This window comes from Aulonocara sp. 'chitande type north' Nkhata Bay, unplaced genomic scaffold (assembly GCF_057382095.1).
Source record: "Aulonocara sp. 'chitande type north' Nkhata Bay isolate Kocher_YH1m ecotype deep benthic unplaced genomic scaffold, A_spYH_male_GT1.1 unmapped_scaffold_6, whole genome shotgun sequence".
NCBI classification, from domain to species: domain Eukaryota; kingdom Metazoa; phylum Chordata; class Actinopteri; order Cichliformes; family Cichlidae; genus Aulonocara; species Aulonocara sp. 'chitande type north' Nkhata Bay.
This window is the reverse complement of record NW_028234338.1, coordinates 305967-375728: the sequence shown is the minus strand read 5'-3', so window position 1 is coordinate 375728 and position 69762 is coordinate 305967. Positions and strand designations below refer to the sequence as shown.

At 43.0% G+C, this 69762-nt stretch overlaps 3 protein-coding genes across 7 annotated transcripts; 1 reads left to right on the top strand and 2 right to left on the bottom strand.

Moving 5' to 3' along the window:
- Nucleotides 1–30730: 30730 nt before the first annotated feature.
- On the bottom strand, nucleotides 30731–38673 carry LOC147300736 (uncharacterized). The gene is made up of 4 exons (XM_086284845.1): nucleotides 38533–38673; nucleotides 36773–37210; nucleotides 34388–34651; nucleotides 30731–33342 (listed from the first exon to the last, which is right to left on the bottom strand). The coding sequence occupies exons 2-4, from the start codon at nucleotides 36978–36980 to the stop codon at nucleotides 31757–31759; spliced, it is 2058 nt and encodes a 685-aa protein (XP_086140971.1). The 5' UTR covers nucleotides 36981–37210; nucleotides 38533–38673; the 3' UTR covers nucleotides 30731–31756.
- Nucleotides 38674–41988: 3315 nt separating this feature from the next.
- LOC147300735 (PAN2-PAN3 deadenylation complex catalytic subunit PAN2-like) lies at nucleotides 41989–48119 on the top strand. 3 transcript variants are annotated; one of them, XM_086284839.1, is made up of 13 exons: nucleotides 41989–42623; nucleotides 43031–43586; nucleotides 43716–43858; nucleotides 44037–44143; nucleotides 44240–44338; nucleotides 44436–44564; nucleotides 44829–44966; nucleotides 45055–45114; nucleotides 45205–45453; nucleotides 45598–45741; nucleotides 45840–46019; nucleotides 46127–46178; nucleotides 46529–48119. In XM_086284839.1, the coding sequence occupies exons 2-13, from the start codon at nucleotides 43507–43509 to the stop codon at nucleotides 46711–46713; spliced, it is 1566 nt and encodes a 521-aa protein (XP_086140965.1). In that variant the 5' UTR covers nucleotides 41989–42623; nucleotides 43031–43506; the 3' UTR covers nucleotides 46714–48119. The 3 variants fall into 3 exon arrangements, with proteins under 3 accessions (XP_086140965.1, XP_086140966.1, XP_086140967.1); XM_086284841.1 differs by having other exon boundaries at nucleotides 41991–42623; nucleotides 43031–43590; XM_086284840.1 differs by having other exon boundaries at nucleotides 41989–43586.
- On the bottom strand, nucleotides 46528–59303 carry LOC147300734 (adhesion G protein-coupled receptor F1-like). Of its 3 annotated transcripts, XM_086284835.1 has the most exons (10): nucleotides 58930–59303; nucleotides 58587–58805; nucleotides 57293–57827; nucleotides 57020–57198; nucleotides 54221–54397; nucleotides 52804–54117; nucleotides 52668–52709; nucleotides 52144–52194; nucleotides 51957–52023; nucleotides 46528–51723 (listed from the first exon to the last, which is right to left on the bottom strand). In XM_086284835.1, the coding sequence occupies exons 4-10, from the start codon at nucleotides 57188–57190 to the stop codon at nucleotides 51665–51667; spliced, it is 1881 nt and encodes a 626-aa protein (XP_086140961.1). In that variant the 5' UTR covers nucleotides 57191–57198; nucleotides 57293–57827; nucleotides 58587–58805; nucleotides 58930–59303; the 3' UTR covers nucleotides 46528–51664. The 3 variants fall into 3 exon arrangements, with proteins under 3 accessions (XP_086140961.1, XP_086140962.1, XP_086140964.1); XM_086284836.1 differs by lacking the exons at nucleotides 58587–58805; nucleotides 58930–59303 and having other exon boundaries at nucleotides 57020–57296; XM_086284838.1 differs by lacking the exons at nucleotides 57020–57198; nucleotides 57293–57827; nucleotides 58587–58805; nucleotides 58930–59303 and adding an exon at nucleotides 54829–55061.
- Between the last annotated feature and the right edge of the window lie 10459 nt (nucleotides 59304–69762).

Here is a 69762-nt window from a genome sequence, read left to right as displayed (position 1 = left end):
GGAACTTGTGAGTTGCGTGTGTCCACTCAGGCATCATTCATGCTTGTTCTGTAGGCAGTTCCTGTCAGAAGGAGGAGGCGCAGCAGGAGCGTCGGGGGGCGGAAGACGGTGCCTCAGTGCCTCTCTCCTTCTGACATTGTTAAAGAAAACACAACAAATTTATAATTATGTAGATAATTACATGTAGATAATGTCCTCAAGTTCTGTATAACCACTTTGTCCTCTCTCTGTGTTTGTTTCTCGTTCGTTGTTGTGTGTGTTTGTGTGCATTTGTCTCTTTCAAACAGGTGCCGGTCCTCACCTCTGCAGTGCTGCCGTCTCCTGTAGCGCTGCATGGTTCTAAGCTAAGTTTCCTTTCCTTTTTCTGTTCTCTCAGATTTGTCCTCAGGTTTGAAGTGTCTGTGTTGTGCAGCTGGTCTGGTCTGTCTCTAGACAGTTCAGGCTTCACCCACTAGTTAAATGGTGGAGGCTCACAGCGACATACTCAACACACAAGTTTCTGAACTCTGCATGAGGGTTTCTCCGGCGAAGTGAGGGCCGTGAGGCACAGCTCCCCGTCCCCCGGTGACCCTGCTAGGTCCACCTTCTTAGGGAAACCCTCTGCAGAGGAGCTGACAGAGCCAAGAACTTGTGAGTTGCGTGTGTCCACTCAAGCATCATTCATGCTTGTTCTGTAGGCAGTTCCTGTCAGAAGGAGGAGGCGCAGCAGGAGCGTCGGGGGGCGGAAGACGGTGCCTCAGTGCCTCTCTCCTTCTGACATTGTTAAAGAATACACAACAAATTTATAATTATGTAGATAATTACATGTAGATAATGTCCTCAAGTTCTGTATAACCACTTTGTCCTCTCTCTGTGTTTGTTTCTCGTTCGTTGTTGTGTGTGTTTGTGTGCATTTGTCTCTTTCAAACAGGTGCCGGTCCTCACCTCTGCAGTGCTGCCGTCTCCTGTAGCGCTGCATGGTTCTAAGCTAAGTTTCCTTTCCTTTTTCTGTTCTCTCAGATTTGTCCTCAGGTTTGAAGTGTCTGTGTTGTGCAGCTGGTCTGGTCTGTCTCTAGACAGTTCAGGCTTCACCCACTAGTTAAATGGTGGAGGCTCACAGCGACATACTCAACACACAAGTTTCTGAACTCTGCATGAGGGTTTCTCCGGCGAAGTGAGGGCCGTGAGGCACAGCTCCCCGTCCCCCGGTGACCCTGCTAGGTCCACCTTCTTAGGGAAACCCTCTGCAGAGGAGCTGACAGAGCCAGGAACTTGTGAGTTGCGTGTGTCCACTCAGGCATCATTCATGCTTGTTCTGTAGGCAGTTCCTGTCAGAAGGAGGAGGCGCAGCAGGAGCGTCGGGGGGCGGAAGACGGTGCCTCAGTGCCTCTCTCCTTCTGACATTGTTAAAGAAAACACAACAAATTTATAATTATGTAGATAATTACATGTAGATAATGTCCTCAAGTTCTGTATAACCACTTTGTCCTCTCTCTGTGTTTGTTTCTCGTTCGTTGTTGTGTGTGTTTGTGTGCATTTGTCTCTTTCAAACAGGTGCCGGTCCTCACCTCTGCAGTGCTGCCGTCTCCTGTAGCGCTGCATGGTTCTAAGCTAAGTTTCCTTTCCTTTTTCTGTTCTCTCAGATTTGTCCTCAGGTTTGAAGTGTCTGTGTTGTGCAGCTGGTCTGGTCTGTCTCTAGACAGTTCAGGCTTCACCCACTAGTTAAATGGTGGAGGCTCACAGCGACATACTCAACACACAAGTTTCTGAACTCTGCATGAGGGTTTCTCCGGCGAAGTGAGGGCCGTGAGGCACAGCTCCCCGTCCCCCGGTGACCCTGCTAGGTCCACCTTCTTAGGGAAACCCTCTGCAGAGGAGCTGACAGAGCCAGGAACTTGTGAGTTGTGTGTGTCCACTCAGGCATCATTCATGCTTGTTCTGTAGGCAGTTCCTGTCAGAAGGAGGAGGCGCAGCAGGAGCGTCGGGGGGCGGAAGACGGTGCCTCAGTGCCTCTCTCCTTCTGACATTGTTAAAGAAAACACAACAAATTTATAATTATGTAGATAATTACATGTAGATAATGTCCTCAAGTTCTGTATAACCACTTTGTCCTCTCTCTGTGTTTGTTTCTCGTTCGTTGTTGTGTGTTTTTGTGTGCATTTGTCTCTTTCAAACAGGTGCCGGTCCTCACCTCTGCAGTGCTGCCGTCTCCTGTAGCGCTGCATGGTTCTAAGCTAAGTTTCCTTTCCTTTTTCTGTTCTCTCAGATTTGTCCTCAGGTTTGAAGTGTCTGTGTTGTGCAGCTGGTCTGGTCTGTCTCTAGACAGTTCAGGCTTCACCCACTAGTTAAATGGTGGAGGCTCACAGCGACATACTCAACACACAAGTTTCTGAACTCTGCATGAGGGTTTCTCCGGCGAAGTGAGGGCCGTGAGGCACAGCTCCCCGTCCCCCGGTGACCCTGCTAGGTCCACCTTCTTAGGGAAACCCTCTGCAGAGGAGCTGACAGAGCCAGGAACTTGTGAGTTGCGTGTGTCCACTCAGGCATCATTCATGCTTGTTCTGTAGGCAGTTCCTGTCAGAAGGAGGAGGCGCAGCAGGAGCGTCGGGGGGCGGAAGACGGTGCCTCAGTGCCTCTCTCCTTCTGACATTGTTAAAGAAAACACAACAAATTTATAATTATGTAGATAATTACATGTAGATAATGTCCTCAAGTTCTGTATAACCACTTTGTCCTCTCTCTGTGTTTGTTTCTCGTTCGTTGTTGTGTGTGTTTGTGTGCATTTGTCTCTTTCAAACAGGTGCCGGTCCTCACCTCTGCAGTGCTGCCGTCTCCTGTAGCGCTGCATGGTTCTAAGCTAAGTTTCCTTTCCTTTTTCTGTTCTCTCAGATTTGTCCTCAGGTTTGAAGTGTCTGTGTTGTGCAGCTGGTCTGGTCTGTCTCTAGACAGTTCAGGCTTCACCCACTAGTTAAATGGTGGAGGCTCACAGCGACATACTCAACACACAAGTTTCTGAACTCTGCATGAGGGTTTCTCCGGCGAAGTGAGGGCCGTGAGGCACAGCTCCCCGTCCCCCGGTGACCCTGCTAGGTCCACCTTCTTAGGGAAACCCTCTGCAGAGGAGCTGACAGAGCCAGGAACTTGTGAGTTGCGTGTGTCCACTCAGGCATCATTCATGCTTGTTCTGTAGGCAGTTCCTGTCAGAAGGAGGAGGCGCAGCAGGAGCGTCGGGGGGCGGAAGACGGTGCCTCAGTGCCTCTCTCCTTCTGACATTGTTAAAGAAAACACAACAAATTTATAATTATGTAGATAATTACATGTAGATAATGTCCTCAAGTTCTGTATAACCACTTTGTCCTCTCTCTGTGTTTGTTTCTCGTTCGTTGTTGTGTGTGTTTGTGTGCATTTGTCTCTTTCAAACAGGTGCCGGTCCTCACCTCTGCAGTGCTGCCGTCTCCTGTAGCGCTGCATGGTTCTAAGCTAAGTTTCCTTTCCTTTTTCTGTTCTCTCAGATTTGTCCTCAGGTTTGAAGTGTCTGCGTTGTGCAGCTGGTCTGGTCTGTCTCTAGACAGTTCAGGCTTCACCCACTAGTTAAATGGTGGAGGCTCACAGCGACATACTCAACACACAAGTTTCTGAACTCTGCATGAGGGTTTCTCCGGCGAAGTGAGGGCCGTGAGGCACAGCTCCCCGTCCCCCGGTGACCCTGCTAGGTCCACCTTCTTAGGGAAACCCTCTGCAGAGGAGCTGACAGAGCCAGGAACTTGTGAGTTGCGTGTGTCCACTCAGGCATCATTCATGCTTGTTCTGTAGGCAGTTCCTGTCAGAAGGAGGAGGCGCAGCAGGAGCGTCGGGGGGCGGAAGACGGTGCCTCAGTGCCTCTCTCCTTCTGACATTGTTAAAGAAAACACAACAAATTTATAATTATGTAGATAATTACATGTAGATAATGTCCTCAAGTTCTGTATAACCACTTTGTCCTCTCTCTGTGTTTGTTTCTCGTTCGTTGTTGTGTGTGTTTGTGTGCATTTGTCTCTTTCAAACAGGTGCCGGTCCTCACCTCTGCAGTGCTGCCGTCTCCTGTAGCGCTGCATGGTTCTAAGCTAAGTTTCCTTTCCTTTTTCTGTTCTCTCAGATTTGTCCTCAGGTTTGAAGTGTCTGTGTTGTGCAGCTGGTCTGGTCTGTCTCTAGACAGTTCAGGCTTCACCCACTAGTTAAATGGTGGAGGCTCACAGCGACATACTCAACACACAAGTTTCTGAACTCTGCATGAGGGTTTCTCCGGCGAAGTGAGGGCCGTGAGGCACAGCTCCCCGTCCCCCGGTGACCCTGCTAGGTCCACCTTCTTAGGGAAACCCTCTGCAGAGGAGCTGACAGAGCCAAGAACTTGTGAGTTGCGTGTGTCCACTCAAGCATCATTCATGCTTGTTCTGTAGGCAGTTCCTGTCAGAAGGAGGAGGCGCAGCAGGAGCGTCGGGGGGCGGAAGACGGTGCCTCAGTGCCTCTCTCCTTCTGACATTGTTAAAGAATACACAACAAATTTATAATTATGTAGATAATTACATGTAGATAATGTCCTCAAGTTCTGTATAACCACTTTGTCCTCTCTCTGTGTTTGTTTCTCGTTCGTTGTTGTGTGTGTTTGTGTGCATTTGTCTCTTTCAAACAGGTGCCGGTCCTCACCTCTGCAGTGCTGCCGTCTCCTGTAGCGCTGCATGGTTCTAAGCTAAGTTTCCTTTCCTTTTTCTGTTCTCTCAGATTTGTCCTCAGGTTTGAAGTGTCTGTGTTGTGCAGCTGGTCTGGTCTGTCTCTAGACAGTTCAGGCTTCACCCACTAGTTAAATGGTGGAGGCTCACAGCGACATACTCAACACACAAGTTTCTGAACTCTGCATGAGGGTTTCTCCGGCGAAGTGAGGGCCGTGAGGCACAGCTCCCCGTCCCCCGGTGACCCTGCTAGGTCCACCTTCTTAGGGAAACCCTCTGCAGAGGAGCTGACAGAGCCAGGAACTTGTGAGTTGCGTGTGTCCACTCAGGCATCATTCATGCTTGTTCTGTAGGCAGTTCCTGTCAGAAGGAGGAGGCGCAGCAGGAGCGTCGGGGGGCGGAAGACGGTGCCTCAGTGCCTCTCTCCTTCTGACATTGTTAAAGAAAACACAACAAATTTATAATTATGTAGATAATTACATGTAGATAATGTCCTCAAGTTCTGTATAACCACTTTGTCCTCTCTCTGTGTTTGTTTCTCGTTCGTTGTTGTGTGTGTTTGTGTGCATTTGTCTCTTTCAAACAGGTGCCGGTCCTCACCTCTGCAGTGCTGCCGTCTCCTGTAGCGCTGCATGGTTCTAAGCTAAGTTTCCTTTCCTTTTTCTGTTCTCTCAGATTTGTCCTCAGGTTTGAAGTGTCTGTGTTGTGCAGCTGGTCTGGTCTGTCTCTAGACAGTTCAGGCTTCACCCACTAGTTAAATGGTGGAGGCTCACAGCGACATACTCAACACACAAGTTTCTGAACTCTGCATGAGGGTTTCTCCGGCGAAGTGAGGGCCGTGAGGCACAGCTCCCCGTCCCCCGGTGACCCTGCTAGGTCCACCTTCTTAGGGAAACCCTCTGCAGAGGAGCTGACAGAGCCAGGAACTTGTGAGTTGCGTGTGTCCACTCAGGCATCATTCATGCTTGTTCTGTAGGCAGTTCCTGTCAGAAGGAGGAGGCGCAGCAGGAGCGTCGGGGGGCGGAAGACGGTGCCTCAGTGCCTCTCTCCTTCTGACATTGTTAAAGAAAACACAACAAATTTATAATTATGTAGATAATTACATGTAGATAATGTCCTCAAGTTCTGTATAACCACTTTGTCCTCTCTCTGTGTTTGTTTCTCGTTCGTTGTTGTGTGTGTTTGTGTGCATTTGTCTCTTTCAAACAGGTGCCGGTCCTCACCTCTGCAGTGCTGCCGTCTCCTGTAGCGCTGCATGGTTCTAAGCTAAGTTTCCTTTCCTTTTTCTGTTCTCTCAGATTTGTCCACAGGTTTGAAGTGTCTGCGTTGTGCAGCTGGTCTGGTCTGTCTCTAGACAGTTCAGGCTTCACCCACTAGTTAAATGGTGGAGGCTCACAGCGACATACTCAACACACAAGTTTCTGAACTCTGCATGAGGGTTTCTCCGACGAAGTGAGGGCCGTGAGGCACAGCTCCCCGTCCCCCGGTGACCCTGCTAGGTCCACCTTCTTAGGGAAACCCTCTGCAGAGGAGCTGACAGAGCCAGGAACTTGTGAGTTGCGTGTGTCCACTCAGGCATCATTCATGCTTGTTCTGTAGGCAGTTCCTGTCAGAAGGAGGAGGCGCAGCAGGAGCGTCGGGGGGCGGAAGACGGTGCCTCAGTGCCTCTCTCCTTCTGACATTGTTAAAGAAAACACAACAAATTTATAATTATGTAGATAATTACATGTAGATAATGTCCTCAAGTTCTGTATAACCACTTTGTCCTCTCTCTGTGTTTGTTTCTCGTTCGTTGTTGTGTGTGTTTGTGTGCATTTGTCTCTTTCAAACAGGTGCCGGTCCTCACCTCTGCAGTGCTGCCGTCTCCTGTAGCGCTGCATGGTTCTAAGCTAAGTTTCCTTTCCTTTTTCTGTTCTCTCAGATTTGTCCTCAGGTTTGAAGTGTCTGCGTTGTGCAGCTGGTCTGGTCTGTCTCTAGACAGTTCAGGCTTCACCCACTAGTTAAATGGTGGAGGCTCACAGCGACATACTCAACACACAAGTTTCTGAACTCTGCATGAGGGTTTCTCCGGCGAAGTGAGGGCCGTGAGGCACAGCTCCCCGTCCCCCGGTGACCCTGCTAGGTCCACCTTCTTAGGGAAACCCTCTGCAGAGCCAGGAACTTGTGAGTTGCGTGTGTCCACTCAGGCATCATTCATGCTTGTTCTGTAGGCAGTTCCTGTCAGAAGGAGGAGGCGCAGCAGGAGCGTCGGGGGGCGGAAGACGGTGCCTCAGTGCCTCTCTCCTTCTGACATTGTTAAAGAAAACACAACAAATTTATAATTATGTAGATAATTACATGTAGATAATGTCCTCAAGTTCTGTATAACCACTTTGTCCTCTCTCTGTGTTTGTTTCTCGTTCGTTGTTGTGTGTGTTTGTGTGCATTTGTCTCTTTCAAACAGGTGCCGGTCCTCACCTCTGCAGTGCTGCCGTCTCCTGTAGCGCTGCATGGTTCTAAGCTAAGTTTCCTTTCCTTTTTCTGTTCTCTCAGATTTGTCCTCAGGTTTGAAGTGTCTGTGTTGTGCAGCTGGTCTGGTCTGTCTCTAGACAGTTCAGGCTTCACCCACTAGTTAAATGGTGGAGGCTCACAGCGACATACTCAACACACAAGTTTCTGAACTCTGCATGAGGGTTTCTCCGGCGAAGTGAGGGCCGTGAGGCACAGCTCCCCGTCCCCCGGTGACCCTGCTAGGTCCACCTTCTTAGGGAAACCCTCTGCAGAGGAGCTGACAGAGCCAGGAACTTGTGAGTTGCGTGTGTCCACTCAAGCATCATTCATGCTTGTTCTGTAGGCAGTTCCTGTCAGAAGGAGGAGGCGCAGCAGGAGCGTCGGGGGGCGGAAGACGGTGCCTCAGTGCCTCTCTCCTTCTGACATTGTTAAAGAAAACACAACAAATTTATAATTATGTAGATAATTACATGTAGATAATGTCCTCAAGTTCTGTATAACCACTTTGTCCTCTCTCTGTGTTTGTTTCTCGTTCGTTGTTGTGTGTGTTTGTGTGCATTTGTCTCTTTCAAACAGGTGCCGGTCCTCACCTCTGCAGTGCTGCCGTCTCCTGTAGCGCTGCATGGTTCTAAGCTAAGTTTCCTTTCCTTTTTCTGTTCTCTCAGATTTGTCCTCAGGTTTGAAGTGTCTGTGTTGTGCAGCTGGTCTGGTCTGTCTCTAGACAGTTCAGGCTTCACCCACTAGTTAAATGGTGGAGGCTCACAGCGACATACTCAACACACAAGTTTCTGAACTCTGCATGAGGGTTTCTCCGGCGAAGTGAGGGCCGTGAGGCACAGCTCCCCGTCCCCCGGTGACCCTGCTAGGTCCACCTTCTTAGGGAAACCCTCTGCAGAGGAGCTGACAGAGCCAGGAACTTGTGAGTTGCGTGTGTCCACTCAGGCATCATTCATGCTTGTTCTGTAGGCAGTTCCTGTCAGAAGGAGGAGGCGCAGCAGGAGCGTCGGGGGGCGGAAGACGGTGCCTCAGTGCCTCTCTCCTTCTGACATTGTTAAAGAAAACACAACAAATTTATAATTATGTAGATAATTACATGTAGATAATGTCCTCAAGTTCTGTATAACCACTTTGTCCTCTCTCTGTGTTTGTTTCTCGTTCGTTGTTGTGTGTGTTTGTGTGCATTTGTCTCTTTCAAACAGGTGCCGGTCCTCACCTCTGCAGTGCTGCCGTCTCCTGTAGCGCTGCATGGTTCTAAGCTAAGTTTCCTTTCCTTTTTCTGTTCTCTCAGATTTGTCCTCAGGTTTGAAGTGTCTGTGTTGTGCAGCTGGTCTGGTCTGTCTCTAGACAGTTCAGGCTTCACCCACTAGTTAAATGGTGGAGGCTCACAGCGACATACTCAACACACAAGTTTCTGAACTCTGCATGAGGGTTTCTCCGGCGAAGTGAGGGCCGTGAGGCACAGCTCCCCGTCCCCCGGTGACCCTGCTAGGTCCACCTTCTTAGGGAAACCCTCTGCAGAGGAGCTGACAGAGCCAGGAACTTGTGAGTTGCGTGTGTCCACTCAGGCATCATTCATGCTTGTTCTGTAGGCAGTTCCTGTCAGAAGGAGGAGGCGCAGCAGGAGCGTCGGGGGGCGGAAGACGGTGCCTCAGTGCCTCTCTCCTTCTGACATTGTTAAAGAAAACACAACAAATTTATAATTATGTAGATAATTACATGTAGATAATGTCCTCAAGTTCTGTATAACCACTTTGTCCTCTCTCTGTGTTTGTTTCTCGTTCGTTGTTGTGTGTGTTTGTGTGCATTTGTCTCTTTCAAACAGGTGCCGGTCCTCACCTCTGCAGTGCTGCCGTCTCCTGTAGCGCTGCATGGTTCTAAGCTAAGTTTCCTTTCCTTTTTCTGTTCTCTCAGATTTGTCCACAGGTTTGAAGTGTCTGCGTTGTGCAGCTGGTCTGGTCTGTCTCTAGACAGTTCAGGCTTCACCCACTAGTTAAATGGTGGAGGCTCACAGCGACATACTCAACACACAAGTTTCTGAACTCTGCATGAGGGTTTCTCCGACGAAGTGAGGGCCGTGAGGCACAGCTCCCTGTCCCCCGGTGACCCTGCTAGGTCCACCTTCTTAGGGAAACCCTCTGCAGAGGAGCTGACAGAGCCAGGAACTTGTGAGTTGTGTGTGTCCACTCAGGCATCATTCATGCTTGTTCTGTAGGCAGTTCCTGTCAGAAGGAGGAGGCGCAGCAGGAGCGTCGGGGGGCGGAAGACGGTGCCTCAGTGCCTCTCTCCTTCTGACATTGTTAAAGAAAACACAACAAATTTATAATTATGTAGATAATTACATGTAGATAATGTCCTCAAGTTCTGTATAACCACTTTTTCCTCTCTCTGTGTTTGTTTCTCGTTCGTTGTTGTGTGTGTTTGTGTGCATTTGTCTCTTTCAAACAGGTGCCGGTCCTCACCTCTGCAGTGCTGCCGTCTCCTGTAGCGCTGCATGGTTCTAAGCTAAGTTTCCTTTCCTTTTTCTGTTCTCTCAGATTTGTCCTCAGGTTTGAAGTGTCTGTGTTGTGCAGCTGGTCTGGTCTGTCTCTAGACAGTTCAGGCTTCACCCACTAGTTAAATGGTGGAGGCTCACAGCGACATACTCAACACACAAGTTTCTGAACTCTGCATGAGGGTTTCTCCGGCGAAGTGAGGGCCGTGAGGCACAGCTCCCCGTCCCCCGGTGACCCTGCTAGGTCCACCTTCTTAGGGAAACCCTCTGCAGAGGAGCTGACAGAGCCAGGAACTTGTGAGTTGCGTGTGTCCACTCAGGCATCATTCATGCTTGTTCTGTAGGCAGTTCCTGTCAGAAGGAGGAGGCGCAGCAGGAGCGTCGGGGGGCGGAAGACGGTGCCTCAGTGCCTCTCTCCTTCTGACATTGTTAAAGAAAACACAACAAATTTATAATTATGTAGATAATTACATGTAGATAATGTCCTCAAGTTCTGTATAACCACTTTGTCCTCTCTCTGTGTTTGTTTCTCGTTCGTTGTTGTGTGTGTTTGTGTGCATTTGTCTCTTTCAAACAGGTGCCGGTCCTCACCTCTGCAGTGCTGCCGTCTCCTGTAGCGCTGCATGGTTCTAAGCTAAGTTTCCTTTCCTTTTTCTGTTCTCTCAGATTTGTCCTCAGGTTTGAAGTGTCTGTGTTGTGCAGCTGGTCTGGTCTGTCTCTAGACAGTTCAGGCTTCACCCACTAGTTAAATGGTGGAGGCTCACAGCGACATACTCAACACACAAGTTTCTGAACTCTGCATGAGGGTTTCTCCGGCGAAGTGAGGGCCGTGAGGCACAGCTCCCCGTCCCCCGGTGACCCTGCTAGGTCCACCTTCTTAGGGAAACCCTCTGCAGAGGAGCTGACAGAGCCAGGAACTTGTGAGTTGCGTGTGTCCACTCAGGCATCATTCATGCTTGTTCTGTAGGCAGTTCCTGTCAGAAGGAGGAGGCGCAGCAGGAGCGTCGGGGGGCGGAAGACGGTGCCTCAGTGCCTCTCTCCTTCTGACATTGTTAAAGAAAACACAACAAATTTATAATTATGTAGATAATTACATGTAGATAATGTCCTCAAGTTCTTTATAACCACTTTTTCCTCTCTCTGTGTTTGTTTCTCGTTCGTTGTTGTGTGTGTTTGTGTGCATTTGTCTCTTTCAAACAGGTGCCGGTCCTCACCTCTGCAGTGCTGCCGTCTCCTGTAGCGCTGCATGGTTCTAAGCTAAGTTTCCTTTCCTTTTTCTGTTCTCTCAGATTTGTCCTCAGGTTTGAAGTGTCTGCGTTGTGCAGCTGGTCTGGTCTGTCTCTAGACAGTTCAGGCTTCACCCACTAGTTAAATGGTGGAGGCTCACAGCGACATACTCAACACACAAGTTTCTGAACTCTGCATGAGGGTTTCTCCGGCGAAGTGAGGGCCGTGAGGCACAGCTCCCCGTCCCCCGGTGACCCTGCTAGGTCCACCTTCTTAGGGAAACCCTCTGCAGAGGAGCTGACAGAGCCAGGAACTTGTGAGTTGCGTGTGTCCACTCAGGCATCATTCATGCTTGTTCTGTAGGCAGTTCCTGTCAGAAGGAGGAGGCGCAGCAGGAGCATCGGGGGGCGGAAGACGGTGCCTCAGTGCCTCTCTCCTTCTGACATTGTTAAAGAAAACACAACAAATTTATAATTATGTAGATAATTACATGTAGATAATGTCCTCAAGTTCTGTATAACCACTTTGTCCTCTCTCTGTGTTTGTTTCTCGTTCGTTGTTGTGTGTGTTTGTGTGCATTTGTCTCTTTCAAACAGGTGCCGGTCCTCACCTCTGCAGTGCTGCCGTCTCCTGTAGCGCTGCATGGTTCTAAGCTAAGTTTCCTTTCCTTTTTCTGTTCTCTCAGATTTGTCCTCAGGTTTGAAGTGTCTGTGTTGTGCAGCTGGTCTGGTCTGTCTCTAGACAGTTCAGGCTTCACCCACTAGTTAAATGGTGGAGGCTCACAGCGACATACTCAACACACAAGTTTCTGAACTCTGCATGAGGGTTTCTCCGGCGAAGTGAGGGCCGTGAGGCACAGCTCCCCGTCCCCCGGTGACCCTGCTAGGTCCACCTTCTTAGGGAAACCCTCTGCAGAGGAGCTGACAGAGCCAGGAACTTGTGAGTTGCGTGTGTCCACTCAGGCATCATTCATGCTTGTTCTGTAGGCAGTTCCTGTCAGAAGGAGGAGGCGCAGCAGGAGCGTCGGGGGGCGGAAGACGGTGCCTCAGTGCCTCTCTCCTTCTGACATTGTTAAAGAAAACACAACAAATTTATAATTATGTAGATAATTACATGTAGATAATGTCCTCAAGTTCTGTATAACCACTTTGTCCTCTCTCTGTGTTTGTTTCTCGTTCGTTGTTGTGTGTGTTTGTGTGCATTTGTCTCTTTCAAACAGGTGCCGGTCCTCACCTCTGCAGTGCTGCCGTCTCCTGTAGCGCTGCATGGTTCTAAGCTAAGTTTCCTTTCCTTTTTCTGTTCTCTCAGATTTGTCCTCAGGTTTGAAGTGTCTGTGTTGTGCAGCTGGTCTGGTCTGTCTCTAGACAGTTCAGGCTTCACCCACTAGTTAAATGGTGGAGGCTCACAGCGACATACTCAACACACAAGTTTCTGAACTCTGCATGAGGGTTTCTCCGACGAAGTGAGGGCCGTGAGGCACAGCTCCCTGTCCCCCGGTGACCCTGCTAGGTCCACCTTCTTAGGGAAACCCTCTGCAGAGGAGCTGACAGAGCCAGGAACTTGTGAGTTGCGTGTGTCCACTCAGGCATCATTCATGCTTGTTCTGTAGGCAGTTCCTGTCAGAAGGAGGAGGCGCAGCAGGAGCGTCGGGGGGCGGAAGACGGTGCCTCAGTGCCTCTCTCCTTCTGACATTGTTAAAGAAAACACAACAAATTTATAATTATGTAGATAATTACATGTAGATAATGTCCTCAAGTTCTGTATAACCACTTTGTCCTCTCTCAGTGTTTGTTTCTCGTTCGTTGTTGTGTGTGTTTGTGTGCATTTGTCTCTTTCAAACAGGTGCCGGTCCTCACCTCTGCAGTGCTGCCGTCTCCTGTAGCGCTGCATGGTTCTAAGCTAAGTTTCCTTTCCTTTTTCTGTTCTCTCAGATTTGTCCTCAGGTTTGAAGTGTCTGTGTTGTGCAGCTGGTCTGGTCTGTCTCTAGACAGTTCAGGCTTCACCCACTAGTTAAATGGTGGAGGCTCACAGCGACATACTCAACACACAAGTTTCTGAACTCTGCATGAGGGTTTCTCCGACGAAGTGAGGGCCGTGAGGCACAGCTCCCCGTCCCCCGGTGACCCTGCTAGGTCCACCTTCTTAGGGAAACCCTCTGCAGAGGAGCTGACAGAGCCAGGAACTTGTGAGTTGCGTGTGTCCACTCAGGCATCATTCATGCTTGTTCTGTAGGCAGTTCCTGTCAGAAGGAGGAGGCGCAGCAGGAGCGTCGGGGGGCGGAAGACGGTGCCTCAGTGCCTCTCTCCTTCTGACATTGTTAAAGAAAACACAACAAATTTATAATTATGTAGATAATTACATGTAGATAATGTCCTCAAGTTCTGTATAACCACTTTGTCCTCTCTCTGTGTTTGTTTCTCGTTCGTTGTTGTGTGTGTTTGTGTGCATTTGTCTCTTTCAAACAGGTGCCGGTCCTCACCTCTGCAGTGCTGCCGTCTCCTGTAGCGCTGCATGGTTCTAAGCTAAGTTTCCTTTCCTTTTTCTGTTCTCTCAGATTTGTCCTCAGGTTTGAAGTGTCTGTGTTGTGCAGCTGGTCTGGTCTGTCTCTAGACAGTTCAGGCTTCACCCACTAGTTAAATGGTGGAGGCTCACAGCGACATACTCAGCACACAAGTTTCTGAACTCTGCATGAGGGTTTCTCCGACGAAGTGAGGGCCGTGAGGCACAGCTCCCCGTCCCCCGGTGACCCTGCTAGGTCCACCTTCTTAGGGAAACCCTCTGCAGAGGAGCTGACAGAGCCAGGAACTTGTGAGTTGCGTGTGTCCACTCAGGCATCATTCATGCTTGTTCTGTAGGCAGTTCCTGTCAGAAGGAGGAGGCGCAGCAGGAGCGTTGGGGGGCGGAAGACGGTGCCTCAGTGCCTCTCTCCTTCTGACATTGTTAAAGAAAACACAACAAATTTATAATTATGTAGATAATTACATGTAGATAATGTCCTCAAGTTCTGTATAACCACTTTGTCCTCTCTCTGTGTTTGTTTCTCGTTCGTTGTTGTGTGTGTTTGTGTGCATTTGTCTCTTTCAAACAGGTGCCGGTCCTCACCTCTGCAGTGCTGCCGTCTCCTGTAGCGCTGCATGGTTCTAAGCTAAGTTTCCTTTCCTTTTTCTGTTCTCTCAGATTTGTCCTCAGGTTTGAAGTGTCTGTGTTGTGCAGCTGGTCTGGTCTGTCTCTAGACAGTTCAGGCTTCACCCACTAGTTAAATGGTGGAGGCTCACAGCGACATACTCAACACACAAGTTTCTGAACTCTGCATGAGGGTTTCTCCGGCGAAGTGAGGGCCGTGAGGCACAGCTCCCCGTCCCCCGGTGACCCTGCTAGGTCCACCTTCTTAGGGAAACCCTCTGCAGAGGAGCTGACAGAGCCAGGAACTTGTGAGTTGCGTGTGTCCACTCAGGCATCATTCATGCTTGTTCTGTAGGCAGTTCCTGTCAGAAGGAGGAGGCGCAGCACGAGCGTCGGGGGGCGGAAGACGGTGCCTCAGTGCCTCTCTCCTTCTGACATTGTTAAAGAAAACACAACAAATTTATAATTATGTAGATAATTACATGTAGATAATGTCCTCAAGTTCTGTATAACCACTTTGTCCTCTCTCTGTGTTTGTTTCTCGTTCGTTGTTGTGTGTGTTTGTGTGCATTTGTCTCTTTCAAACAGGTGCCGGTCCTCACCTCTGCAGTGCTGCCGTCTCCTGTAGCGCTGCATGGTTCTAAGCTAAGTTTCCTTTCCTTTTTCTGTTCTCTCAGATTTGTCCTCAGGTTTGAAGTGTCTGTGTTGTGCAGCTGGTCTGGTCTGTCTCTAGACAGTTCAGGCTTCACCCACTAGTTAAATGGTGGAGGCTCACAGCGACATACTCAACACACAAGTTTCTGAACTCTGCATGAGGGTTTCTCCGGCGAAGTGAGTGCCGTGAGGCACAGCTCCCCGTCCCCCGGTGACCCTGCTAGGTCCACCTTCTTAGGGAAACCCTCTGCAGAGGAGCTGACAGAGCCAGGAACTTGTGAGTTGCGTGTGTCCACTCAGGCATCATTCATGCTTGTTCTGTAGGCAGTTCCTGTCAGAAGGAGGAGGCGCAGCAGGAGCGTCGGGGGGCGGAAGACGGTGCCTCAGTGCCTCTCTCCTTCTGACATTGTTAAAGAAAACACAACAAATTTATAATTATGTAGATAATTACATGTAGATAATGTCCTCAAGTTCTGTATAACCACTTTGTCCTCTCTCTGTGTTTGTTTCTCGTTCGTTGTTGTGTGTGTTTGTGTGCATTTGTCTCTTTCAAACAGGTGCCGGTCCTCACCTCTGCAGTGCTGCCGTCTCCTGTAGCGCTGCATGGTTCTAAGCTAAGTTTCCTTTCCTTTTTCTGTTCTCTCAGATTTGTCCTCAGGTTTGAAGTGTCTGTGTTGTGCAGCTGGTCTGGTCTGTCTCTAGACAGTTCAGGCTTCACCCACTAGTTAAATGGTGGAGGCTCACAGCGACATACTCAGCACACAAGTTTCTGAACTCTGCATGAGGGTTTCTCCGACGAAGTGAGGGCCGTGAGGCACAGCTCCCCGTCCCCCGGTGACCCTGCTAGGTCCACCTTCTTAGGGAAACCCTCTGCAGAGGAGCTGACAGAGCCAGGAACTTGTGAGTTGCGTGTGTCCACTCAGGCATCATTCATGCTTGTTCTGTAGGCAGTTCCTGTCAGAAGGAGGAGGCGCAGCAGGAGCGTCGGGGGGCGGAAGACGGTGCCTCAGTGCCTCTCTCCTTCTGACATTGTTAAAGAAAACACAACAAATTTATAATTATGTAGATAATTACATGTAGATAATGTCCTCAAGTTCTGTATAACCACTTTGTCCTCTCTCTGTGTTTGTTTCTCGTTCGTTGTTGTGTGTGTTTGTGTGCATTTGTCTCTTTCAAACAGGTGCCGGTCCTCACCTCTGCAGTGCTGCCGTCTCCTGTAGCGCTGCATGGTTCTAAGCTAAGTTTCCTTTCCTTTTTCTGTTCTCTCAGATTTGTCCTCAGGTTTGAAGTGTCTGCGTTGTGCAGCTGGTCTGGTCTGTCTCTAGACAGTTCAGGCTTCACCCACTAGTTAAATGGTGGAGGCTCACAGCGACATACTCAACACACAAGTTTCTGAACTCTGCATGAGGGTTTCTCCGGCGAAGTGAGGGCCGTGAGGCACAGCTCCCCGTCCCCCGGTGACCCTGCTAGGTCCACCTTCTTAGGGAAACCCTCTGCAGAGGAGCTGACAGAGCCAGGAACTTGTGAGTTGCGTGTGTCCACTCAGGCATCATTCATGCTTGTTCTGTAGGCAGTTCCTGTCAGAAGGAGGAGGCGCAGCAGGAGCGTCGGGGGGCGGAAGACGGTGCCTCAGTGCCTCTCTCCTTCTGACATTGTTAAAGAAAACACAACAAATTTATAATTATGTAGATAATTACATGTAGATAATGTCCTCAAGTTCTGTATAACCACTTTGTCCTCTCTCTGTGTTTGTTTCTCGTTCGTTGTTGTGTGTGTTTGTGTGCATTTGTCTCTTTCAAACAGGTGCCGGTCCTGACCTCTGCAGTGCTGCCGTCTCCTGTAGCGCTGCATGGTTCTAAGCTAAGTTTCCTTTCCTTTTTCTGTTCTCTCAGATTTGTCCTCAGGTTTGAAGTGTCTGTGTTGTGCAGCTGGTCTGGTCTGTCTCTAGACAGTTCAGGCTTCACCCACTAGTTAAATGGTGGAGGCTCACAGCGACATACTCAACACACAAGTTTCTGAACTCTGCATGAGGGTTTCTCCGACGAAGTGAGGGCCGTGAGGCACAGCTCCCCGTCCCCCGGTGACCCTGCTAGGTCCACCTTCTTAGGGAAACCCTCTGCAGAGGAGCTGACAGAGCCAGGAACTTGTGAGTTGCGTGTGTCCACTCAGGCATCATTCATGCTTGTTCTGTAGGCAGTTCCTATCAGAATGAGGAGGCGCAGCAGGAGCGTCGGGGGGCGGAAGACGGTGCCTCAGTGCCTCTCTCCTTCTGACATTGTTAAAGAAAACACAACAAATTTATAATTATGTAGATAATTACATGTAGATAATGTCCTCAAGTTCTGTATAACCACTTTGTCCTCTCTCAGTGTTTGTTTCTCGTTCGTTGTTGTGTGTGTTTGTGTGCATTTGTCTCTTTCAAACAGGTGCCGGTCCTCACCTCTGCAGTGCTGCCGTCTCCTGTAGCGCTGCATGGTTCTAAGCTAAGTTTCCTTTCCTTTTTCTGTTCTCTCAGATTTGTCCTCAGGTTTGAAGTGTCTGTGTTGTGCAGCTGGTCTGGTCTGTCTCTAGACAGTTCAGGCTTCACCCACTAGTTAAATGGTGGAGGCTCACAGCGACATACTCAACACACAAGTTTCTGAACTCTGCATGAGGGTTTCTCCGGCGAAGTGAGGGCCGTGAGGCACAGCTCCCCGTCCCCCGGTGACCCTGCTAGGTCCACCTTCTTAGGGAAACCCTCTGCAGAGGAGCTGACAGAGCCAGGAACTTGTGAGTTGCGTGTGTCCACTCAGGCATCATTCATGCTTGTTCTGTAGGCAGTTCCTATCAGAATGAGGAGGCGCAGCAGGAGCGTCGGGGGGCGGAAGACGGTGCCTCAGTGCCTCTCTCCTTCTGACATTGTTAAAGAAAACACAACAAATTTATAATTATGTAGATAATTACATGTAGATAATGTCCTCAAGTTCTGTATAACCACTTTGTCCTCTCTCTGTGTTTGTTTCTCGTTCGTTGTTGTGTGTGTTTGTGTGCATTTGTCTCTTTCAAACAGGTGCCGGTCCTCACCTCTGCAGTGCTGCCGTCTCCTGTAGCGCTGCATGGTTCTAAGCTAAGTTTCCTTTCCTTTTTCTGTTCTCTCAGATTTGTCCTCAGGTTTGAAGTGTCTGTGTTGTGCAGCTGGTCTGGTCTGTCTCTAGACAGTTCAGGCTTCACCCACTAGTTAAATGGTGGAGGCTCACAGCGACATACTCAACACACAAGTTTCTGAACTCTGCATGAGGGTTTCTCCGGCGAAGTGAGGGCCGTGAGGCACAGCTCCCCGTCCCCCGGTGACCCTGCTAGGTCCACCTTCTTAGGGAAACCCTCTGCAGAGGAGCTGACAGAGCCAGGAACTTGTGAGTTGTGTGTGTCCACTCAGGCATCATTCATGCTTGTTCTGTAGGCAGTTCCTGTCAGAAGGAGGAGGCGCAGCAGGAGCGTCGGGGGGCGGAAGACGGTGCCTCAGTGCCTCTCTCCTTCTGACATTGTTAAAGAAAACACAACAAATTTATAATTATGTAGATAATTACATGTAGATAATGTCCTCAAGTTCTGTATAACCACTTTGTCCTCTCTCTGTGTTTGTTTCTCGTTCGTTGTTGTGTGTTTTTGTGTGCATTTGTCTCTTTCAAACAGGTGCCGGTCCTCACCTCTGCAGTGCTGCCGTCTCCTGTAGCGCTGCATGGTTCTAAGCTAAGTTTCCTTTCCTTTTTCTGTTCTCTCAGATTTGTCCTCAGGTTTGAAGTGTCTGTGTTGTGCAGCTGGTCTGGTCTGTCTCTAGACAGTTCAGGCTTCACCCACTAGTTAAATGGTGGAGGCTCACAGCGACATACTCAACACACAAGTTTCTGAACTCTGCATGAGGGTTTCTCCGACGAAGTGAGGGCCGTGAGGCACAGCTCCCCGTCCCCCGGTGACCCTGCTAGGTCCACCTTCTTAGGGAAACCCTCTGCAGAGGAGCTGACAGAGCCAGGAACTTGTGAGTTGTGTGTGTCCACTCAGGCATCATTCATGCTTGTTCTGTAGGCAGTTCCTGTCAGAAGGAGGAGGCGCAGCAGGAGCGTCGGGGGGCGGAAGACGGTGCCTCAGTGCCTCTCTCCTTCTGACATTGTTAAAGAAAACACAACAAATTTATAATTATGTAGATAATTACATGTAGATAATGTCCTCAAGTTCTGTATAACCACTTTTTCCTCTCTCTGTGTTTGTTTCTCGTTCGTTGTTGTGTGTGTTTGTGTGCATTTGTCTCTTTCAAACAGGTGCCGGTCCTCACCTCTGCAGTGCTGCCGTCTCCTGTAGCGCTGCATGGTTCTAAGCTAAGTTTCCTTTCCTTTTTCTGTTCTCTCAGATTTGTCCTCAGGTTTGAAGTGTCTGTGTTGTGCAGCTGGTCTGGTCTGTCTCTAGACAGTTCAGGCTTCACCCACTAGTTAAATGGTGGAGGCTCACAGCGACATACTCAACACACAAGTTTCTGAACTCTGCATGAGGGTTTCTCCGACGAAGTGAGGGCCGTGAGGCACAGCTCCCCGTCCCCCGGTGACCCTGCTAGGTCCACCTTCTTAGGGAAACCCTCTGCAGAGGAGCTGACAGAGCCAGGAACTTGTGAGTTGCGTGTGTCCACTCAGGCATCATTCATGCTTGTTCTGTAGGCAATTCCTGTCAGAAGGAGGAGGCGCAGCAGGAGCGTCGGGGGGCGGAAGACGGTGCCTCAGTGCCTCTCTCCTTCTGACATTGTTAAAGAAAACACAACAAATTTATAATTATGTAGATAATTACATGTAGATAATGTCCTCAAGTTCTGTATAACCACTTTTTCCTCTCTCTGTGTTTGTTTCTCGTTCGTTGTTGTGTGTGTTTGTGTGCATTTGTCTCTTTCAAACAGGTGCCGGTCCTCACCTCTGCAGTGCTGCCGTCTCCTGTAGCGCTGCATGGTTCTAAGCTAAGTTTCCTTTCCTTTTTCTGTTCTCTCAGATTTGTCCTCAGGTTTGAAGTGTCTGCGTTGTGCAGCTGGTCTGGTCTGTCTCTAGACAGTTCAGGCTTCACCCACTAGTTAAATGGTGGAGGCTCACAGCGACATACTCAACACACAAGTTTCTGAACTCTGCATGAGGGTTTCTCCGGCGAAGTGAGGGCCGTGAGGCACAGCTCCCCGTCCCCCGGTGACCCTGCTAGGTCCACCTTCTTAGGGAAACCCTCTGCAGAGGAGCTGACAGAGCCAGGAACTTGTGAGTTGCGTGTGTCCACTCAGGCATCATTCATGCTTGTTCTGTAGGCAGTTCCTGTCAGAAGGAGGAGGCGCAGCAGGAGCGTCGGGGGGCGGAAGACGGTGCCTCAGTGCCTCTCTCCTTCTGACATTGTTAAAGAAAACACAACAAATTTATAATTATGTAGATAATTACATGTAGATAATGTCCTCAAGTTCTGTATAACCACTTTTTCCTCTCTCTGTGTTTGTTTCTCGTTCGTTGTTGTGTGTGTTTGTGTGCATTTGTCTCTTTCAAACAGGTGCCGGTCCTCACCTCTGCAGTGCTGCCGTCTCCTGTAGCGCTGCATGGTTCTAAGCTAAGTTTCCTTTCCTTTTTCTGTTCTCTCAGATTTGTCCTCAGGTTTGAAGTGTCTGTGTTGTGCAGCTGGTCTGGTCTGTCTCTAGACAGTTCAGGCTTCACCCACTAGTTAAATGGTGGAGGCTCACAGCGACATACTCAACACACAAGTTTCTGAACTCTGCATGAGGGTTTCTCCGGCGAAGTGAGGGCCGTGAGGCACAGCTCCCCGTCCCCCGGTGACCCTGCTAGGTCCACCTTCTTAGGGAAACCCTCTGCAGAGGAGCTGACAGAGCCAGGAACTTGTGAGTTGCGTGTGTCCACTCAGGCATCATTCATGCTTGTTCTGTAGGCAGTTCCTGTCAGAAGGAGGAGGCGCAGCAGGAGCATCGGGGGGCGGAAGACGGTGCCTCAGTGCCTCTCTCCTTCTGACATTGTTAAAGAAAACACAACAAATTTATAATTATGTAGATAATTACATGTAGATAATGTCCTCAAGTTCTGTATAACCACTTTGTCCTCTCTCTGTGTTTGTTTCTCGTTCGTTGTTGTGTGTGTTTGTGTGCATTTGTCTCTTTCAAACAGGTGCCGGTCCTCACCTCTGCAGTGCTGCCGTCTCCTGTAGCGCTGCATGGTTCTAAGCTAAGTTTCCTTTCCTTTTTCTGTTCTCTCAGATTTGTCCTCAGGTTTGAAGTGTCTGTGTTGTGCAGCTGGTCTGGTCTGTCTCTAGACAGTTCAGGCTTCACCCACTAGTTAAATGGTGGAGGCTCACAGCGACATACTCAACACACAAGTTTCTGAACTCTGCATGAGGGTTTCTCCGGCGAAGTGAGGGCCGTGAGGCACAGCTCCCCGTCCCCCGGTGACCCTGCTAGGTCCACCTTCTTAGGGAAACCCTCTGCAGAGGAGCTGACAGAGCCAGGAACTTGTGAGTTGCGTGTGTCCACTCAGGCATCATTCATGCTTGTTCTGTAGGCAGTTCCTGTCAGAAGGAGGAGGCGCAGCAGGAGCGTCGGGGGGGCGGAAGACGGTGCCTCAGTGCCTCTCTCCTTCTGACATTGTTAAAGAAAACACAACAAATTTATAATTATGTAGATAATTACATGTAGATAATGTCCTCAAGTTCTGTATAACCACTTTGTCCTCTCTCTGTGTTTGTTTCTCGTTCGTTGTTGTGTGTGTTTGTGTGCATTTGTCTCTTTCAAACAGGTGCCGGTCCTCACCTCTGCAGTGCTGCCGTCTCCTGTAGCGCTGCATGGTTCTAAGCTAAGTTTCCTTTCCTTTTTCTGTTCTCTCAGATTTGTCCTCAGGTTTGAAGTGTCTGTGTTGTGCAGCTGGTCTGGTCTGTCTCTAGACAGTTCAGGCTTCACCCACTAGTTAAATGGTGGAGGCTCACAGCGACATACTCAGCACACAAGTTTCTGAACTCTGCATGAGGGTTTCTCCGACGAAGTGAGGGCCGTGAGGCACAGCTCCCCGTCCCCCGGTGACCCTGCTAGGTCCACCTTCTTAGGGAAACCCTCTGCAGAGGAGCTGACAGAGCCAGGAACTTGTGAGTTGCGTGTGTCCACTCAGGCATCATTCATGCTTGTTCTGTAGGCAGTTCCTGTCAGAAGGAGGAGGCGCAGCAGGAGCGTCGGGGGGCGGAAGACGGTGCCTCAGTGCCTCTCTCCTTCTGACATTGTTAAAGAAAACACAACAAATTTATAATTATGTAGATAATTACATGTAGATAATGTCCTCAAGTTCTGTATAACCACTTTGTCCTCTCTCAGTGTTTGTTTCTCGTTCGTTGTTGTGTGTGTTTGTGTGCATTTGTCTCTTTCAAACAGGTGCCGGTCCTCACCTCTGCAGTGCTGCCGTCTCCTGTAGCGCTGCATGGTTCTAAGCTAAGTTTCCTTTCCTTTTTCTGTTCTCTCAGATTTGTCCTCAGGTTTGAAGTGTCTGTGTTGTGCAGCTGGTCTGGTCTGTCTCTAGACAGTTCAGGCTTCACCCACTAGTTAAATGGTGGAGGCTCACAGCGACATACTCAACACACAAGTTTCTGAACTCTGCATGAGGGTTTCTCCGGCGAAGTGAGGGCCGTGAGGCACAGCTCCCCGTCCCCCGGTGACCCTGCTAGGTCCACCTTCTTAGGGAAACCCTCTGCAGAGGAGCTGACAGAGCCAGGAACTTGTGAGTTGCGTGTGTCCACTCAGGCATCATTCATGCTTGTTCTGTAGGCAGTTCCTGTCAGAAGGAGGAGGCGCAGCAGGAGCGTCGGGGGGCGGAAGACGGTGCCTCAGTGCCTCTCTCCTTCTGACATTGTTAAAGAAAACACAACAAATTTATAATTATGTAGATAATTACATGTAGATAATGTCCTCAAGTTCTGTATAACCACTTTGTCCTCTCTCTGTGTTTGTTTCTCGTTCGTTGTTGTGTGTGTTTGTGTGCATTTGTCTCTTTCAAACAGGTGCCGGTCCTGACCTCTGCAGTGCTGCCGTCTCCTGTAGCGCTGCATGGTTCTAAGCTAAGTTTCCTTTCCTTTTTCTGTTCTCTCAGATTTGTCCTCAGGTTTGAAGTGTCTGTGTTGTGCAGCTGGTCTGGTCTGTCTCTAGACAGTTCAGGCTTCACCCACTAGTTAAATGGTGGAGGCTCACAGCGACATACTCAACACACAAGTTTCTGAACTCTGCATGAGGGTTTCTCCGGCGAAGTGAGGGCCGTGAGGCACAGCTCCCCGTCCCCCGGTGACCCTGCTAGGTCCACCTTCTTAGGGAAACCCTCTGCAGAGGAGCTGACAGAGCCAGGAACTTGTGAGTTGTGTGTGTCCACTCAGGCATCATTCATGCTTGTTCTGTAGGCAGTTCCTGTCAGAAGGAGGAGGCGCAGCAGGAGCGTCGGGGGGCGGAAGACGGTGCCTCAGTGCCTCTCTCCTTCTGACATTGTTAAAGAAAACACAACAAATTTATAATTATGTAGATAATTACATGTAGATAATGTCCTCAAGTTCTGTATAACCACTTTGTCCTCTCTCAGTGTTTGTTTCTCGTTCGTTGTTGTGTGTGTTTGTGTGCATTTGTCTCTTTCAAACAGGTGCCGGTCCTCACCTCTGCAGTGCTGCCGTCTCCTGTAGCGCTGCATGGTTCTAAGCTAAGTTTCCTTTCCTTTTTCTGTTCTCTCAGATTTGTCCTCAGGTTTGAAGTGTCTGTGTTGTGCAGCTGGTCTGGTCTGTCTCTAGACAGTTCAGGCTTCACCCACTAGTTAAATGGTGGAGGCTCACAGCGACATACTCAACACACAAGTTTCTGAACTCTGCATGAGGGTTTCTCCGACGAAGTGAGGGCCGTGAGGCACAGCTCCCCGTCCCCCGGTGACCCTGCTAGGTCCACCTTCTTAGGGAAACCCTCTGCAGAGGAGCTGACAGAGCCAGGAACTTGTGAGTTGCGTGTGTCCACTCAGGCATCATTCATGCTTGTTCTGTAGGCAGTTCCTGTCAGAAGGAGGAGGCGCAGCAGGAGCGTTGGGGGGCGGAAGACGGTGCCTCAGTGCCTCTCTCCTTCTGACATTGTTAAAGAAAACACAACAAATTTATAATTATGTAGATAATTACATGTAGATAATGTCCTCAAGTTCTGTATAACCACTTTGTCCTCTCTCTGTGTTTGTTTCTCGTTCGTTGTTGTGTGTGTTTGTGTGCATTTGTCTCTTTCAAACAGGTGCCGGTCCTCACCTCTGCAGTGCTGCCGTCTCCTGTAGCGCTGCATGGTTCTAAGCTAAGTTTCCTTTCCTTTTTCTGTTCTCTCAGATTTGTCCTCAGGTTTGAAGTGTCTGTGTTGTGCAGCTGGTCTGGTCTGTCTCTAGACAGTTCAGGCTTCACCCACTAGTTAAATGGTGGAGGCTCACAGCGACATACTCAACACACAAGTTTCTGAACTCTGCATGAGGGTTTCTCCGGCGAAGTGAGGGCCGTGAGGCACAGCTCCCCGTCCCCCGGTGACCCTGCTAGGTCCACCTTCTTAGGGAAACCCTCTGCAGAGGAGCTGACAGAGCCAGGAACTTGTGAGTTGCGTGTGTCCACTCAGGCATCATTCATGCTTGTTCTGTAGGCAGTTCCTGTCAGAAGGAGGAGGCGCAGCAGGAGCGTCGGGGGGCGGAAGACGGTGCCTCAGTGCCTCTCTCCTTCTGACATTGTTAAAGAAAACACAACAAATTTATAATTATGTAGATAATTACATGTAGATAATGTCCTCAAGTTCTGTATAACCACTTTGTCCTCTCTCTGTGTTTGTTTCTCGTTCGTTGTTGTGTGTGTTTGTGTGCATTTGTCTCTTTCAAACAGGTGCCGGTCCTGACCTCTGCAGTGCTGCCGTCTCCTGTAGCGCTGCATGGTTCTAAGCTAAGTTTCCTTTCCTTTTTCTGTTCTCTCAGATTTGTCCTCAGGTTTGAAGTGTCTGTGTTGTGCAGCTGGTCTGGTCTGTCTCTAGACAGTTCAGGCTTCACCCACTAGTTAAATGGTGGAGGCTCACAGCGACATACTCAGCACACAAGTTTCTGAACTCTGCATGAGGGTTTCTCCGACGAAGTGAGGGCCGTGAGGCACAGCTCCCCGTCCCCCGGTGACCCTGCTAGGTCCACCTTCTTAGGGAAACCCTCTGCAGAGGAGCTGACAGAGCCAGGAACTTGTGAGTTGCGTGTGTCCACTCAGGCATCATTCATGCTTGTTCTGTAGGCAGTTCCTGTCAGAAGGAGGAGGCGCAGCAGGAGCGTCGGGGGGCGGAAGACGGTGCCTCAGTGCCTCTCTCCTTCTGACATTGTTAAAGAAAACACAACAAATTTATAATTATGTAGATAATTACATGTAGATAATGTCCTCAAGTTCTGTATAACCACTTTGTCCTCTCTCTGTGTTTGTTTCTCGTTCGTTGTTGTGTGTGTTTGTGTGCATTTGTCTCTTTCAAACAGGTGCCGGTCCTCACCTCTGCAGTGCTGCCGTCTCCTGTAGCGCTGCATGGTTCTAAGCTAAGTTTCCTTTCCTTTTTCTGTTCTCTCAGATTTGTCCTCAGGTTTGAAGTGTCTGTGTTGTGCAGCTGGTCTGGTCTGTCTCTAGACAGTTCAGGCTTCACCCACTAGTTAAATGGTGGAGGCTCACAGCGACATACTCAACACACAAGTTTCTGAACTCTGCATGAGGGTTTCTCCGACGAAGTGAGGGCCGTGAGGCACAGCTCCCCGTCCCCCGGTGACCCTGCTAGGTCCACCTTCTTAGGGAAACCCTCTGCAGAGGAGCTGACAGAGCCAGGAACTTGTGAGTTGCGTGTGTCCACTCAGGCATCATTCATGCTTGTTCTGTAGGCAGTTCCTGTCAGAAGGAGGAGGCGCAGCAGGAGCGTCGGGGGGCGGAAGACGGTGCCTCAGTGCCTCTCTCCTTCTGACATTGTTAAAGAAAACACAACAAATTTATAATTATGTAGATAATTACATGTAGATAATGTCCTCAAGTTCTGTATAACCACTTTGTCCTCTCTCTGTGTTTGTTTCTCGTTCGTTGTTGTGTGTGTTTGTGTGCATTTGTCTCTTTCAAACAGGTGCCGGTCCTCACCTCTGCAGTGCTGCCGTCTCCTGTAGCGCTGCATGGTTCTAAGCTAAGTTTCCTTTCCTTTTTCTGTTCTCTCAGATTTGTCCTCAGGTTTGAAGTGTCTGTGTTGTGCAGCTGGTCTGGTCTGTCTCTAGACAGTTCAGGCTTCACCCACTAGTTAAATGGTGGAGGCTCACAGCGACATACTCAGCACACAAGTTTCTGAACTCTGCATGAGGGTTTCTCCGACGAAGTGAGGGCCGTGAGGCACAGCTCCCCGTCCCCCGGTGACCCTGCTAGGTCCACCTTCTTAGGGAAACCCTCTGCAGAGGAGCTGACAGAGCCAGGAACTTGTGAGTTGCGTGTGTCCACTCAGGCATCATTCATGCTTGTTCTGTAGGCAGTTCCTGTCAGAAGGAGGAGGCGCAGCAGGAGCGTCGGGGGGCGGAAGACGGTGCCTCAGTGCCTCTCTCCTTCTGACATTGTTAAAGAAAACACAACAAATTTATAATTATGTAGATAATTACATGTAGATAATGTCCTCAAGTTCTGTATAACCACTTTGTCCTCTCTCTGTGTTTGTTTCTCGTTCGTTGTTGTGTGTGTTTGTGTGCATTTGTCTCTTTCAAACAGGTGCCGGTCCTCACCTCTGCAGTGCTGCCGTCTCCTGTAGCGCTGCATGGTTCTAAGCTAAGTTTCCTTTCCTTTTTCTGTTCTCTCAGATTTGTCCTCAGGTTTGAAGTGTCTGTGTTGTGCAGCTGGTCTGGTCTGTCTCTAGACAGTTCAGGCTTCACCCACTAGTTAAATGGTGGAGGCTCACAGCGACATACACAACACACAAGTTTCTGAACTCTGCATGAGGGTTTCTCCGACGAAGTGAGGGCCGTGAGGCACAGCTCCCCGTCCCCCGGTGACCCTGCTAGGTCCACCTTCTTAGGGAAACCCTCTGCAGAGGAGCTGACAGAGCCAGGAACTTGTGAGTTGCGTGTGTCCACTCAGGCATCATTCATGCTTGTTCTGTAGGCAGTTCCTGTCAGAAGGAGGAGGCGCAGCAGGAGCGTCGGGGGGCGGAAGACGGTGCCTCAGTGCCTCTCTCCTTCTGACATTGTTAAAGAAAACACAACAAATTTATAATTATGTAGATAATTACATGTAGATAATGTCCTCAAGTTCTGTATAACCACTTTGTCCTCTCTCTGTGTTTGTTTCTCGTTCGTTGTTGTGTGTGTTTGTGTGCATTTGTCTCTTTCAAACAGGTGCCGGTCCTCACCTCTGCAGTGCTGCCGTCTCCTGTAGCGCTGCATGGTTCTAAGCTAAGTTTCCTTTCCTTTTTCTGTTCTCTCAGATTTGTCCTCAGGTTTGAAGTGTCTGTGTTGTGCAGCTGGTCTGGTCTGTCTCTAGACAGTTCAGGCTTCACCCACTAGTTAAATGGTGGAGGCTCACAGCGACATACTCAACACACAAGTTTCTGAACTCTGCATGAGGGTTTCTCCGGCGAAGTGAGGGCCGTGAGGCACAGCTCCCCGTCCCCCGGTGACCCTGCTAGGTCCACCTTCTTAGGGAAACCCTCTGCAGAGGAGCTGACAGAGCCAGGAACTTGTGAGTTGCGTGTGTCCACTCAGGCATCATTCATGCTTGTTCTGTAGGCAGTTCCTGTCAGAAGGAGGAGGCGCAGCACGAGCGTCGGGGGGCGGAAGACGGTGCCTCAGTGCCTCTCTCCTTCTGACATTGTTAAAGAAAACACAACAAATTTATAATTATGTAGATAATTACATGTAGATAATGTCCTCAAGTTCTGTATAACCACTTTGTCCTCTCTCTGTGTTTGTTTCTCGTTCGTTGTTGTGTGTGTTTGCGTGCATTTGTCTCTTTCAAACAGGTGCCGGTCCTCACCTCTGCAGTGCTGCCGTCTCCTGTAGCGCTGCATGGTTCTAAGCTAAGTTTCCTTTCCTTTTTCTGTTCTCTCAGATTTGTCCTCAGGTTTGAAGTGTCTGTGTTGTGCAGCTGGTCTGGTCTGTCTCTAGACAGTTCAGGCTTCACCCACTAGTTAAATGGTGGAGGCTCACAGCGACATACTCAACACACAAGTTTCTGAACTCTGCATGAGGGTTTCTCCGGCGAAGTGAGGGCCGTGAGGCACAGCTCCCCGTCCCCCGGTGACCCTGCTAGGTCCACCTTCTTAGGGAAACCCTCTGCAGAGGAGCTGACAGAGCCAGGAACTTGTGAGTTGTGTGTGTCCACTCAGGCATCATTCATGCTTGTTCTGTAGGCAGTTCCTGTCAGAAGGAGGAGGCGCAGCAGGAGCGTCGGGGGGCGGAAGACGGTGCCTCAGTGCCTCTCTCCTTCTGACATTGTTAAAGAAAACACAACAAATTTATAATTATGTAGATAATTACATGTAGATAATGTCCTCAAGTTCTGTATAACCACTTTGTCCTCTCTCTGTGTTTGTTTCTCGTTCGTTGTTGTGTGTGTTTGTGTGCATTTGTCTCTTTCAAACAGGTGCCGGTCCTCACCTCTGCAGTGCTGCCGTCTCCTGTAGCGCTGCATGGTTCTAAGCTAAGTTTCCTTTCCTTTTTCTGTTCTCTCAGATTTGTCCTCAGGTTTGAAGTGTCTGTGTTGTGCAGCTGGTCTGGTCTGTCTCTAGACAGTTCAGGCTTCACCCACTAGTTAAATGGTGGAGGCTCACAGCGACATACTCAACACACAAGTTTCTGAACTCTGCATGAGGGTTTCTCCGACGAAGTGAGGGCCGTGAGGCACAGCTCCCCGTCCCCCGGTGACCCTGCTAGGTCCACCTTCTTAGGGAAACCCTCTGCAGAGGAGCTGACAGAGCCAGGAACTTGTGAGTTGCGTGTGTCCACTCAGGCATCATTCATGCTTGTTCTGTAGGCAGTTCCTGTCAGAAGGAGGAGGCGCAGCAGGAGCGTCGGGGGGCGGAAGACGGTGCCTCAGTGCCTCTCTCCTTCTGACATTGTTAAAGAAAACACAACAAATTTATAATTATGTAGATAATTACATGTAGATAATGTCCTCAAGTTCTGTATAACCACTTTGTCCTCTCTCAGTGTTTGTTTCTCGTTCGTTGTTGTGTGTGTTTGTGTGCATTTGTCTCTTTCAAACAGGTGCCGGTCCTCACCTCTGCAGTGCTGCCGTCTCCTGTAGCGCTGCATGGTTCTAAGCTAAGTTTCCTTTCCTTTTTCTGTTCTCTCAGATTTGTCCTCAGGTTTGAAGTGTCTGTGTTGTGCAGCTGGTCTGGTCTGTCTCTAGACAGTTCAGGCTTCACCCACTAGTTAAATGGTGGAGGCTCACAGCGACATACTCAACACACAAGTTTCTGAACTCTGCATGAGGGTTTCTCCGGCGAAGTGAGGGCCGTGAGGCACAGCTCCCCGTCCCCCGGTGACCCTGCTAGGTCCACCTTCTTAGGGAAACCCTCTGCAGAGGAGCTGACAGAGCCAGGAACTTGTGAGTTGCGTGTGTCCACTCAGGCATCATTCATGCTTGTTCTGTAGGCAGTTCCTGTCAGAAGGAGGAGGCGCAGCAGGAGCGTCGGGGGGCGGAAGACGGTGCCTCAGTGCCTCTCTCCTTCTGACATTGTTAAAGAAAACACAACAAATTTATAATTATGTAGATAATTACATGTAGATAATGTCCTCAAGTTCTGTATAACCACTTTGTCCTCTCTCTGTGTTTGTTTCTCGTTCGTTGTTGTGTGTGTTTGTGTGCATTTGTCTCTTTCAAACAGGTGCCGGTCCTCACCTCTGCAGTGCTGCCGTCTCCTGTAGCGCTGCATGGTTCTAAGCTAAGTTTCCTTTCCTTTTTCTGTTCTCTCAGATTTGTCCTCAGGTTTGAAGTGTCTGTGTTGTGCAGCTGGTCTGGTCTGTCTCTAGACAGTTCAGGCTTCACCCACTAGTTAAATGGTGGAGACTCACAGCGACATACTCAACACACAAGTTTCTGAACTCTGCATGAGGGTTTCTCCGACGAAGTGAGGGCCGTGAGGCACAGCTCCCCGTCCCCCGGTGACCCTGCTAGGTCCACCTTCTTAGGGAAACCCTCTGCAGAGGAGCTGACAGAGCCAGGAACTTGTGAGTTGCGTGTGTCCACTCAGGCATCATTCATGCTTGTTCTGTAGGCAGTTCCTGTCAGAAGGAGGAGGCGCAGCAGGAGCGTCGGGGGGCGGAAGACGGTGCCTCAGTGCCTCTCTCCTTCTGACATTGTTAAAGAAAACACAACAAATTTATAATTATGTAGATAATTACATGTAGATAATGTCCTCAAGTTCTGTATAACCACTTTGTCCTCTCTCTGTGTTTGTTTCTCGTTCGTTGTTGTGTGTGTTTGTGTGCATTTGTCTCTTTCAAACAGGTGCCGGTCCTCACTCCTCAATTTGTTTCATTGTGCATATGGATGAAATATAATGTAGATAAATGGGACAAAGGTTGAACTGAATGTTAACATTCATCAGATCACAGCTCAGGTTGTGTCAAACCAGCAAGTAAAAACATTTTTGAGACACTAGAGGATGTTACCCTTCAGAGGTCCTAAATGTACTAAATGTAATTGATAAATATAAGTTATTAGCCAGTAAATGACTTGGCAATGTTCATGTAATACAAATTTATGTATTATATTTTTCCTGGAGGGCAACAAGATGGCAGCTGCAGTGTAAGTCAGACTGTGAAATAAAAGATCAAAGAAGACTTAAACAGTATTTAAATATTCAGGCTTTTTCAACATTTAGACAAATTGTGTTTGAAACTCAAACTAATCTGCTGCACACTTTCTCTAACTCTGCTGTCACAAGGACAGATACAGGAAGTCGCTCAAACCACATGAAACTAATCTTTATAGTATTTGTTTTATTTTACTCCAGAAGCAAAAGATGTTTTCCAAAAATGGGACAAACTGTTGTTTAATTTTATGGTTAGTGTGGTCCTGAGAGTCGTTGAGCTTGTCTTTGTTTTTTAGGGTCACAGGTTTCAAGCTGGTATCAAGGTGTGAATCAGAAGGGTTAAATGAGCCCCGCCTGGTCTCCAACGAGCCTGCCCCATAAAAGACTTTTTCTTTTGTTTCGGCCCAAATCATGTCTGTGGATCTTTTCTTTGTTAGTAACACTAAACATGTTAAAAGCTGAATTAAGGCTACACAGGGTTTATTTCCTCGCCCGATGAGTTAAATTCGTTACTAAAAAAGTTAAAAAGCTTAAATTTTCATGTTCTATTGCTGTGACACAGGTGAGTGGGTCAAACATGAAACAGGAAGTTGACCCAGAAAAGCACAGGCTGAGGAAAATGACTTAAGTGTCTTTATTGTAAGATCATAAACTTGTTATAACTAGTTTGTTGAATAAACTGATGGAAACAGGAACATGATGAAATCAATAAAAGTGCTCATTTTTGTGTTTTTGAATGTTGGTTGTCATTTATTTTATTCACACAAATGCAGTTTGGATAAGTGCTGATGGTCCTTTGTTAATTAAAACCAAACAATCACCATTCCAAGGTTAATCAATACCACTGAAACAGATAACAGACAATAGCTGAAACTATCTTTAATCAACAGTCAACTATTAGCTTCAATTAAACTGACTCAACCAATGAGAGCATCAAATTTGGATTATATGGTTTCAGCTAGGACTAAACCAAAAGTTGTATTTTTCATTAAGTGGATGAGAAAATAAAGCCTGTAAAGTTTAAAACTTTAATTTCATTTAATCAATGTTGAACTCTGAGATTAATCCAGTCAATTTTTATTTTAATTGTTACTGAAATGTTGAATTCACCACTGATGATAATGTTTTTCATCTATATGGATCCATTTCCACAACTTTTTGATCACCACTTCAGAACAACAACTACCTGGATACACAGGATCAAGACTGAACTCTGACATTAATCCAGTGAATTTTAACAACAGTCACGCTAAAGGACCATTTAATTGATTAAATCATGGTTAGTTTGTTACAATATGTGTAACATAACTGTTGTCCAACATGCAGCAAATTTGTTGGAGAATGCGGCTTTTCACCTGTGTGAATTCTCATGTGTCTTTTGAATGTTGATGAGGAAGCAAATCTTTTCTCACAGGTGCTACAAGAATACGGCTTTTCACCTGTGTGAATTCTCATGTGTCTTTTGAATGTTGATGAGGAAGAAAATCTTTTCTCACAGGTGCTACAAGAATACGGCTTTTCACCTGTGTGAACTCTCATGTGTCTTTTGAATGTTGATGAGGAAGCAAATCTTTTCTCACAGGTGCTACAAGAATATGGCTTCTCACCTGTGTGAATTCTCATGTGTGTTTTGAATGTTGATAAGTCAGCAAAACTTTTCCCACAGATGCTACAAGAATACGGTTTCTCACCTGTGTGAATTCTCTTGTGTTTTTTCAATGTTGATAAGTCAGTAAATCTTTTCCCACAGGTGCTACAGGAATACGGCTTCTCACCTGTGTGAATTCTCATGTGTGTTTTGACCTTTGATAAGGTAGCAAATCTTTTCCCACAGGTACTACAAGGGTACGGCTTCTCACCTGTGTGAACTCTCATGTGTGTTTTGAATGTTGATGAGGTAGCAAATCTTTTCCCACAGGTGCTACAGGAATACGGCTTCTCACCTGTGTGAATTCTCGTGTGTGTTTTGACTTCTAATGAAGTAGCAAATGTTTTCCCACAGGTGCCACAAGAATACGGCTTTTCACCTGTGTGAATTCTCATGTGTCTTTTGAATGTTGATGAGGTAGCAAATCTTTTCTCACAGGTGCTACAAGAATACGGCTTTTCACCTGTGTGAATTCTCATGTGTTTTTTGAATGTTGATGAGGAAGCAAATCTTTTCTCACAGGTGCTACAAGAATACGGCTTCTCACCTGTGTGAATTCTATTGTGTCTTTTGAATGTTGATGAGGAAGCAAATCTTTTCTCACAGGTGCTACAAGAATATGGCTTCTCACCTGTGTGAACTCTCATGTGTGTTTTGAATGTTGATGAGGCAGCAAATCTTTTCCCACAGGTGCTACAGGAATACGGCTTTTCACCTGTGTGAACTCTTAGATGTGTAATCATATTGTATTCATCCTGTAAAGTTTTTCCACACACTTCACATTGTACAGACTTGTTCTTTGTGTCCGTTCTACTTTTACTCGATGACACAGGAAGGTTGTCTACTCTTTGACTGTGACGTCTCTCATTCAGCTCTGTATTTCTAGTAGTTCCTGAGACCACATGCTGACTTTTTTCATTATCTCGGGTCTCTGCTTCAGGAGAGCTGTGAGAAAGGAGCTGCTCACTGTTTGGTTCTGGTTTACTGTAGGCACTTTCCTCATAAGCGGGTGTCACCATGAAGGTATCAGCCTCCTGCTTCAGCCCAAGCTGCTCTCCCTTCTGACTGCTGCCAAGTTCCTCCTTTTCCTCTTTAATCTGTGGATTCTCTGGTTTCTCCTGGTTCAGACTGGAGTTCCTCTCCTGGTTACAGACCTGCTGGTCTGTAAGAACCTCCTCTTCCTCAAAAGCATGCTGCTGTAGGGCATCTGAATGCACAAAGGGGAAAAGATGATAGTAAAACAAACATTTGAGAAAATATTTACTGGTCTGAACCATTAGCAGGTCTCTACATAGTGAGCCTGTTGCTCACATATACCACTAAAATTAAAGTCTACAAACGGGACAAATTATTTGGGCACTGATGCAAATGTTTAGTTCTGACACTCTTATTAGCAAATTTCAAAGTTCAGCTTCTTATGTCTTTGATATATAAAATAAATAGATGTTGTTTTTTGTTAAATGAATGTGGATGTCTGAATTGGCCGCAGTTACAAGAAGGCATGCTGGGGAAGAGCTCTCTTACACAGTAGTAACCGTTTTGGCTGTGCTTGAAATGCCATGAAAACACTCTTCTTGTCTAACAAATTTAACTTTAGAAACTCTGAATTCCATATTTTCCAAAACAGAATAGAAATATTTATTCATATTACCCAGACCTGTAAACTGTTCAAATTTACCATTTCCATGCTGCAGAGGAAACATAATTCTTTAACTTAAACTGATAACAGAACAAAATGAAACTTGTGTTGTTGACTTTGTGTCTCTGTGTAGATTTGGTCTGACCAGTGAGTGGAAATTTGAAACCCAGATGTTTCACGTCTTTCATTCTGGTGAATTTTTACGTACTAATTTTCACCGTTTTGCACAGGTTAATGGTGGAAATGTGTTTAAATAAAGAACAGAAAATCAGGCTGAAGAGATTCATTCATGTTGCTTATTACTTTTTGACCTTCAATTCTCTGACAGTTCATCAGTCTGTCGGAGGGTCAACACAGAAACACAGACAACTATTCACACTCATATTCACACCTATGAGCAATTTAAAATCACCAACTAACCTAACCCGGCTGTTCGTATGTCTCTGGATAGTGAACAAGGGGAGAACATGCAAACTCCACACAGAAAGGCTTGGCTACTTGGTAGAGTCAAACTCAGGACCTTGTTGCTGTGAGGCAACAGTGCTAACCACTGGTCCACTGAGCTGTCTGTGAGTTATATTCACTTTTATTAAATCAACATAGTTTTACATACCTATTCTGTGTAACTTTATCACAGGTTTCCAGATGGTCTCCAGCAGTCTGAGCTGCTTTTTATCAGTCCAGACAATAATGCCTTCAGCCTCCTGCTTCAGCCCAAGCTGCTCTCCCTTCTGACTGCTGCCAAGTTCCTCCTTTTCCTCTTTAATCTGCGGAGTCTCTGGGTCCTCTTGGTCCAGACTGGAGTTCCTCTCCTGGTTACAGACCTGCTGCTCATCCAGATCCTCCTCTTCCTTACAGTCATGTTGTTTTGGGAGGTCTTGAGGAATAAAGAAACACAAGAACAATAATCACTATTGTGTGATACAAAAACTATATATTTTTTATATTTAGTGATTGTTACGGCCCTAGCAGGGCCTCCTCCTGAAGGTGAGCTCTGGGCCAGAGTGCCATGTGAGTGGTTACAGCTAGTGAGCTGAGAGTTTGTGGTGTTTGCCGCTAGTGAGCTGTGTTATTGTGGTTTGCAGCTAGTGAGCTGCTCTTTCTTTTTGGCTTATGTTTTACTTTATTGACCAACGCCTGAGTTTTGTTTGTTTTCTTAAATGGTGATAGCGGCTCTTTTAGTTGAGCTACTTTAATAAAACTGTTTAATTTAACCCGTTTGCCTCCTTAACTCTTTTTTCCTCACCCGGACACTTTTTGTTACTTCCCCCTCACCACCTAGACCCCTCAGGGGAACATAACAGTGATATAAAAACTAATATTTTTAAAAGCATGAATCAAAAACCAAGAAATGGTGATCAGCCTATCATATGACCCATTACGAGCCCCACGCACACGCACGCTCAGGGAAATAGTTGTGCACACTCACAGCAAGGATCCTCACTGTGAGCAAAGACACAAAGTTCACCAAACTAAAATGCAATGTGACCACCATGAAAACATCAGTGTGTGTAAGGAAGAGGACTCCCTTACTGTATTTATTTATATTGTATTGTCTGTATAGCACTTTAGAGCACACCTTTCACGTTATTAAAAGCACCTTATCAAGCAATTTATGAGCATTGCACTTTAAGCATGGATTTGCACACAAGAAGTTTAAATATTTGTTGACTATTTATTGGGAATTTTAGGGTCAGTTGGTGGCCTTGTTTCAGATCCTGCACAGCTGTTCCTCGTCAAGGAATGTGGTGGTTGTCTGTCAGGAGAGAAGAATGGTGATTGAGATTGTGATTAAGGTTTACCAATAAGGAAAACTAAGGCAAATGTGTGTGTGAAATCTAGGGATAAAAGTGGTGCAAATAAGTGTTTGTAAGTTAATGATTACTCACCTTTCTTGCCTGTGTCTTCTTCAAGGTGTTTGGGCAAATGTTTCCCCTGGGGTCCAGACACCATTTAAAGGTTCCGGGAGAGACCATTGGTAAAGAGAGTGTGGTGAATCTTTTTGTGCTTGGGTTTCTGGGTTTTTATAATATTGGGTTTGGGGTAACATTAAAGTGTGAAATATTTATTAATATGTAAATGTGAAAATGTATTTATGTATTTATTTATTCTTATTGATATATTGTGTACTGTGGTGGAAGGTTGGGATTTAAGAATTGACCTGAGAGTGGAATAATGGTTAAGTCTGTGACAGCTGAACATATTTAAGGCTGCCAGTTGTCATTAGAGGGTGGATTTTTTTTTTGTGCTGTGCAGAAGCTCGACAAGTTAATTGTTGTAAGGAGAGCCATACAGCAAATAAATACTTTGTTCCACTACACTTGCCTTGGTCTGTCTCACTGTGTTTCCAGCCGCTAAGGGCTGCCCTGTTACAGTGTGTAAAATCCTTTTTTAAATGAAACTTCACTTCAACTTCAGAGAAGGCTGTTAACAACTTGTTAAATGTGTATTCCGCTGACATCTAACTATATTTTACTGCACAATCTCAGTGTTTACAGATGATCTAAAACACTAATGCCTGATGTACTCAACATTGGAATCTGTTAGAGAAAAAATTGAAATAAATAAATGAATTAAAATGTATTAAAACCTAACCTATCAGTGACCATCGACCTGCACCAGTTCAACATAGTCCATCACTGAACATTGAACTACAGCACTGATAAATTCAATTTATTTATTTATATAGCGCCAAATCACAACAACAGTCGCCTCAAGGCACTTTATATTGTACAGTGGATTCTACAATAACAAATACAGAGAAAAACCCAAAAATCATATGACCCCCTTTGAGTGAGCACTTTGGCGACAGTAGGAAGGAAAAACTCCCTTTTAACAGGAAGAAACCGCCGGCAGAACCAGGCTCAGGGAGGGGCCGGGCCATCTGCTGCGACCGATTGGGATGAGCAAAGGATACCCAGTTTAACATATTCTAGTAAAGCTAATCATACTGAAGAATCTCAGCTTCAACAGCACATTGTTAAAAACATGTCCATACCTATGATGTGTGAGTTTCTGTCAGGTTTCCGGTTGATATCCTGTCTGCGTAGACGGTTGATCTCCTCCTCATACTGGATGATGGTTTTTTGAACCTCTGAGAAGATTTCTTCATAAACAGCAGTTAGTCTCTCCTTGATGAACTCTCTCAGATACTGTACTGAACTCATTGCTGCTTCAACTGAGACTGGGCGGATCAATACAAGCATCAATAGAAGTGACACAGATGTTAATATTGGTATCAGATCCACACTAACTTGACGGGATCAATACTTTAGCTTCTGTCTCTTCTCTAGGTTCAGTCCGCTTCTTCAGCAGCAGCTATGTCTGCAAACACACTGCTCCACTACCACAGTAGTGCTGTCCTCCTCCCTTCTTCTTTGGGGGTTGATGGCGTTTGACATATCAGCTTACAGATGCATTTATCCCACCTTCTGGACTGGAGTGTGAACAGGAGAATAGCAGGGAAGACAATTATATTCTTTCATCAGTCTTATAATTCAATACTACAATTTTCCATTTACGCCTAGATTTCTGGGTTTAATGTTTTCCATAACACGTTGTATGCCTGTATTAACCCTTGTCTGGCCCTTAAAAATGCATCCTTTTACGGCCCTGGGGACCAAAAATGGTCCCGCCCCAAAAAGTGCAATAAAAAGATTATATATTCATATTTTTTTCCACTTTAAATTGGGCGAAGCCGCTGCTGCACGCCGGAAATGAGGCTTCATTTCCCGTGTTGTGCCAAAAAGTGATTGTCTGCCAAAAAGTGATTTCCAATGTTTCTGTGTATTTTTTATGTGTAATATCTTTACGTATGTTCGTAAATAGACTTCGGTGAACAGGGTTTACAAAGGGGTTATATAGAGAATTAAAACAATATCTGTTTTTCAAGTATCTTTACAACTCTCTGCTATTGTACTTACATTATAACCAATCCGGTCCTTTATCCCCACTTAAAATATTTTTACAGAAATATTGTAATATTTGCTGCCATTTCTGCTGTCCTCTTGGCCAACTTACTCTTACAAAAGGCATTTTTAATGTTAATGAGATTTTTTTTAACTGTTTAAATAAAGGTTATATAAAAGTCACTGCCAAAAACTGATTGCGGCTTCTACCTTGTTACACGAATGTTGTTTGTGGCTCAAGATGACTTTATGTCATCCATGAGGGATGCATTTGACATATGTTTCACATATTATAGCCCAACAAGTTACTTATAGCAGTTTAAATACGAGCAATCAGTTTTTGGCAAATACCGGAAATCAGTTTTTGGCAGACAATCACTTTTTGGCACAACACCCGCCTGTCTGTGCAAGCAGCCCGCTGTTTTCCAGCAGGGATCAAATGTGGAGCAAGGGCGCCACCCGGTGGACAAATAAAAAAATTACAACTCTAAGGCCTCTTCTACAAAACAAAAACGAAACCTAAGCCGTCACCCAGATGTTAACGGTAATAATTCTGCAGTGAAAAATAGCGTTTATAATGGAAGTCAATGGGCCAAAAATGGTCCCTAGGGCTCTAAGGGGATGTGTATTGTTAGCTTAGCCACTGAAGCTAATTTTAAGGAAGTCAGACTTGAATTTTGAAATGAAATTATGCCAAACTTTTTTTAGAGAATTTGGCTATATTCCATTGAACACAGTGCAAATGGCTTGTAACCGAAAAACTAAAGGGACCAAAAATGGTCCCAGGGCCTAAGAAGGTCTCCCAACGTGCTTATTTATTGGTGTTGCTGCTGAATCTGGTTCCACTCACCAAACGACGGCCATTCTGGATTTTATGATCACTTGAAATCCCTCCTCCCGTTATCTTATTTCACCTCTACATCATCTCTCCCGCCAGCTACTTCTGCTCTCCTTTCACTTCCGTCACATCACTTTCCCGCCTGCTGTCCAGTCACAGCCTAACCGGCCAACCGCGCCCCTCCCCCTCCACTCCTGCTCTGCTGTGAGTTGTTGTTGTGTGGCCAAGAGACTAAACAGACGCCTTTGTTTGTTTGTTTTTGGTTTACAAAACTTATAGAGACAGTGTAAACAGGTCCGTACAACAAACCTGCGACATTACCCACAAACTGAAAGGTTAAGAAATACACTTTATTAACCTTGTTATTGATACAGTATTTATTACAGGTGCTCCATGCATTCTCCTGCTGTATATCATTAAGCAGGGCTGCCCGTTTGTCACCTATTCTGTTCGTAATTATTTTTATGGACAGAATTTCTGGGCGTAGCCAAGTGGCGGAAGACTTTCACTTGGGTGGTCTCAAAATCTCATCTCTGCTTTTCGTAGTTGATGTGGTTCTTTGGCTTCGTCGAGTGATGGCCTTTGGCTCGCACTGGAACGGTTCGCAGCCGAGTGTGAAGCGGTGGGAATGAGAATCAGCACCAAATCTGAGGCCATGATCCTCAACAGGTGGTGTGCCAAAAAGTGATTGTCTGCCAGAAAGTTGCTTATAAAGCTGCAGCGCCCAGATTACGCACGTTGACAGCTACTTCCGTGCGACTGATTATGAAAAAACAACAACATTTATGCATTTGTTATTAGACACAGGTATGCAGTTATGAAACTTTAACGTTTCTTGTAACCGAATTATGACGCTTGTCAGAAGTTTGCTTTCAGTGTGTAGCGCAGTCACGAATAACTACACGCATGAAATAATTAATGCCTACAGGTTTAGTATATATACTCTCGTTTATTATATTTGTTTTAATATTTTATATTTCATATGCATTCATTTTGTTTTCTTTGTTCTTTTTAAACATACTGTAAGAAGTTTGTAAGAATAAATCATTCCCATTGCCATACACGGGAGGTAACTCTAAAGGTGGTGGAAATTACGGCGGCTGGCTCGAGTACATAATGTCAGTGGCACAGGAAGGGCGACAGTATTGAGTGACCTCAAAGTGATAGTGCAGTAATGCGCCGAAAAGGATGCCAGTTGCCGTTAAGCACCGAAGAAGAAGGGGGGAAAAACACTCGAGTTGGTATGAAGGAGCAAAAATGTCGCGATTAAGAAATATTTTTTCTTATTCTAAATTGAAAGAAAACATGTCCAAAAGAACTCAAAGACAGAGAAAACTTTCCGGAAGCTATATAGAAGGGTAAAATGGCCTGGGTGTAGGACCAAGTTCGTCTAGAGCCTCTAAACAAGAGTAATTCACTTTTTTTAAATAAAAAAATGGCAACTTTGCTAAAGCTAAGTTTCGTCTTTGTGTTAATTATTTTTTTAATTATATTATAATTTAAAATTATTGTTTTTGATTGTCAAAAAGACTTCTGAATTATCAGTTGGTTTCTTTTTACTCAGTTCAACAAACTTCACTATTATTCATTAAAGTTCTGCATTCTACATTTATAAAATAACTTTTATCCTCAAAGTATGCAAGGTTTTATTGTTATTAATTATTATTTTGGGGGCGGGCGGGGGCTGAAAAACGCAACACTTTTGTACAAACACAAACACTGCAAGAAATCTACAGTGAGGGGAAAAAGTTTGACTGGAAGAACCTAACGCTAGAGTTGTAGAAATATCTTGGACTTCTACTATACATGGCTGTCATACGGCTACAGATATTTTGCTACGTATAACGTTAGTGTTTCTGAAAATCCTAAAAAAAATCTATTTATTAACAAAATAAACTAAAAATAGACTTTATTATATTTTATAGTTTTAAAATTGGATAACAACTGACTTGAACATAATATGAAAAAATGTGTTTTCACCATGGGAACACTGGGAACATTGATTGCTTTAATAAAGTTATCTATATTTTTATTTTCGTACTTTCCATTTGTATTTAGATGGGGCGATGCATGGCAGATTCTCTGATGTTTCTCTGTTTCTACCTGTACTGATGCTAGCACGACTAAAACTAGCCAAGCAGCATTAAATATGTGAAGCAAGGCAGAAGGATATACTCATAAAATGAACAGAATCATGAGAATATAACACCACAACACTGCAAATGTAACAAAAATATGTCAGTATCAACTGCTATGTTATTTAAAATCTATATGAACACTCAACAGCTTATGCTCCGCGGCTGCTGAGTGACCCCTCATCTGGGACTCTCCTCAGCTCTTTCTGGGATAGTGGTGCTGCAGCCCCTCTTTTAGTCTTCCTTGGTCTCTTGTGTTCTGAGGGCCTCTGGATGTCTGGAGTTTTGATCTCCTCCATACCTGCTTCATGCCCTGGTGGACGGGGCTGTGGCCCCCCCACACCCTCTAACAGATCATTACATGGAACCTTTTAAATACAAGCGCGCTCATGCTCACAGGTGTACACACGGGTGCTCATACACACAAACTACACCCTTTTTGGCTCCTACCTTAAAGCACACTGTGCGCTGTCGATCTTACGTGCTGCACAGTAATGTTTAACATTTAGTATTTACTGTTATATTCCCATAGATCATCGTGATGTTGTTTATTCTATTGCTCTAGTCTTCTTCTGCTTCTTTTCTTTTTTCTTTCTCAACAGGTGATCCAGGAAAAGAAAAAGAGAAAAAAAAGGACACAAAGACAAAAGTGATGAAGCAGATTTTCATTGTCTTTTCTCTCTATCTCTTTTCTCCTTTTTCTTTCCCTCTCCTTCTGTTAACTTTCTTCTGAACTTTTCTTTTTGTTTTTCTTTCCCGTCCACGAGTCTGGCCTGATTACAATAACTTAGAATAAAAATAAGTAATAAAGATCAAATAAACTATGACAATCAAGTGGACCAGTATAGCAAAAGGCCCACTTGGGAAAGTAAATCTGTTGGGCATTTTTCTTGGCCTTCAGACAATAATTCTGATTGCTACAGTGCCAGACAGGACACACACACACACACACACACAAAAAGACTATGACATTAGAGGTTTTGTGCTTTGAAGTGATTGGTTACATGTCAATGGAACAGCCTTTGAGCTTTAAGTTATCTCATGTGATGCCATCACAAGCTTTTCTTTTGATGTGTGTTGATTGGAAGTATTGCAAAATAGTTGATTATATAATTATATAATTATAAAATAATAATTGTCCAGAAATAGGCTTTTAAAGGCTTTTATTTTTTTTAGTATATGCTGAATTAACAGTATAAGAGCCTCTCTACCAGAGTATCACTAAAATATAAAGCAAAATAAAACGTTTAAAGGAAAACATGAGGTTTAATAAATGCTTAGGGTTCCCCCCCCCCCCCCCCCCCCCCCAATTGAATGCTTTCTTTTAATGACATCGTTAACATTTCTCAACAAAAACACATGAAAGTATCACGGATAATTCAACAATAAAATCGCTTCATGTTGTGGCCATCACACAGTGTTTTCCAAAGTGATTCACGAGCTGAAAGTGCGCAGATTTAACGTATATAATCCTTTGTTAGGTTTATTATTTTCATTTCACACGTAAAACACATTTATAGATTCATCCACCACTCCACCACTGTTAGTTTTGGATGCGCTCGGCTCCAACCAATCAGACCAATTTATGCAGACGGCGCACTAATCCCGTAACTGCACACTACCCATAATCCTCAAACGCCGTTGCTATAGAAATGAAGATAACAACAGCTTGGTGCTACCCGTTATTCCTTTATTTACTCTAAAATAATAACCAGCGATAATACGAAAATAAACTGGCCCAGTGTTTAATTATGTAATTACAAATTGCAAATTTTATTTTTTTATTTTATTTTTTACAAATTGCAATATTTATCTACAGCGCGCCTTTAGTGACATGTCAACAGATCTTAAGCAAGGCGATTGGATGGTTTTTACTGCAATGCATCTTGGGAGTCGTAGTAAATGTATCTTTCAACTCACGGTCCTGCAGCGAATCTTTCGACTCGACACGAGGCAGATCCTAGCTAAGTAAGTTGTAATAAACTGTGGGTAATTTGCATGTTAAACTGATATTAAACTTGAAATGTTTTCACAGAGCAGTCTGTGTACCAAGAGAACTACTTCTGCAAAAGTTTATTTAATTTTTTTTGGTGATGTATTCTCATGTGTAAGACACTTGCTTGGCCACCCAGCTAATGTTAGTGCTGCTCGATTTTAGCAATGTATCTTTTCTGTAATCAATTCAGTTTTTTTTAACCCTATTCACGTAATTAACTCAATATTAACGACTTTAATCTCGTAATTGATTTTTTTTCTAAATATGGTGTAATACTGCCTCGTAATATAAGTTATTTCTTTGGTCATAAATTATTTTTGTAATCATTTCACCAAAACAGACCTGAAATAATCCCTACATGTTCCATTTTCATTTGCAGAAATGACAAAGCCAAAAACCAAACCATGCCCTTCCTGTCAGGCTCCAAACACCTGCAACAGGAAGACATGCAGTGGATGTCTGGGCAGCCTGAACGTAAAGGAGGGATTGAAAAAAAACAAGAACAGTTTAAAAACAGTAACTGGGCTGCCTCTGTTAAAAACAACAGAAATGCGAGCAGGGTGGTTAATTCAGCCCAGTTGTCAGTAAGTTTAAAAGTTCTGATCTAATAAGTGGTTGGTCTGCTAGACAATTCTTTATTAATCACAGTTGTCAATGTTTTCTTGTATATCATGAAGTAAGAAACTAACAAGGCATGTATATACGCATAAAATATTAATTTATAAAAGAGCATAAATAAAAAAGTTATTCACATCAGAATAACATCATCACACTAAAGACATCAAACTAGAAAAAACTTGTTAAAAACTATGAGGAGACGACAGGAACAGTCAAGCTAGGTCGCTTAATCCAGAGATGGAATCACTTCATCCTCTACCAGCTCTTCCAGGAGACACAGGAGCAGGAGGATCCACGGGCCTACAGGACGACCAGGAGTAGGTAAAACACATCGTTGTTGACCTGCATTCTTACTGGACACTGTCCCAGTCTTATCATTATGTTTGTTTATAAATGCAGAGTTTTCCTTCTGGTTTCTGAAACTGTGATTTGTGTTTGTGTTGCAGTTCTCTGGGCTCCCCTGGCGACTCTGTCATTAGAGAGCTGTTTTGTTCTGAAGTTGAGAACCGCAGCCCGTGTCTCTGTGGCATAGAAACAGTCTACTCCTCCCTCGTGTTGCTGTTCAACATGCATTACCCTGACTCTCAAGGTGAGTCTGAGAGCACTGAGAGCATGGATATCTGTGACTGTGAATTACTCTGTCTTTGAAACTTGAACTATTAATGATTACATAATGGTTTGAATTAATTTAGTTTTTGAATGAGCAGAGGGAAATATCTGCTTGATTTGATGTATACACTGATATTCATTGTACTTTGACACTTCAGGAGAAAGAATAAAGGAGCACGACTTTGCTGAGATCCTGAAGAAAAGCATCTGCCTGCAGCAGAGATCTCACACATGGTGTGGAAACTGTGACAAGTATCAGCCCACAGTGAGTTACAGCTTTCATTCACTCATAATGACAATTCATTTATGGTTGATTGTTACCTGTTGTGCAGGGTAATCATTTCTTTGTGTTACACTGTAGGTGCAGACACGCAACATTCGACGTCTCCCAGATGTTTTGGTGATAAACTGTGAGGTGAACAGCAGCAAAGAGGCCGAATTCTGGAAGGTTCAGGCCGAGGTAAGCCACTGATTCACTGTGTTTAAATACAGTTAAAAGAAAGTAATGATTTATCTGTTCATTATTTACATGATTGCCCATGTTTCTGTTTTTATAGTACACCTTCAACAAATCCATGCAGAAGACAGATCAGGATCAGCGTCACGTGTGGATCCCCGCCACTCTCAAGATGTCCCTCAGCAAAAGTCAGAGACTGGAGATCAGCAGCTGGCCTGAGGGCGAGGAGGTGAGGACTTTAGATTTTCAGCTGATCTTTGCACTTGAAGAAATAACTGAGTAACTTTTCATTACTGAGTTAAAATTTCACTTCAAAATTAAATCCATATTTCCAGGAGCAATATTTTTAAAACATTATTACACTAATCTGAAGCATTGTAGATATTGAACTATGGGTTGGTTTTAGTGTTTTTGTTTCTGTAACACATGAATTTCTCAACTTTTGTGAAATGAAAAAGTTTATCTTACAATTATTTGCACTTTCTGTTACTAGTTAAGTGCTGCTGAACAGGCGGAGGGAGCTTCTCTGTATGACTTGGTGGCCACGGTGCCGCACATCCTGGACGCTGGCGCGGGTGGTAATATGGTCGCACACATCAAAGTGGGTGAGACCTACCATCAAAGAAAAGAGGTGAGCGACGCTTAGATAAGAAAAGTTTGACATCTGCTGACTACAAAAAGTTTCATTTTTAACATTCAAAATGATTTTATTATTTCAGGGAGTCTCTCGCCAGCAGTGGTACCTCTTCAATGACTTCCTCATTGAGCCGATTGAGCAGGTAAGGATCCTAGATAAGATTCCTGCTTGTTTATTCATGCTAACTTTAATGTGTGCAGTCATTTAAAAATGTTTCTCCTTTTGTTTTCAGACTGAGGCTGCACAGTTTGATGTGAGCTGGAAAGTGCCAGCCATCCTGTGTTACGCCAAGAGAAACTACCACACCAAATACGACCTCCGCAGTGAGTGTCAGCACAATCAGTCTGAAGTCAAATCCGACTTATATCGGACTGAGAAGCATAGCAAGACAGACGCCACTTTCATCCCACTCACAGTCAGTGAGATGCCGCAGGCTGGTGACCTGGTGGGGCTGGACGCTGAGTTTGTAAAGCTCAGTGAGGTAAGTCTGGCTATGATACCATCATTTATTATAATATAGGATCAAAAACAATTTTAAATATTCCTAGTACATATTTTCAGTAGTTCAGCTAATCTGACTCAAGTATTTAAAACAAATTTGACCCCTGAATGTGTGCGTTTGCAGGAGGAAGCAGTGCTGCATAGCGACGGCACCAAATCGACCATCACGCCCAGTCAGATGTCTGTGGCCAGGATCACCTGTGTGAGGGGTCAGGGGCCCAACGAGGGGGTCCCCTTCATCGATGATTACATCTCCACTCAGGAGCAGGTGAGAAGCTGCAGAGAGAAAAGACCACGATGACCTGAAAGAATGAATATATAATGTTTCAAGGATCCACCCGCTAACTTGTCAATTTGTTCTTCCAGGTGGTCGACTATTTGACAAAATACTCTGGAATCGAACCTGGAGACCTGGATGCCACAGTATCCTCTAAGCACGTGACCACGCTGAAGTCGACCTACCTGAAGCTACGCTTCCTCATCAATGCAGGAGTTCGCTTCGTCGGCCACGGCCTGCAGAATGACTTTCGTGTCATTAATTTAGTGGTACGTTATTTCATCTGTTATATATTTCAAATTAGTTCATATAGTTTAGAGATGTTTTTTTATAGATGTGCTTTGATTTTAATGTTTTTTATTTTCTGTTTCTTAAGGTTCCCAAAGATCAAGTTATCGACACGAAATTCCTTGCTTGGTATTTTCTTGGTAAGTTAGTAGAAATAAAAAAAACAAAAATCTAATCCAAATATGAGTCTGTAATCGAATTAAATCACATTATTACAGTGAGAGGGATTAGGATTTAAATATGTAAACTGGATAATCCGCTCATATTACTGTCAGTATTAAGTTAAGTATTCAGTATTAAGTCAGTATAGTTCATGATGTTTTAGTTGTCATCAAACTCATCTTGGAATTAAATCTGAACAACAAAGTATTTAGAGGCTTTTTTGAGTTCATGCACTAAAGCGTACGTGTCAATTCCTCATATCCACACTGTAATCTGAAGCTGAACACTTTCATTTTAATCATTCCTGACCTTTTTTTCATGTCCACAGGCCTCAACATCCAGGGAGAAACCCACGACAGCACGGAGGACTCATGCACAGCCCTGAAGCTTTACAGGAAGTACCTGGAGCTGTATCAGGAAGGAGGGAATCATTACGTGATGAAGGTGCTCTACGAAGTCTACGACAAAGGCTTCCAGTTGAACTGGAAAGTCCCTGATTCGGACATGAGATAGTCCGTCTGAGTGGACTGAATGCACTCTCCTTCCATCCACGGGTGCTGCTGTGCTTCCCTCTGTGATGGGACTGTGAGCAACACCATGACCTGAGGATGCTCGGGCTGCTTATTTTGTATCATATTTTATAGTTATTTGCTTTGAGTCAGTGACTCAGTTGTTTTTATCATATCTAAATATAAGCTTTTTATTTCAGAGAGGTTTACAGGGGGGAAAGTGATCATTCAAAATATGAATTTGAACCTTTTTTTTTTCTTTAAAAGAAAAAAACAAAATTGTTGCATGTAAATGAAGTCATCCTGAGCACTGTGTTACAATCCAATGTTGTCAGTGTTTTGTTTAGGCGTGACTGTTATGTGTTTCCTGCTTTACTTTGAAGGTCTGTCTTATCTCAGTGTGTTCAGTTTACGCTTCCTTGTCTCGTCAGTTCTGATTTGCCCCAGCTGTGTTTCCCTCCTGTTGTCCATTCCCTGATAGCTCCCTCTATGTATTTAAGCCCTATATTTCAGTTTGTCATTGTTGCTGTTGTGGGCAGCACGGTGGTTAGCACTGTTGCCGCACAGCAAGAAGGTCCTGAGTTCAATTCCACCATCAGGCCGGGTCTTTCTGTGTGGAGTTTGCATGTTCTCCCTGTGTCTGCGTGGGTTCCCTCCGGGTACTCCGGTTTCCTCCCACCGTCCAAAGACTTGCAGTTTGTGGGGATAGGTTAATTGGATAATCCAAATTGCCACTAGGTGTGAATGTGAGTATGAATGGTTGTCTGTCCTTGTGTGTTAGCCCTGCGACAGACTGGCGACCTGTCCAGGGTGTACCCTGCCTCTCGCCCTATGACAGCTGGGATTGGCTCCAGCACCCCCCGCGACCCTGAAAAGGATAAGCGCTAGCGAATGGATGGATGGATTATTGCGATCTCCCCCTGTGTTGTAAATAGTTTGTTGTATATAGATGTAAATAGTTGTCGATACTTTGTCTTACTTGGTAGCTGTAGGGGTGAGAAGCCATTTTTCTTTGGGAACCTTTTCTCCTGTTTTTGGTTAGGGAGGCAGGTAAGACACCTGTAATTTTCGTTTGGGGTTTTCTGTGAAGGTAAGCCAGCTGCATTTCATTTCTAGAGTTTTTGTTTGTTGTTTTGGCCATGCTCACCCTGACGCCTGCTACCTTTTGGGACTTGATAAATTGACAGGCTGTTGTGAAATCCGTGGTAGCTGTTTTTGTTGGTTCGTCTTCCTTGAGAGCAGGGAGTGTGGGGGCATTTCTCCTTATTTTTATTTTTCTTCTGTTGCACGCCAGTTTTCCCTGGGCTGGGGTGTAACAACTGTAAAATGTTTGTTGTTTGATACCAGGAAGTGGAGAATGTGCATGAATCCATGCAAATCTTGATTAAAACAGATTCCAACCACAATGAATTTAGTTTGTTTGTTTCACCAGCTTCTGTGAAATCTGTTGCACTGTTCATTTTACAGCTGGATTTTTATTTTTATTTTTTTAGGTTTCTCAGAATTCAGATCGATTTTTAATTTTTCAAAAGCTGTTATTTCTCTTCTATAAATGACACATGTAACATTTTTGGGGGAAAAAAATGTCCTCAATATTTCACCTCGAGCTCTTTAAAAAGCCCTAACTGGTAAGGACTGTGCTTCAAGTGCAGCATTTACAGCCACCACCTTTGAAAAGTAGTAACCATACTTTAATAGATGTGTTTAATTTAACCCTGTCAAGGCAGGCGTTGCAGATTTGCAACAAGTAAAAGCTAAACAACCTGATTACCCCACATACATATTTTATGAGGTTTTTTTTTTTTTCCCCTCAGAAGTACCACTGGAGGTATTCTTTTGTACATTAGCAACAAAAACTTAATTTGAGCCTGAGAAGGTTAATAAATCTTTAAGTCACATTTGAACGATTTTTTTTGATATAATGGTGCCCTCTGCTGGATGATCTGCATACTCTTACCGTTTCCACACAGTTGTTTTTAAAGGTTTGTCATTATTTTCATTGTTTGTTTTTTTTGGCTTGTTTTGTTTTGGGAACCATAAAATTTTTCGAGCTCCTTGTCTGGTCTTACAACAACTCTACAAGTAAAACCAAACATACAGTTAGTAATGATCCAGGAGATATGTTAAAAATCTACACAACACAATGGATTTCGATGTTCCACGAAAGAATTTGTAAATCTACACAGTATAGTAATCCTGTTCAGCTGGATATGAGGAGGTCAGGGATGAATGTGTTGTGTAGTCTCAATAATGTTAAAGCAATAGTGTGATCACAAAACTGATAACTGGGAGGCTTAAAAACGAGCTCTCAGAAATATTGTAACATCGAGTAAGTAAATGCATGTATTTGGAAACATATACTTCTAAAAATACTTTTATTGCACCATGTTCATTCACTCATGAGCTGCTGTAACATGAATCAAATGGCTGAATTTCCAACTCAGCATGCAGTCAAGTTCTATAGTCTTGCTAATGACCTACTAGGTGTGTTACGCGTCGGGAGTGAGAACGGGTTGTGCAACAGGGACACATGGAAAAGTTGCAGGACGGCGGCCCTCGAGGACTGGAGTTTGAGACCCCTGCCGTATGGTGTTCATGCAGTTATCTACCCCACAGTGACAGCATGTCTGACTGCCTGTTCAGCATATGTAAAAATATATGATGAGTTTAAGCATGTGATGACAAACATGGTGTTTGTCATCACATGTCACATACATCTGGATGATCATTTGGAATAAACAAGAAACTAAAAACTTGTTGCTTCATCTTTTACCGTTATTATCATTATTATTATTATTGATCTTATTTTACATTTTTCATTGTTAGGCATTAGGTTTATTTTTTTTTCCTTCCAACTTCTTTTCCTCTTCCATGTTACTGTGTCAGCTTGTCAGCATCTATTTGGGGTTGGGAGCGGAACAGAAAGTAAGGAAATCCAAAGTGCCATTTAAACCAGGAGAGGTTCTTTTTCAGAAGAAGGGATTAATTCAAAAGAAATGAATTTACACAGGTGTTGTCGAGTTTGGCGGGCCACTCAAGCGGCCCTACTACGCACAAAAGAGAACAACAAACGCATCGCAGATCGGCACCGGACCCGTTCCCTGTGCAACTGTGACTGAGCAAGAAGAGTGGTGGAGAAAAGAGGAGCTGTTTGTGTGTGGAAACCCCCTCCCCTGGACTCCGGCCCCTTTCACTCCTGGACCCTGGAACCCTGGCCCTTTCCCCCAAACACCTTTGTATATATATTGCACTGTGGCAGATCACTGTAAATAAATTCACTCTTGTTCGAAAGGAGTTTGTGGTCTGCGCTTGAGTCTGTCCCTCTACTCCTCTTCAGTTCGCCTCAACATAAGCTCATCATATTCTATGATTTACTCTCAGGTGTTTGACGAGGTTAATGGTGCTGTCACAACACCTTACTGTCTTGCCACATGTATCGCAAACCGCGTCTTAGCTGTTTGTGGAGGTAAAATACATCCACACATGACTCCGTTTATGCTCAGCCATTGCTGTGAGTGTGCATGCCAGAGGCTGCTACACATTTATCCAGCCGTATTTCACAAATGACTAAGGCGTAAGAGGAAGTAGTTCCTTCCAATTTAGACGATCCGAATGATATAGTTTATTTCCACTGTTCCTGTTAATGAAACACTACAAATTTACCCCAAAGTACTAAAATATCGATATTTTAATATGAGAATCGATTCTAGAACATAAATTACTGGTATCGGAAGAATCGATATTTCAATATCGATCCGCACACCACTATTAGGAACTTCGTCTGTGTGTCATTCCAATTCAGGTTTTTATTATTTTATTTTATTTATTTATTTATTTATTTGTTTTAGGAATTTGGATTTTAGGATACTTCAAACAAATCTGCCAGATTAACAGGGTGTGTGAAGCTGGAGTTTGACACAAGATTGGTATTTTTAAAAGATTTAAATCACCAAATTCTGAATAAAAGTTTAACAAATTCAGGACATAATTAGTAATAGAAAGTAATAGAAAGCTAGTTGTATACATTATTAATCAGGATCAAAATTAAGGCATGTCAAAGCTATCCAAAAACATACCACATTAAATGCACAAAAGGCGCACAGAAAGCATACTTAGTTAATCTTTGAGTAGCCAGTAAAGATTATGAAGGTGCTAATTAGAATAACAGTTATCTGTTCTGCAAAGAAAAAAATAAATATGGGTAAAATTAACATGAGTATGAGAAATTTCAGCATTAAGATCTACCTAATGTGCAACAGTTCCCTGACATCTGTTTCATCTTTACAACACATGGCTACTTCACAAAATGCACAAAATAAAAGATTACCAGAAATTATTGAATTACAAATGAATGAAATTGTTACAGCTCAATTAACAGTTTTCATGTGGATCTTTGTGGGACTGTGTGCCATGATACATACTGACACAGAATGAAACGGCAAGATTTTGAGTAGATGTCCCCAACACAAAAACGTTTTTTTAAACAAAGGTAGTTTGTATTTCTGTGTATATTGCGAGTACAATGTTTTACTTATGTTTACATCAGACATCAAATCTACTCACTCTTTAGAATATAAGAACACTCAACTCTTTTCTTTAAAAACATCTATAGATTGATAAAAATCTATTAGTATAACTACAAATCTATGCTCTGTGCTGTGTTGATAATCATGCATGCAAATCAAAATCAAAGATGAAAACGATGACATAATTTTTTTTAAAGTTTGATTACAATTCCAAAATTTATTATGCCATTCAAAAATATTTTGGTGAGCACACATATTTTTCTTTATTTGTTTTCCTTAAAAACCAAGCCAAATTCTTCTGGGATTAAATATTATATAAGCTATTAATAAAAACACAACAGATTAACTCACTGATACTATGGAAAAAAGGAACAAAGAAAAGCCTGACTTCTTGTTGGTTATCTGAATAACCACAGATTTCTGCATTCATTATGTGTTGCTAGCTGAATGTAAATCACTGGATGCACTGGATGTCATGTTGTAGCCATCTAAAAAAAACAGAGCAGTATAGTTAATCTGTGGCAAAAAATAATACACAGTAGACACTGAAGTAAGAAGTAAAATAATTGTATGAATAAATAAAATTAAAAAAATTAATTTGTGTTAATGTGCAACCCATCCAATTGTTTTCTGTGTTGGACTGCCTGATTAAGGTACAAGCACACCTAACAACACACAGCTTTTCCTGCATCTTTATGTTAATTTTTTAATTGTTATTTACCTCTTCCACGTCTCCAGTTCCTTAAAAATCGAAGTCCACTTGACGATGAGTTTCCAGCACTTGTGCTCTAAAATACAATACAAAAAACAAATCATGCAATATTTGAAAAAACAAAACAAAACAAAAAACAAGTTGGCTGAGATCCAAAAATAAGGAAAGAAAAAAGGAACACGAAAACTGTTCTTACCCCTGTCCCACTTCTGGACGGTCGTGCATATGATGATATTGCTGACCGCACCTGGTAAGTGAAATCTCAAATGTTACACTACAATGGAAGTTGCACAAGTTAGCTGTAAAAGTAAATTAATTCATGATGCCCAGCCAAACACTAAAAGGAATCTTTTTGTAAGTCTATGGTGATGTTTATCTTGCTTTTTTGTGTGCTTGTGTGGGATACGAACACATACATATAACTGTTATTTATTGAAGTGTGGGCCCACCTGCTGTTTGCTACTTTCACCATCAAGTCTGAATTAGTCATTTATATGGATTTACAGAGAAACCATGAAATGGCACTAAAAGGCAGAAGTTTGACTTGACAAGAGGATTTTAGTGTAGTATTATTACAATTCATATTCCTTCGTCAGTAAAGGTTTGTAGACATTAAGCACTTTGTTGGTTAAACCAAATTATATCATTTAACATTAATTTAAAGTAATTCAACAATAAGCACTTATTCATTAACTTGACTTAAAATTGAGCTGTACATACCTTACCATCCAGCAGTGTTCCAAACACCAAAATAAAGAAGCCCTTTTTTAAAAGACAGAGTAATGTCCGTTATCAAGGATTCAGTGATTAAAGATTCTGCTATTATGGTATAAAAAGGTAAAAAGTTTATTTGTACCTGTAGCGAATTGAAGAGTGCGAATGCAATATTGATTCCTATGTCTCTTGGATGCACCAGAAGTCCAGCTCCCAAACCCCAAGTTATTCCAAAAAATGGTGTAAGCACAGCCAAGCTCTTGACAATAACCAGTAAAACGCTCTTTTCACCTGCTTGTGCAGCAGTTGTTCCAACCCTTCTCCTTATAATTTTGTACAAAACCACAACCAGGATAATGAGATTTATCAGCACTATTGAAAGTGCAGGAATCACAAACGCCAGTAGAGCTTTGGACTCATCCCAGTTGAGCCAGCAGATTACATTTTCTCTGATATATTTGTTGTCTGGTGCAGTTGCAGCTATAGTTACTGTTGCTATGATTAGAGGAGCTCCGTAGCCTAGAGAAAATCCAATGGCCAGCATAGATGCTTTAGACAAACCCCCACCAAAGACATTAGTTGTACGGTAGAGCAGCAACAAAGCTGAGGCAAACATCCAGAAGAACAGAGCTAGGTAGAACAAATGGATAAAAAAGGTAGTTGCAGTGCATGCTGAGTGGTTTTTATGATTTGCATCTGAAATGGCTGCTCCAATTATAAACCAAATATCTGCAATCAGGAGGGACACAGCAATGTTAACTTCAATGATGAGACATATGACCAAGGAACCCATGGAAATGCCAACTCCGATGTAGGTTATATAGTCCAAAATTGGGCTAATTGGACTGTTTGGTGACATCAGGATAGAGAATGAGGTCAGGTGGTTGCAGTTGCAGGTGACAGTTCCAGTTTCATTTGTATTTACCACTTCACAGCCCTCATCGTCCCATCCTCCGAGACCATTAAGGAGATTGAAGTTCCAGAAGACACATTTTGGATCTCTCAGTGTATCATTTAAAATATCAAATGTCAAAGAGATATTATTGATTTGGCCACTGGACTGAACAAGTACAACCCTGCCACCGATGACCTTAATCGATGAATTGTCTATTTCTCTTGCAGGGAGTACATTATTCAGCGAGGCAAATGTTATCACTGTGATTGACTTATTTTTACCCTCATTCTGTGGTATTTCTATCACCACTGAAGAATTAAAATCACCAATGATAGGGTTTGTGTATATAGTTCTGTTCAAGATGATAAAAGGCGTGTCAATACCAGAATTATTGAAACTGGCAAGGTGTTTTGTTATTATTTCAAGAGACTGCAATAATGATGAACTAACACCGTCAGGGTTAGAGATGCTATACGAGATACTTTCATTGTTTTTGTTCAGAAAGTTCCATGAGTCCCTTGCCTGATCTGTGGTGAGAACACCTGCAGTTATCAGGATATCCTACAGTAAAAAAAAAAAAGTATTAGATTGAATAAACAAATACAAAATTAAAAAAAAGCATGTATTATTTAGAATACTCAAACTTCAGTAAACTAGCATGTACCTTCATTGAGTTTTCATTGATTGAGATATTGAATAATTCTATTCTGTTGGCTACATTTCTGAGGATTTGAACAACAGCATCAATATTTTTAGGTGAGTTAACCACTTGCTCAGAATTCCCATTAGTAACATTGCTGAGCTGTTGCAAAAATGCTGGCAGTGTAGTGGCAGTCAAGACCTGCAAGAGTTGAAGAGAAAAAGTATTTAGTTTCACAATTTAACTCAATGTTTAAGTTAGAATGACAAACTTGGGCTTCCTATTTACTAATTCCTATCTCAAAGGTTTTTGTTTGTAGAAATCCTCACAGAATCTGGCTTACGTTTATTACAGTCTTTTAACCTTAATCTGCCTGCAGTTATAAACCGAACAGTGAATACCGTGTAGTGATGCGCGAATCATGAACGAATCGTTCAATACTCGAGAATCACTTTACTGACTCATGAATCATGATTCACAAGCCCAACTGACTCACTGACTCATCCCTGTTGCTGTTAGCAGCAATGTATCTAGCTTATAATTAAAATTGTGGAGAAAAACACAACATCCAGTATCGTAACAAAAAAACTTCTGCTCTGAACTGGAAGAAAAAACCCTGAGTAGAAGCTCACATCAAGAAAATAGCTCCTCGGTTCACAGTAGCATCGCTCTGCCTAAGCGAATCACTTAGGACTCGCTCACCCCCTCCCTCCTGGCTCACAGCTTCTTCTTCTTCTTGGTTGGCAACCAATGTTAAGGCGCATTACCGCCCCCTGGCTCACAGCTCAGTGGACATTTAGATGAGAAAATATATATTTAACACATTTAAGGAAAATACTAATAAAATAAAATAAAATAAATGTTTATTAAGCAACTTTGATAGGAAATTGCTTAATTTTAGAAATGTTTTTGCTCTTTTTTGCTCTATAAAATAGTTGTTTTCTTTTAGAATCATTCATCTTAGCAGTAGGATTTACATGAAAAGGGAAACAAATTAAGTTTGATTGAAAATGTACATTTTTTGCACTCTCTGGTCAACTGACACAGTGAATCAAATGACTAAAAAATCGATTCACTTTGGTAAGTGACTCATTAAAACTCGATTCAGTAAAAAGAATCGAATTTACCATCGCTAATACCGTGTTTCATTTGTGCTTTCCATGTCTTCTGATCACAAATTGTAAATAGTGCTGTAGTGGCAAAACAAAGAAACACTACTTACTTACTTTGTGGTTATTTATTGAAAAAGTGTTTTTTTGTGCATACTTTATAAACTTAAACTACCTGCTTACTTTGTGGTTATTTATTTGACAAGTTTTATTTTTATTAAATGGGTGACAAGTTTATTTTGTATTAACAGTTTGTCTGTCATCACAAATTGTATTAACAGTTTGTCTGTCATCACAAATGGTATAAAACTGTAAAACATGTATTGCACAAAGTTAAAGGACTTGATAAGCATTGACTCATTGCAGCTTACTTTAATTTCTGTTGTGCGGGGTTTTTTGGTGCAGTGGTTATCCTTTTTTATCTTTTTTTTTCTTTTTAACTTTCTGAGGTTTGTACTATGAAGCAGAACTTTGTCTTATCCGGGTAACTTTGGGGTGAACCAGGGTTTTCTGTAGTGATGGGATTTCCGGCTCCTTTTAGAGAACCGGCTCTTTCAGCTCCCAAAACTCAAAAAGCACTTACAAACTCCAAAGCACGTACAATTTAGGGGCATCTATTTGTACTTGTGGACAATATAAATTGGTTACTTTAAATTAGGGAATATTACATTTCCTACATTTTGTATTTGTATTTTACTTATTCTCAGACTATTAAACAACATCAAGGTTCCAGCTGAAAGAATAATAACTAAAACTGCGTTATGCAAATTTAAACATTTATTTAACTCTTTTTTTTCACCATTGGCACAGCACCTGCCCCAGCTCTGATGCTTTCGGAAGGAAGAGAAGACAAGCTTTATGGTGATATTTTAAGTATCATGTTAGCACAACGCATTCAGAAGGTACTGTTGTCTGAACACAGACAGAAAAATCAGCTTCTACTAGATACTAGTTAACATGTGCAGTTCACATCACTGTAATGCTTTAACCATTTTGGGCTAGAGAGAGAATTCAAATGTTCCTTGAAAGAGGAGAATTATATCTCTAATTTTATAGCTGAAACTTAGTTAACTTAGTAGTTGTGATGTTTGACGTTAGGGCAATTGAATCCAAATAATGGAAAGAATCCCTGTATATATTTAACTTACTTTGTAGTACATAGAGCCCTGGAACTTGAAACTAACACTAGAAAACTAAAGTCAACTAAAACTCAAGTATGTTCACCAAGAAATAAAAACACCACTTAATCCTAAGACCATGATCGTTTTGCTGTCTAACAGGATACCATCCATTTGGAAACTGGTTGAAGGAGCTGTAATAATTTGAGAGGTGGATTCATCTTCCATTATAGCCCAGAATAGAATCAACAGGATTGTGTTGAGAACCATTTATATTTTACATTACATTACATGGTCATTTCCATCATCAGCAAAATTGAAATGTAGAGTAGAAAAAATTAGTCATTTAAGAGCCTATCTTATCATTTGATATAATCTAGTTTTGAAATTTATAGTCACAGTTGTCAAGTAAAACACATAGCAAATTAACTTTAATTAAAAGAGTAACTTAAAGAGAGGTTTGTGTAATATTTTTGTGGCTTCACTTAGGTGAACTTTCTAAACTCTTTAAAATATGTAATATTGTGATTTATCTCTAAGGTACATTTTCCACAATACAAAGAACTAAAAAGAACATGGCAGTTTATATAAGTCACCTCAGATTGGTCAAGCAGCTCCTTAATGGGTTGCAGTATGCAGGTGTCTCGTATTTCAGTATATGTTGTGATGTTGCACAATGCACTCTTTTCTCCTACCTCATTGTTTGCACAGGGTATTCTGGCTCTGGAACCACTAACTGCCTTTCCAAATTCTTTATCATCACACATTTGAGGATCTAATAAAACAAAAACAAAAAAAAAGACCTTATTAAATGTAGATAATTTTTAACCTGAATTTAATAAATTGCTTTATAATGTGTTAATACTCACTTCCTTTGTAAAATCTGAGTGTTATTGTTTCTTTGAATTCAGGATAGGTAGTTGATTGACAGGTAATTGTATCCTGCTCTTTGTCTGTACAGCTATCAGTTTTATATTGATAGGTAATGCTTTTTTTACCTTTGGATAAATCGCAGAAACAACAAAGTCAATATGAATAGCAATACAAGCTAAACATTCAGATCTGATGTAATATTAATCAGACTAGTTTTTAAAAAGTTTTGTCTCATATTAGTAAATAACGTAAGTATTGCAAGATGAGCAGAGAAATTATTTCCCAATAGCTGATTTGCATTTTGTTGATTCTTTGTTTCAGATTTACCGCTAATATTCACGTTTGTGAAATTAATATTGTAGTCATTGTTGACAGTGCAGCTTAGTGGCACATTTTGACCACTACAATTCAAAAATTTTTGAATTGGGTCCACTCTGATCAAGGGTTTCTCTTTGAGTGTGAAGGCTCCATTGGATCGTTGTCGATAAAATGATTCATCCTTTTCCCGTATGAGCCTGCATTCATAATTTCCTGGAATGAAAGTAAATTATTATATACATAAATAAAATAGTGTTGCCAAACAAAAATAATAATATATGGGTTGACAGTGTCACTTATTTCTGTATTATACAGTTGTAATATGGCTGGTTCTCCTATGCAGATTCAGTGTTTCCTACAAAAAAGCAATAATGTAGCTGATAACGAGTTTTTGCTCCATTTTGTTTCAAGAATACCATTCTCTGTCTAGCAACATTTTATTTTACTGTTATATTATTAAGAGCTCAGCAACCACTTATTTCCAAATTTAAATAGGATTTCTAATATGAATTAGTTGACATCTGTGTTCACACAAGTACACATTTACACTGGCACTTGTAATTTGGTATTTCTTTCTCTTGAGAAAGGCTTGTGCAACAGCAATGGTTTAACTATTTAAATCAAATGATTTCAGTCCTTCTGCACTAATATTGATTGCTCCATTGCAGTAACAACGTTTTCCTTAACCCTCTGGGGTTGCAGCGACCCAGCGACTCCATTTCAACTTGGGTCAGAAGTGCGGACTTCAAACTATATACCAGATTTTAAATTGTGTCGATAGGCCACGTAAAAGAGTTATGATAAAAGATACATGTGATGTTTTTTTCTGAACCAAACAAGTTTTACCCTTAAGCCAATCAGAATGTTGTAATTGCACTTGCTGAATCACTAAAAAATGCTGAGACTACACTCGCATTTTAAATGTATATGATTTGTGAATTTCCCCATGGAATGCAGTTGTTTGCTTCTTACCACTGTCAGCACGAATGAACTGTGACACAGATAAGACTGAGTGACTGTTGTTTTTTGAAATGGTATGTACTCCATCTGCAACTATGACATTGCCATCACGTCTCCACTCTGCTCTCCAGTCAGTACCAAAGAGATCCAATGGTGGATGGCCACATGTTACAATGACTTTATCCTCCCAAAATCCACTACCTTCAATTTTAAAATCCAGAAAACGTGGCTCTATAAAAATGAACATAAATATAAAAAAATGATTAAACAATCATCTGATCTCATGTGTTTTTTGATATGACATTAAACATATATGTAAAATTGAATAAAATCACAAATGTAGACAAGTGCTTACCATCTGATATCATAGAGTAGATTTTTGCTAGCTGGTCAAAAATTCCATTGTTCCATTGTTCAGAGGGCCCGGTGGCGCCAGTGTCCGGCAGCCTCGCCTCTGTCAGTGCGCCCCAGGGTGGCTGTGGCTACAATGTAGCTTGCCATCACCAGTGTGTGAATGTGTGTGTGAATGGGTGGATGACTGGATATGTAAAGCGCTTTGGGGTCCTTAGGGACTAGTAAAGCGCTATATAAATACAGGCCATTTTAGTAGATCCATTTATGTAGTCATCCCTGTGTTAAGTATTCCCTGTTGGCTCGTGTCCCCATGGCTCCTATTTTACTTTGAAAGGTCTTGTGTTTCTTTGTACTACGTGTTTAGTCTTACTCTCCCCTCCCCTTTAATGTCATTATGTTTCATTCTAGTCAGCTGTGTCCTCATGTGTCTCCACTTCCCCTGATCACCTCATGTATGTATTTTTGAGTGCCTACTTGGTAAATCCTTTTGTAAATAGCTTTTCTGTTTCCATGAATACTCATGGTCTTCAAAGAGTTCAATGTAGGAGGTCAAACAACTTGAACAGCACAACCTCCAAAACAACTCCAGTACTATCGCAAATCTGATTTTGTTTGTAAAAATGCACTAATTTTTTATTTTATTTTATTTCTTTCAGGACCAATGGATTGGTGAATGAGTGAGAAGCTGTGGTTTGCTGCATTTGTTTTTCCTATAAACTGTAGGGGAAAAAAAGATAAACTGGCTTTGTTGTACAGGTGATTTAAATTATAGCTTACTTTCATTATCCATCTGGACAAAAACACTTGGGGCCACCATGGAAACTGAAGACAAAAATAGCTGTGTCCCAGGTTGGTAACCCAAGTGGGCCCCAAGTATCAGACCTGCTTCTATCCATCTGGGCCCCATACTCATTTGTTGTCTGGGGCTGATTTGGGACCCATCATTAACCCATCTGGGAAAACACATTTGGGGACATCATGGAAACTGAGGACAAAAGTAGCTGGGTGCCAGGTGGGTAGCCCAAGTGGGCCCCAACCATCAGACCCGCTTCTACCCATCTGGGCCCCATACTCATTTGTTGGCTGGGCCTGATTTGGGGCTTATCTCGGACCCAGCATAAACCCATCTAGGAAAACACATTTGGGGCCACCATGGAAACTGAGGACAAAATTAGCTGGACCCTAGTTGGGTTTCCCAAGTGGGCCCCAAATATTAGACCTGCTGCTCCCTATTTAGGCCCCACATATGTGTGTTGACTGGGAGGCAACCGCCTGTGTTGCCCGTATCAAAAACCGCTACTGCATCTGATGATTAACAGGTGTGCCAGGTTCAGTGACTCACTGCCCCGCCTACCTATACAAAAAGGGAGGCACCAAAAAACACATACAGACAAAAACACCACATAACCAGAACCCAACTCCTAACAGTGCAAGCCTTTTACCTCAAACTTAGTCACTGCTCGGTGACATTCGTCTATCCTGGCCTGAAAGGAGACACTACCCGTAGACTGCAGCGAGAACTGCCAGCATCTGAGCCAGCCAGACTCTGACCATGATGAGAGAGGCTCTCTCTCATCATGGTCACCTAAATGCAACACACAGTAATGGCAGGTTTTGTAATAAGGCAGATCGCGCTAACATAATATGCACTGTTAGTTGATTATTTACCTGCTGCATTAACGGGAGAGGACGTGCAACGTCACCGCTGCTGCTGGGTTGTGATTCACGAGTCCGGGGCGGAATTAACCGTCTCGAGGCAGGCGTTGCCGATTTGCAACAGTTAAAAACTAACAATCTGATTACCCCACATACATATTTTATGAGTTTGTTTTACTCAGAAGTACCACTGCAGGACTTGGTTGTGCATTAGCAACAAAAAACTTAATTTGAGCCTGAAAGGGTTAAAAACATGACATTCATTTAAGGTCATCGCGAGCAAATGCTTTTGCATATTCATAGTGTTTCCTCCCTTAAATGAAATATCTACTTTGCAAGTATTGCAAGTTGCCCTGTTCTCATAAAGTATAACAAAACATTTGAGCGTTTGAGCTGCTTAGGCGCCGTGTTTCCTGACAGGTAAATGACGCTCCGCAACGTGGTGACATCATTCGCGGTAACTGGAATCGATAAGGGAATCATTTGCAAAAATGGCAAACAATTTCAAGGAATTGAAACAGTGGGAACCGGTTCTCAACAAGAACCGGGTTTCGATACCCATCCCTAATTATGTCAGACTTTGAAACAAAGACACTGTGTTGTGCAATACATACTAAGTGCATTAAAATAAAGTTTATATGTACAGCAGTGGTAAAGAATTTAAACACTCACTTTTGACTTTAGCAGCACAGTGTGAGTAGAATTTCGTTAAGTTAGAGAAATGACACAGACATAAAAACGTAACAATGAGATTAGTCTAAGTTTAGGTGAAGATGGCGTTTGGTTTGCTGAAATGTGCCCATGTTTATTAGTTGTTCTGGATCATGAACTCGATAAATGTTTCACAGTTCTTAGCAGCATTATACCCCAAGAGTTCAACCTTACTAATAAGATTTTTGTCTTATAATTTATTTTAAAAGGAAACTAATAAGTTAATGCGCATGTGTACCCCTGAGACTGTCTCAGATCTGTTATTGATGTTATTGATGTTTGTTCCTGAATTGAAAAGTGTATTATCTCCAGTCATCCATCCATTAATCCATCCGTCTTCCTCAACATACCCTATTCGGGGTAGCAGGAGTTGTAAGCTTGTCTCAGCTGTCATTGTCACAGTACGGCTGTGTGCAGGCAAAAGTAGGACCCAAACGCAAACTCACAGAGACAAAAGGTAAACTCAAAAAACACAGCTTTATTGCTGGCGTGGAGTGGGACACAAAAAACAATACAAAATAGACTAAACTGGGAAAACTAAAGCACAAGGAGCCACAGGGAAAAATCACACAGCTATGGTGGAGACTACGACACTGACAAAGAGAAACACAGGGCTTAAATACACAGAGAGATAACGAGGGAATGAGACACAGAAGGAGGGCACAGCTGGGAGAAATCAGGACTGGACGAGACAGAGACGCAAAACTAGAAACACTCACATGAGGCATGGACCTTCAAAGTAAAACAGGAAGTATCACACAGAGACGCGAACTAGACACAGTGGAGACAGCAACTAAGAAACAGAGACAAACCACAAGGCAGAGGTCTAAGAACCAAAATACACAGAGGGAAATACTCAGCTTTGAACACAAGAGACTAGACTAGAGGGAGTAACAAAAGACCAACCATGAGAACATAATGCACAATGCAGGGTGACAGAAAACAAGAAACTCAAACATGCAAAGACACACCATAAACAGAACAGAGGGGGCACAGAGAGACATGAAGGGCAGGGGAGACTTAACATGGGTTGAAACACAAGGGGGAACTAATAAGCAAATCAACATAGGAGGCCTAATGACCTAAACATACTATAAACATCAAAATGAACTAAAACTCAAAACACTGGGTCCTAGGACCCAGGATCGTGACAGTCATACGATAACAGATAGCAAACATTCAAAATATTTAATTTATTGCTGTTTGCTTGCAAAGTTAATTATTTGTTTGTTTTTAGCAGTATTGAATAGCAGTATGCTATTCAATACTGCTTATTGAATAGCAGTAAATGCAAAATAGCTAGATATTAGATATGTCGGTAAACATTCTAGGATACTTTTTTAAAATTGGTCTGAAGATATGAGGAATAATAATACAATATAAAAGACACTGAGTAATGGAAATTCTACATTAAGTTGATTACCTTTTGCCGTTGTTGCCGTCTGTAAAGCCTCTTGTCAGGAGAGCATAATCATTTTGCAGCACACCTTCACATACAGACTACAGTATCAAATGAGAAACCAACTTCCTTGATTGCTTTTTCTGAGTCACAAACCTGTCTGTCTGGTTTCTTTGAGAGAAATGTAGATCATACACTTGATAAACTTCAATGTGTTGATGATTGTCCTTGTTGAGGCAGACAGTGCTTCATGGTCTTCGTTCAGTACCTCAAATTGGCTGACTGGTGTTTACAAACAGAAAACCAAACAGGGGTGCCAAATCTGAAAATTTCTCCCATAATATGCATGAATTTAGCTCCTGGATCCAGAAACATATCTGCTTTATTTTATTAGTTTGTGATATTTTCTTAGGATGTCATGCAGGTTTTTTTTTTTAATCATTATTTGTCATTCAATTTGTTTGATGAAAAATTTCACATTTTATTGTTCATTGGTAAAAAGCAAATAAATGGGCTTTCCAGTTGTATAAAATTTATTGCCAAGAACCATTGTTGCAGAAAAGAAACAATGAGCCAAACATGGTTTATGTTTTGTGGTAAGTTTATGTGAATTATTATGTATTATGTATTATTATACATATTACCAGTGCTATAAAAGTTCCAAAGTTGTGGTACTCATCTGATAGTTATTTGTTTAGATATCTGTGTAACTAACATCATAAAGTGGATGAAGTGAACTTCTGATGTGTTCCTGTAAATACACAGAATGTATTCCCTTGTCTGTTTTCCTTTTTTCATGTTAATTGGACTCTGTGGGTATAATCTCACTTTATTCAGATCATTAAATGGCCATTAATTGGTTTGTTTTTTTAGTTTTCTTATTGCTGGAAAAGAGTGAGGCCCCATGTTGAACACCTCAGATGATCTGGGGAAGGAGAATATATTTGTGTTTTGTTGTTTGGTAACATATTAACTCAGGGCCCAGCAACACTCACACTATATAATCACACCTTTAATTGAAGGCTTTTGAGACATAATTAACACATGAGTTTGCATTTGCGATATCACATATTAAACTATTTATTTTAAATCATGTTGTATATTACTAGTGCTGTTATTTATAATAATTTTAGGAAAAAATAGAAATGAAGCAAAAATGTAATATTACAAGAAAATAATAAAAAAAAGAAAATCTCAAAACTGTAGGTTGTGATTATTACATGTTTTGATTCATTCAGTTCATTAGTGAAGTCAGCTACATGTTACAGTACCATACTACACTAAGTTGCAGTAAAACTAAGGTCCCCGAACCCAAAAACTGTACGAACCTGATTAAAACCTGTTTGCAAAATTACAAAATGAAATCAAATCTGGTGACTTTTTCTGGTGTTATTGGAGACTTATTTATGACAACTTTTGACGTGAAAGTATGTATTGCTCTTCTCAACAAGCAGCGGGTGCTGCCGTGGGCACCTCGCCCGTGCCAAAGCGCTCACGGGCAGAGGATAGTCCTCCCCCAGCTGCTATCAGGGCAGGAAATGTTCCCACCTATGCGTCCAAACTGCAAATGATCGTGCATGAGTGAAACCTCTGCTCCCGCAATGACTGTAACGCAATCAATTCTTCTTTTACTGTTATGTTGTTTTGTGGCTCACAAGGTTTAAAACTACTTAAACACACACACACACACACACACACACACACACACACACACACACACACACACACACATACACAAAGTAACTCCACCAGAGTGCCTATTTCGGGTCACTTTTGCCGGTCCAAGCCCAGATAAAGGAGCAGGGTTAGAATTGGGACATTAAAAAAAACAATAATCGCTAAAAGAAATTTAATTTGTAGTTCTAAATAAATTCTAAATGCATTTAGGACGTTTTTTTACTCACTTTATGTCTTTATGTCTAGTGCTTTTATCTGAGCTCAATCTGTGCTCTCACCTTAGCTAATACTGTAACACGATCTAATCTGTTATTTACAAATTGGCTGATAACATATGTTTACAAAGTACACTATTCTTTTAGACAGCTCATGAAATGAGGCATCCAAAAACAAACAGAAAAGCAAACAGGGCTGTCAGGAACTAAATTCATAATATGCATGCATTTAGCTCCTGGATCCAGAAACATATTTGCTTCATTTTTTAAAATTTGTGATATTTGCTTCAGATGTCATGCAGTTTTGTTTTGTTTTTTAATCATTATTTGTCATTCAATTTGTTTGATGAAAATTTTCATTCTAGAAGCTAACCTCATGACATTAAGGAGTGAATGTGATATCAAACAAGTGATACACAACCACGAGCACTTATAGCAATGATATCGGAGTGTAATTGTATGGTATCAATGAGAGGGAAAGTAGTCACAACAAAGGGCATTGTGCTATTGGAAGGCAAATCCAATCACAAAGGCAAATCATGAAAAGGCTGCTAGGAAAGCTGCAACATACCTGCAGAGGGTCCGGCAAGTCCTGAGGAGTCAGCTGAATGGAAAGAATACAATTAACACCTACGTCCTGCCGGTTATCAGATACCCTGCTTAGATAATAAGATGACCAAAGAAAGAGGTAGAAGCCACTATCATCAAAATAAGAAAGCTTTTTACCGTGCATGGAAGTTTTTACCTCAAATCCAGTACCCTGAGATTGTATGCTAAGGAAGGTGACTGAGAACTAGTGAGTGTCAGAACCACTATCCAGGATGAAACAACGTGGTGGAGGGTGAAGGCAACAGTGGGGCAACAGTGATCCCTGGTAGTCAGAGCACTTGGGACAGTGACCCATGGCTGGGCGAGTTGCTCCAAAAGATCGCAGGAACAACGTCCAAGATCTCTGTCCCAAAGAGCGCAGTCCTAGGAACAGCAAAGATCCTGTGCAGGACCCTCAAGCTCCCAAGCCTTTGGTAGAAGATCCAGGCTTAAAGGATAAAGACCACCTGCATGGCGAGTGGCGAGAACTTTTTAAAATATATATAGAGAGAGATTTACAAACCTTTGTCACTCACTAGTGGGTAATTTTCCTCAACAAATAAATGAAAAAGTAAATTTCCTTATTTGTTAATGAATTTTACTGTGATCTAATTTTAGACTTTTTTTTTTTAACTTTTGGGGTTTGAGCCATCATAGGTGACAATTGTAACCCTAACTCTACCCTAATTCTATATTTCGAACGGCACAATCGACTCTTTAAAAGTGTGATTGTTTTTGATATGTAACTGTTAAATTTATTATTTTCTTTGTTACCTGATTACCAACAATTTAATAAAAATATTATTTTTTTTAAACAAGAGACTTAGTGAAAGATCGGGGCGACTGGGTTTTCTGTTCGACAAAGAGGGTTACCTAGATCTCTGAGACAGTCACCTGAGTAGTGAAGCTGCATGCTGGCAAGTTATCTTCAACAAACTCTGAGTTTCTCTCTGACTCCTCCTGTCCTGCTACAGCTGATCCAGCTGACTGACTTGGTTTCATTTCCTCATTCACACAGCCTTTGATAAAATATTACTCTGCAGAAATTCCCATCTTTGCAAACATAATAATCTGGTTAGATGTTAGTTTCTTGTTATATTTAACATGACAACTTTTATTATTGGTCACTGGATAGCACTGATTTATTATCAACTCAACCCCACCCATCCCATATATGTCTTAACTTTAGCAATTACAGTTTAAAAAAATCTTTAGGATATGGGGCTCTGATTATTATGTTTTCAACACGCCCTTTTTTTCACAGGAAATTTTACAAACATTTACATCTGAATTCAAGTGTTATGACTGAATGTTAAATTGAAATATTTACTAATATAAAATTGATATTTAATCTAAATATTTCTTAAATCTAAATACACTGGCACTGATTAGTGATCAGTTATTTAGATATTTCTTTAAGCAACACTGAATTGTGCCCTAACCCTAGCCCTAGTTGATGGTTGGTCTGTTTTCATTCAGCACTTCCTGTACCAAAATAGTACGTAAGGAAGGTGACAAATCAAACTTAATGTAATTGATATTTGGAGAGACAAATTTCCTGATGATATATCTTTTACCTGGAGTAACCGTTCTGGTTCAAGGAAATCACGTATTGATTTCTGGTTAATATCAAGTAGTCTATCAAAGGACAGTGTTACGGTCAATATCCTTACAACTCCACTTACGGATCATAGAGCAATATATATTAATCTGCAACTCTTTCCTACTATTGCAATTAATAGATCCTCCTATTGGAAATTAAATAGCTCGCTTCTGAGCCATACAATTGTAAAATCTGAAATTACACGACTGTTAAAACACTTTATACACAAGGCTAATATTGAGAATTCCTATAGCACAAACTGGGAAATTTTTAAATTTGAGACAAGTAAAATGTTGAGACAGTATGGGGCAAAAATAGCTAAGTCAAGGGCAGCAGAAGAAGAAAATCTAATTGTTCAAATTTCCGCAATATATCAACTCCCACCAGACGAGGTCTCGGAGGAGGATAGATTACATCTTAGGTCCTTTCAATCTAAACTGGATGAGATTTACCGCCAGAAAGCTGAAGGAGCTTTTGTTCGTTCAAGAAAAAGGTGGATAGAGGAGGGAGAGCAGAATTCTGCTTATTTTTTCCACTTAGAAAAACATAGATCTAAAACCAATACTATTCATAAATTGAATATAAATGGTACGGTCAGTGATGATGCAAAAATTATCTCTCAATTTTGTTGTAATTTCTACTCAAAGTTGTATGAATCCAATTATAACGCAAAGGTCGCTACCCAATTCATTGACTCTGTAAACAATGTTGAAATGATTAAAAGTGCTGATAGGCTTTTTTGTGACAGTCCAATTACTGAAAAAGAGATATTGACATCTATTGAATTTCTTAAAAACAACAAATCTCCGGGCACAGATGGGCTGGTGGCTGAATTCTATAAATCATTTTCTTGTCAGCTTGCACCCTTTTTGTTGCAGGTTTATAATGAAAGTATTAAAAGGGGCACTCTTCCTCCCAGCCTTACTCAGGGACTTATTACTTTAATTCCCAAACCTAAGAAGGACCTACTTTTTATAGACAACTGGAGACCAATAAGCCTCCTAAATAATTGTTGTGATATTTTGATACCATGGTAGCATTTACAGGATATTGTTTTATAGTGATATTATACAGGAAAACTGTTACTCAATAAGGCCCATTTACTAGTTGTTTTTCTCTTTCTCTGTAACCTAAGAATTAATGTGTAAGAATCACAGGTTGGTACCTCAAGGTCGAAAATACCACAGAGACCACTTCCTTACTCCCATCCCCCCTTCTTTATCTCCTAGAAAGGAGCTTGTTAAAGGCCAGGTGGTTCGTTTCAGAATTCACTAATGAAAGAACTCTGTATTCTATGTCTAGGAGTGTATTTTGCTGGGATGATCATAAATTGTAGCTGAACTGATAAACTACACAAAGGATACTTCTTTGCTCACAAGGCAGGAAGACGTTTCCTTATTTGGTCTGTACCGGTTTGAACTGAGAATCTGTTGACACACGAACCTTTTTCCTCTATATATACTGTTGTAAGATGAATAAACCTTTGAGTCAGTTTGGAATGACAACCTAGAACAGTCTCCGCGTCTTCTTGTTTTTCCAAACTGCTCCCGGTACTCCAGCTGGTACCGTGATTAACCATTGATCATGCATGAGAATATTTTAATTTTGTTTATGTTAAAGGATGAACTCTGCTTATCGCTGCCCATGTCTCGAAGGAAACCCGATCCTCACAGACGGAGTTTTCTTTCAATAATGATTATAAAATATTAGCTCTATTGCTCGCTAGAAGAATTAAATATATTTTGGACGATATTGTAGACGAGACACAGTCTGGTTTTATGACAAACAGACACATCTCCAATAATATTAGACTCGTCTTGGATATTCTGGACTACTCAGCATTAATATCTGATGACTCATTTATCCTTCTCCTGGACTTCTATAAAGCCTTTGACTCAATTGAGCATGAATTTATATTTCTTACACTTCAGAAATTTGGTTTTGGTGATATCTTCTGCAGAGCTATCAAAACTCTGTATTCCAATGCTAATAGTTCTATTAGAATGAAAAATGGCACCACTTCTCGTTTTAGTCTTAATCGAGGTGTACGCCAAGGTTGCCCGATTAGCCCTTATCTTTTTTTACTTTGCACCCAAATTCTTGCCTCTCATATTTCGAATAGCCCTGTGAAGGGTATAAACATAGCAGACAGAGAGATTGTCATCAGTCAATTGGCAGATGATACCACAATTTTTCTTAAAAATGCCAGCCAAGTGCCAATTGCTTTACGTGTAATAGAGGATTTCTCAAAAGGGTCTGGATTGGTCCTAAACTTAAATAAATGTCAGTTATTACCTGTCAAAGAGTGTAATGTTCAGAGTATTTGTAATATAACAGTTAAAAATGAAGCAACATATTTAGGTCTGATTATCTGCAAAGAGAACGGTGGCACGGTGGTTAGCACTGTTGCCGCACAGCAAGAAGGTCCTGAGTTCAATTCCACCATCAGGCCGGGGTCTTTCTGTGTGGAGTTTGCATGTTCTCCCCGTGTTTGCGTGGGTTCTCTCCGGGTACTCCGGCTTCCTCCCACCGTCCAAAGACATGCAACTTGTGGGGATAGGTTAATTGGATAATCCAAATTGCCACTAGGTGTGAATGTGCGAGTGAATGTGAGTGCGAATGGTTGTCTGTCCCTATGTGTTAGCCCTGCGACAGACTGGCGACCTGTCCAGGGTGTACCCTGCCTCTCGCCCTATGACAGCTGGGATAGGCTCCAGCGCCCCCCGCGACCCTGAAAAGGATAAGCGGAAGCGAATGGATGGATGGGAATATCTGCAAAGATACAAAAGACAGAATTTTACTAATTTTTCCCCCAATTATTAAAAAATCTCAAACCAAATTAAATCAATGGTTGCAGAGAGATTTAAGTATAAGAGGAAGGGTATTGCTCTCAAAAGCAGAAGGTCTGTCTCGACTGACTTATGCAGCAATTTCTCTGCATGTGGACGGCAAAACTTGTAAGGATATTGACCGAATGCTCTTCAA

What these genes read in the sequence shown, in the direction of transcription:
- LOC147300735 (XM_086284839.1), top strand. Translation starts at nt 43,507, where the DNA reads ATGGAATCACTTCATCCTCTACCAGCTCTTCCAGGAGACACAGGAGCA. An exon ending in GGCCTACAGGACGACCAGGA is followed by an intron (nt 43,587 to 43,715) that starts GTAGGTAAAACA and finishes TTTGTGTTGCAG; the next exon opens with TTCTCTGGGCTCCCCTGGCG. An exon ending in TTCGTGTCATTAATTTAGTG is followed by an intron (nt 46,020 to 46,126) that starts GTACGTTATTTC and finishes CTGTTTCTTAAG; the next exon opens with GTTCCCAAAGATCAAGTTAT.
- LOC147300736 (XM_086284845.1), bottom strand. Translation starts at nt 36,980, where the DNA reads ATGCTTGTATTGATCCGCCCAGTCTCAGTTGAAGCAGCAATGAGTTCA. An exon ending in CAGAAACTCACACATCATAG is followed by an intron (nt 34,652 to 36,772) that starts GTATGGACATGT and finishes TTATTCCTCAAG; the next exon opens with ACCTCCCAAAACAACATGAC. An exon ending in GATAAAGTTACACAGAATAG is followed by an intron (nt 33,343 to 34,387) that starts GTATGTAAAACT and finishes TTGTGCATTCAG; the next exon opens with ATGCCCTACAGCAGCATGCT.
- LOC147300734 (XM_086284835.1), bottom strand. Translation starts at nt 57,190, where the DNA reads ATGTGTGATGATAAAGAATTTGGAAAGGCAGTTAGTGGTTCCAGAGCC. An exon ending in GAACACTGCTGGATGGTAAG is followed by an intron (nt 52,195 to 52,667) that starts GTATGTACAGCT and finishes TTCACTTACCAG; the next exon opens with GTGCGGTCAGCAATATCATC. An exon ending in GAACTGGAGACGTGGAAGAG is followed by an intron (nt 51,724 to 51,956) that starts GTAAATAACAAT and finishes TGTTTTTTTTAG; the next exon opens with ATGGCTACAACATGACATCC.